The sequence below is a fragment of the Nuphar pumila genome, chromosome 13, assembly GCF_984573655.1.
Source record: "Nuphar pumila chromosome 13, dmNupPumi1.hap1.1, whole genome shotgun sequence".
Lineage (NCBI taxonomy): Eukaryota > Viridiplantae > Streptophyta > Magnoliopsida > Nymphaeales > Nymphaeaceae > Nuphar > Nuphar pumila.
In genome coordinates, this window is record NC_143261.1 from 7511556 (window position 1) to 7583644 (window position 72089).

General features: G+C 36.3%; 3 protein-coding genes and 2 pseudogenes across 7 annotated transcripts in view; 1 reads left to right on the forward strand and 4 right to left on the reverse strand.

Annotated features, from left to right (window-relative positions):
• Window positions 1-3169: 3169 nt before the first annotated feature.
• LOC149817651 (RING-H2 finger protein ATL8-like) lies at window positions 3170-25165 on the reverse strand. Of its 2 annotated transcripts, none has more exons than XM_089985723.1 (4): window positions 25104-25165; window positions 24793-24985; window positions 11096-11193; window positions 3170-3798 (listed from the first exon to the last, which is right to left on the reverse strand). In XM_089985723.1, exons 1-4 carry the CDS (start codon window positions 25130-25132, stop codon window positions 3552-3554), a joined length of 567 nt encoding a protein of 188 aa, XP_089841849.1. In that variant the 5' UTR covers window positions 25133-25165; the 3' UTR covers window positions 3170-3551. The 2 variants fall into 2 exon arrangements, with proteins under 2 accessions (XP_089841849.1, XP_089841848.1); XM_089985722.1 differs by having other exon boundaries at window positions 24793-25021; window positions 25104-25147.
• Window positions 25166-42332: 17167 nt separating this feature from the next.
• On the forward strand, window positions 42333-43446 carry LOC149817652 (arogenate dehydratase 1 pseudogene; annotated as a pseudogene).
• A 3895-nt stretch (window positions 43447-47341) lies between these two features.
• On the reverse strand, window positions 47342-49018 carry LOC149817653 (uncharacterized). The gene has a single exon (XM_089985926.1). The coding sequence runs from the start codon at window positions 49016-49018 to the stop codon at window positions 47342-47344; it is 1677 nt and encodes a 558-aa protein (XP_089842052.1).
• A 6186-nt stretch (window positions 49019-55204) lies between these two features.
• LOC149817654 (adenine/guanine permease AZG1 pseudogene) lies at window positions 55205-55804 on the reverse strand (annotated as a pseudogene).
• A 16004-nt stretch (window positions 55805-71808) lies between these two features.
• Window positions 71809-72089, reverse strand: part of LOC149817655 (serine/arginine-rich splicing factor RS41-like) — a 5589-nt gene continuing 5308 nt past the window's right edge. For all 4 annotated transcript variants that reach the window (XM_089984793.1, XM_089984794.1, XM_089984796.1 and 1 more), the window contains one exon: window positions 71809-72089. This exon is cut by the window's right edge and continues 41 nt beyond it. The gene's annotated coding sequence lies outside the window, so the exon portion shown is untranslated.

A 72089-nucleotide genomic window follows, 5' to 3' on the forward strand; every position in this document is an offset into this window, starting at 1 on the left:
GGTTAACTATAAAAATATCACAACCATCATCACACCTATATCTCAAGCATAATTATGAAGTACAACAACTTGTACATAATTTTTTCATCTACCTTGAAAGGTTATATGTCATCCCTATTACTGCGATGAAGATCACCGGCACTGGTTTGCCTACATGGTTTTACATCATTTGCAATGATCATTTGATCATGTACAAAATCAATTATTTGTGAAAGTTCTTCATTGCCTGCACGTCAAACATCTATATTCCTAATAGGTTCGGGCAACTGCATGCCCTCCGCATTCCTTAGCCCAATATTTGGGACATCAATATTGTTCACTATTTGGGACAGTTGGTTGTTCGTCAAAGGATCAAGCTTAATAGATGGTGCCTAAGATATATACACATTCTCTACAAGATTCTCATAATTTTATTCATCAATTACTTATACACCACTTTCAATTGCTTCTTGTTTAACTTTACAAGCAACTTCTTTAGCTTTGCGAGCAATTAAATAAATGTCACCATTAAATAACATTGATTCTATATCATCATCATCCAATACATCTATAATATATGTTTGCTATCTACGTTCGAGGAACAACTATACCAGAGGATCATTGACTCTTTTGTATATATGATTTTATAAGACATCAAAGCTATAAATTTCTTATAGTTACTGTTTTTGGAGACCACTATAGATCTCTAAGTAGGATGACCATATATTTTAACCATTTCAGAGGGCATCATTAACTTTTTATACAAACCACACAACATATCATTCATCTAATGAAAATAACATGTGAGAAAAGGCTATCAATGTACAATTTATACATTCAATTAGCATAACTACATACAACAATCACTCTGGAAGCCAACTACCCATAACAACTCCCTAACCCCTATTCAATGCTTGTGCACAATAAACCCTAGCTCCATTACACTAACACAAAAACATCAAATATTAACTAAAGGAAAAGCGAACAAACATAAATAATCTACAAAACAAATAAATATATATCTATAAAAAAAACCATAAACATAGTAAACCCTAAACGATAAATCTGGTGATAAATATTAAACAAAACACATAAAAACATACAAAAAACATCCACAATAACCAAACACAAATACACATGAGGCTATTAAATGCTCATATATATATAAAAAAAGAAAATTTTCATAATGAAATAAAACATTATGCACATATAATTTTATTTTTATGAAATTCACCTTTCGACCTAATCAGGAAAGTTGATGAGAAGGATACCGCAACCTTGTCGTAATGCATCAAAACAATTTATGAAAATCATATATAAAGTCATTTTTATTCACATGCTCAAATGTTAGGCTTCTTTCCAAAAACAAACAAAAAAATAAACAAAATGCATAAAAATGACTTTATATATGATTCAACAAGCATGTGAATAACTGAAAATTTGCACGCCAAACATTTGAGCAGATCACATCATATTTGTGAATCTCCTTGAGGATCAGTTATTAAAGGAGATCTGTACATTGTTATGCAAACTTAGTACTATATATACAAATTTAGTAAAATATTTGCAAAGTTTCGACAAGTTTCAATTACAGAAAGTTTGTGAATTTGAATATGTGAACTTAGTTCATGTATGTGAATTTAGTGAAATATTTGTGATGTTATGACAAGTTTCAGTTACAGAAAGTTTGTGAATTTACTTATGTGAACATCATGCTATATATGCGAATTTAGTAAAATATTTGTAATGTTACATCAGGTTTCAAATACAAGAAGTTCACAATTTTGGTCATGCAAGTTTAGTATAATTATTATGTGAATTTAGTGAAATATTTGCGATGTTATGAAAGGTCTCAGTTACAGGAGGTTCGCAAATTTGGTTACATGAACATCGTGAGGTCCGCAACAAAAAGGTTTGAATTTATCTTTTAGTGAGAGTTTGCGATACTCGGAGAGTGTATCGATATATCACACAAACTTTAGAAGGTTCACTCGTGCAAAGGGTAAAAAGATTCTAAAGAATTAAGACATTTGTGAATTTGGACATAGGGCAGATTTCAAAAATTGCAGGGCATTCTGAGAAACATGTTATTTTTGTCATACAGTACCATCATTTTCCGTTATTTTTAATATCTCTCTCTCTCTCACATACACACACAGACTTATATATCTAACATTCTTAACCAATTTCACTTGATGAATCCATTATTTGAAAAAAAAAAATGTTGCTGTTCAACCTATTTCCTCTTATGTAAGAGGTAATAGACTTGTAAGCCTAAGCTTGTTCAAGTTCGACAAAAACACAGCTTGAATGGCAGACGCAAACTTAGCTCGAACAACTAAAGCTCGATATTTTCTTGAGGTGACTGGGGTCCACATTTCTTGATATTTGTGAATACTTGGACGATTTAGGAACTCTCTTTGAAGCCACTGCTAGCCAGATACTATCAACTGTCGCACACTTCAACAATTTGGTTGAGTTGGCGTTCTTATGGACGCTTTAATCAACTCACAAGTGACAATGCCTTCGCTAATCAACTGTTGGTACATCTCAAGCCTCCCATACACGTGATTTACGAATGGTGGTGAATTGGCCATAGATGAGACTAAACTTAAAGAGGGTTTCATAACTTGAAGCAGTCCCTCCTTATCATAAATTGTTGCCTCCTTGATCATGTTTCATGTTTCATGTCTCATTATGGTCACGTAATACTGTCTCAAGAATTGTCCATGGTCTATTCATGCCCATGTCAATAAGTGAGTTTAAAAGATTTTCTCTTTTCCTGCTGCTTCAATCATATCCCTTTTTATGCTGCATGTGCAGAAAACAACCTCATTTTGGATCGGATTTTCTGTAGATAACCAAGATCATATTCTGTTCCTGAACAAGATCTGAGGCCTTTTACTTTCTGTCTTCAACTTACCAGCAATTATGAGTGTATCAGCATTCAGCAACATCTTCAACTTCATTCTTTGTTGCGTTGCAAGCATTGGAGGAGTCTATGCCATCACAGAGAACATATCAAGCCTTTATGGCTATATTTTAAACTTGACTTGATAACCATATGATGAGTTCTGAAAAATTGCACTGTTTTAAAGGTCCAGAAATTTTAGCACTGATCAAGTCATCCCAGAAACTTCCAAGGTCTTCCTCTTCCAGAAGTGTGACAAAACAATATTTTTCCATGGAATTCTCTTTAGAATAAATCAGCATTTCTGTATTTTCATAAATTGTTTAAATTTTCAGTTTCCAGAATAACAAAACCAAGAATTACAAAGCTCTACAAAATGTACAGAATTCAAGTTGAAATTGACAAATGCAAAGGTGAACGACTTTTAGTTCTTTCATCCACATTCAGGATCCCAAACACCGAATTGAAACCAATCAACCCCAGGGACAAGAGACGTGAGTAAAATGCACAGTAGAACTCACGGTTCCTTAATCAGAATCATCTCCATCTCCAGTAAAATGTACAATTCTTACATCAGAATTGAAGCACGCCCAGCTCCCAGTAGTCTTATTGCATTCCCTTGCTCTAGTCCCAAAACAATACCAGCACATTATTGGCAGTATCATTCATCCTGCTCCACGCTCCTTGCAAGGGCAGTGTGTGGACCCCTTATTTGGATGGTCATATCCAATGTAGGAGACGTTGATTGCTGCACATCATAAGCATCCTGCAGTGATAAACGGCAGATAGGGCAAGTTGACTGCTTCAGCAGCCATGCGTCTATGCAAGCTACATGAAATGTGTGGCCGCACTTTGGCATCACCCTCAAAACGTCTTTCTCTCGGTACTCTCCTAAACAGATTGAGCACCTGATGGAGGGAACCACAATATTTAAAATAAACAGATGCAAGATAGGTGTTCAAGTGCTCATGTCACTTTTCTAGTTATTGTTTTGTTTTGTTTATTTTTGGGTTATTTACAAAACAGAACCTAATCATTTTTCATAATTCAACTTCAAACCCCAAATTTTTTCTAATTCAAGCACATATCTCATTGATTTTATGGCTAACCAAAACAGTACCTGTGGTTAGTTCCTTACACGACAGTTCCTTTTCTCACACATTCTTGATTTTACCTTAATAAAAATCAAATTACCCTTTGATATTTCCCTCTTTTTTCCTTTTTTTTTCTAATTTTCAGTATTCACTTCTATGTTCACATGTAGCCCATCTTCACTACATTGCACAAACCTCCATCTTACCACCAAGGTTACTCTGGACTTATGGCAGGTACAACCTCAAGCCATCGTAAACCTTCCCCATCTTTCTCTATCTCATGTAAAAAGCAAGAATCAACTTTTGAGGACCCTGTGTGGTATTCCTTCAGATTTTCAACTCAAATGTGTTGGGAAGCAGATGAATGAATTTTGGTACTCAAGGGTCTTCCTTTTATTTCAAGTTGGTTAGACACATGAAGCCAGCCGATTTAAGCTGATTCCTATCCTTGATACAAACCATGGACATCAAAGAATTTATGCGAGTGTCCAAAACAAACTCCAACTTTTCTAAAGCAGGAAAAGTACTTTTGAATAATATGACTGAATGTTCTTCGTTCAACATATACACGCCCAATGTACATAACTGGACCCCTCAAAAAATCTGATACAATATCAGGTTAACATGATTCCACCCATACCAGACTTATTTTGTGTCCTTTTGTCAGATATAGGATAAGGTCTACTGAGTGTTTAGAGAGAGAGAGAGATGAGTAAAGAGAAAGAAATTCAATGAGGGTAAAATTGGTATGGTTTGAAATTATTTTAATTATTAACCATAGTTAAAGGATGGATAGTCAGCATGACTATGTAGGTAGACAACTGAAGATAAAAGTATTAAATGTAAACATATATGTATATATATATATATGTTTACATATGCATTTCTGTACATTTCTGTATATTTGTAGTTCAGAGGTATTTTGGTCTTTTCACATGTACAACAAAAATAAATGTTTTTCTATTTTTATTTTATTCTTTTTATTGTAATAATTCCCAGCCTTCATGGTTTTTTTGGGAATTACCAAAGAGTCGTTGGACCCTACCCAACGGCTAGAACTAGATTTCTAACCGTTGGGTAGGTCCCAATGGCTCTATGAGCCACCACATATATATAATGGGGTCTACCCCCTCTCATTTTGTAAGTATTCTCTAAGGGATTATTCTCCAATAATATCAATAATTTTTATGTGTGTTCTCGGTCCTTAGTGGCTCATTCTTGCGTTCTCATGTGTTAACCCATATGAGGCCATATTCTCTAACTGTTCATTTGCCCATAAGTGGCACACGAAAGTATATACTTTAGTTCGTGACATGGTATCAGAGCAAGGTCGTCTCTTTGGTGATATTCAACTCTTCCTCAAGCATATTTGAAGTAGTGTGAAGATCGGGTCTTGCCTTGGGAAGCATGCCTACCAACTTTCTTGAAGATTGGTCATCCGATGAATGCATAGAGATATTGGTACTTCAAAAAGAGTTGAAAATAGTTCCAAGTATTTATTCTTCTTTCTTTCTATTCTCTTTTGCTTTATATTTTTTGGTTCCATGGCTCACAAGTAGTCACAGTAGTCCCAATTAAATTTGATGAGAAGAAATATAATTTATGGGCTACCACCATTAAAAGAATTCTTATTGAAAAATGTTTGTGGGAGTATGTTGATGGTTCCGCAATTGAATCACAACTCACTCTCACAAAATCTATTAAAGAAAATGATGGAACCATTAAGGAAGAGGTTCTCAAAGGAGAAAAAAAGGAAAAGGCTCTTATGAATTATAAGAAAGCCTTGAAAGAATGGAAAATCATTTATGCCAAGGTAGTTTCCCTATTCATGGGAAGTATGAACAAAGATACATGTGAAACTATTTTGGAATTTGAGGAAGTCAATGAAGCATAACTTTTTATTAAACAAATGCATACTCAAAGTGATATTGCCTTTACATGGGAGCTTCAAGATAAAACACGCAATTGTAAACAAGGCGACAAGACTATTAGTATTTTGGCTCTCTAAAGAAGTGGGATCAACTGGCCAAGTTAGAGCCTATTTGGAAAACTCCCAAGAATGCTCAACTTAAAAAGAAGCAAATAAACAATGAGCAATTTTTTCAATTTATGAGAGGATTGAGACCCGAGTTTGAGAAAATGAGAAGCAATATCATTCATAGAAGACAAGATGAGCTTTCTCTTATCAAAGAAGTTTTAACTCAAGTTTGTATGGAAGAGACTAGATTGACAAAATGAAACAAATGAAGCTAAAGACAATGTATTGGTCATTTCAAAGCCGAGAACAAACACTCATAAATGCATATCACCACATTTTTATAAGAACAATAACTATGGGAAGAATCGTGTGTATTAGGTAAAAGGGGATGAAAGGAAAAGATGAGGTGTTTTTTGTCATAATTGTGGAGAACCGGGACATATTAAACCTTTCTACCCAAAATTCAAGAACAAAGATGAAAAAAAGGTTGCTTCAGTAGGTCCTTCACAAGTTGATCAAGATACTTCAAGTAAATCTATTTCAAACATGTCTCTTTTTCAACTCGTGAAAGCATTACAACCTCGTCTCAAAGGACAATTCGTGACCGGTGCCTCCATCTCTTCCTCCTCTCCTCCAGGTATGGCTCCTTAGCATTTAGACTCAGGTGCATTGTTTCATATGACATATGATGGATCTATACTTTCTAACTATAACAATTCTACTGATAAAAAAAATATTTTTACTACCGATGGAACCTCTCTTGATATTAATAAAATTGAAAATAAAAAAAAACTCTTATTTTTAGTATTTCACAAATAAGATTTGTTCCAAATAAAATTTAAATTTGTTTTCTATTTCTCAAATCACTGATCATGGATGTAAAGTCTCCTTCACTTCTAACCAATGTTTAATTCATGATCTCCAGTTCGGAAAGCAAATTGGGAAAGGGTATAGAGAATGAGACTTGTATTACATGGATTAGTTAAAAATCCCCATAAAGACTTTTTGCCTTAATGTTCAAAAATTGGATAAAGTTTTGTGGTATCAAAGACTAGGGCATCCTAGCATATAGAAATTATCCAATGTTCCTCATTTGAGGACTTTTGTAATATGTACTAAATGTATTCTTGCAAAAATGAAATCAATTCCATATCAAGAGAGGTCTTTCTCTGCTTCTAAACCTCTTGAATAAGTCCACTTTGATGTTTGGGGTCATGCTCATGTTGCCTCTAAGAGAGGATACACTTATTATGTTATTTTTCTAGATGATTACTCTCGTTATACCTGAATATATTTTCTTATACATAAATATATAGTATTTGAGAATTTTAAAATTTTTAATAAATTAGTGACAAATCTTTTGGAGACCAATACATCTATTTTTTGTTCCGACTCAAGGGGTGAATACATGTCTAATGACTTTCAACAATATCTAAGAGAAAATAAAATACTCCATTAACAATCATGTGCTAATACACCCTAACAAAACAGATTAGCCAAAAGAAAGCATTAGTACATAATAGAAACCACTAGAACTCTTCTCATATCTAAGAGTGTTCCAAAATATTTTTAGGCTGAAGCAACCCTTACTATAGTATATCTTATAAATAGGTTACACTCCATAAAAATTCAAAATTTTTCAACATATGAAAAGATTTATAAAGTCTCACATGATTATCCTTGACTGAGGGTCTTTGAGTGTAGATGTTTTGTGCTCACTCATAAAGATGATAAATTATCTCCTAAAGTCATCCCATGTATATTTTTAGGATACCGAGTAAACCAAAAAGGATTTAGGTGTTATGATCTTAAAAATAATAAGTTATATATTTCTAAGAACGTCACATTTTTATAACAAGAAAATAGTTTTGGCATTGCCACACCAAAAGATGAAAATGAATATAAGTTTTTAGAAATTTTCCCTGAAAACAATGCCTCACAAAATGAAGACATTGATGAGATAACTTGCAATGAATATTCAGGATCATCCAATTGTCATTCAATACCAAAGAAAAAAGATAATAAACAACTAAGTGCTTCAGAAAAATATTTGAATATAGGAGAACAAGAAAATACAAGAATTAGGCACTCAAAGAGATCACATAGAGCCCTAGATAGTTTTGTACCATATAAATCATTTGAACCTCATTATAGAGCTTGTTTAGCAAAAATCTATTCATACTTTGAATCTTCTACATATAATCAAGAAAAGGAATATATTGAATGGCAACATGCTATGAATGAAAAAATTAAAGTCTTAGAGAAATCTCAAACTTGGGAATTATCTGACATACCAACCAATAAGAAATCAATAGGATATAGGTAGGTATCTAAAGTTAAAATTAAAAGTGATGGATCTCTATAAAGACATAAAGCTAAGTTAGTCGCTAAAGGATATGCTCAAGAATATAGATTTCACTATGATGAAACTTTTACTTCTATAGCACGAACGACTACTGTTCGAATACTCATAGCCATAGCCTCTGGTCAATTTATCAAATGGATGTTAAAAATGCATTTTTAAATGGTGATTTAAAAGAAGTATATATGGATTCACCCTTGGATATAATATTCCTAAGGGAAAAGTTTTGTGCCTTAGAAAAACTTTGTATAGTCTTAAACAATATCCAAGAACTTGGTATGATCGCTTTAGTTCTATTATGCTTAAGCTTAGATATACTTCCTGTTATACCGACAATGCTTTGTTTGTTAAGAATTTCGTTGCAGATATTGTTATTTTATTACTTTATATTGATATGATCGTAACTAGAGCAAATAAACTAGTAGATCAAGTTAAATTTATTCTCAAGCAAAGTTTTGAAATGACTGACCTTGGCTTTCTCAGATTTTTCTTAGGGATTGAGGTTGCATATTCCCCTAAAGGGTACATGCTGTCAATACAAATTTTTGTAGCTAAAATTATTGACAGGTCTGAAATTATTGATGACAAAAGAGTAGATACCAGAGTTGTCAGTCGGGAAAGCAAGAGCTGAAAGCGATTCGGGAAGCAGAAGTGAGAAGCAAGGCACTTCCAAAATTTTAGTAAGCGGGAAGTGCAGGACGACTTGGAAGCGAACCAGGAAACGTCTCAGAAGCAAGAAGAGAAGTGACCTAGGAAGTGAACCGGAAACAACCTAGGAAGCAAGGTGGAAGCACTGGAAAAGCGAGAAAAAAAAACGAAAAAAGAGAAAAAAAGAAATAAAAAAAAGAAGAAAAAAACAAAAAAAGGAAAAAGAAGGGGAAGCACGCTTCTCCTAAATTGGGAAGTGTGTTTCCCAATTTTTTTAGCACTTTCCAACATGTTTCAGAAGCACCACATTTCACACTTCAAAAACACTCTTCAGGGAAGCGTGTTTCCCCAAGTCCTATGGTGCTTCTGGTAACCCTGACAGATACTCCTGAAGTGATAAATCCAAAGATGAAAATCGATGATGGAGAATCTCTTGAAGATCATACTCCATATCGGCAGATGATTAGAGCATTGACATACTTGACTATTACTAGACCACACATAACACATGCAGTCCACACGACTAGTCAATTTCAGCACTCTCCTACCTTTGTGCACATGAGTGTTGTGATGCGTATTATTAGATATTTGAAAAATTCTGCTTCTAAATGAATATTTTTATCTTCGTTTTCTCGTCTTAATTTAATAGCTTATTCTGACTCTGATTGAGGAGAAGACCCAAATGATAGATGCCCAACTACTAGTTTTTGTGTTTTTATAGGAGATTCTCTTATATCATGAAAATACAAGAAGCAATAGAAAGTATCTTTATCCTCCATAGAAGCCGAATATCGAGCTATGACAACCACGACGATTGAAATTGTATGGATGAGGCATTTTCTTAGAGATATAGGAGTAATCGTGATAGAGCCATCAAGACTATATTGTGATAACAAAAGCGCCATCTATATTGCTGAAAATCACACTTTTCATGAGTATACTAAACATATTGAGATGGACTGTCATTATGTTCGTGAAGAAATTTTAAAGAAGACTATTTCACTGCCGTATGTGACTTCAAAATATCAATTTGCAGACTTCTTCACAAAAGCCTTGCCTTGCCAAAGGTTTTATTTCCTATTGGACAAAATTTTGGTGATTTCACTGTATGTTTAAGGGGGAGTGTTAAATGTAAACATATATTTATATATATGTTTACATATGCATTTCTGTACATTTTTGTAAATTTGTAGTTCAGGGGTGTTCTGGTTTTTTCATATGTACAACAGAAATAAGTGTTTTTTATTTTTATTTTATTCTTTTTATTGTAATAATTTTCAATCTTTATGGGTTTTTTGAGAATAACAAAGAGTCATTGGACCCTACCCAACGGCTCTCTATGAGCCACCACCTGTATATAATGGGGTCTACCCCCTCTCATTTTGTAAGTCTTCTCCAAGGGATTATTCCCTAATAATATCAATTATTTTTATGTGTGTTCTCAGCCCTTGACCCACAAGAGGTCATATTCTCTAAGTGTTCTCTTGCCCATAAGTGGCACACCAAAGCATATACTTCATTTCGTGAAAATAAAGTAGGTAATTGTAATTTGTAAATAGCCCTTATATTTAAAAATAAGCTGGCCACTAAATTCGAACTCTGAAAAGGTCCAAAAGAACAAACAGACTGGAATGAGAATTTGCATTTCAACAATCAATCAATAATTCTTCTTATTAATGGGGGAGCTTTAAATTCAATCATGAATTGTTCAGCTCTCTTACTCATCCTGCATGAGGAAACGTGGATGATTGTGAAGACATGATTTCATTTTTCATTATCAGTCAATATTCAGCATTTATGAACTCCTAATCATGTTTGTTGTTCATTCATGAGGGGTATATATATCCTTCACTAATGCCCAAAAAAGAAAAAGAAAGAAACCTTTTACAATGAGCTGGAATGTGTAAGGATGTATAGCCACGTGTGCGCATGTGACAAAGACGATTAAGCATTGAGTTTGACCACTATTACCAAATTGAAATGAGCTAAATTAGACAACCATATCAAGTTTGTGCTCTTCAACAAATGGCAGCAAGAGAGGCTTTTAATGCTTGATTTTGTGAAATTGTAAAAGGTCCAGAAAGCGGAGCCTGAAGAGAGTTTTCACAAAAAGAGACACTTACTGCGCATCTTCTTCAGAAGAGAAATCATCACTGTTGAACTTTGTCGTAGGAAACTTTGCAACAATAATTTGTTCCAATCCATGAATAGTATGTGCTCCCTGTTATCAAGGTTTTGAGAGACCATCCATTCAGAAGAAGATAGTAACAATACAATTTTCAAAATTGATGAATAATAGAGAATTCATAGTTTTGCGCATGACAACGAAATTCAGTCATGTGAATGCCATAAGTTAACCATAAAGACCACTGTAAAAAATAAAGGGTTTGTGGTGAAGGCAACAGGGGATGAAATGAATTCTTGGAGGGGCTAAGCACAAACAATTTTGTGGAATATGGAACAGGGAAGAACTGTTTTGCAACCTGAAAATTTAGAATTTTAGATAGTTCCTATTCAACCAACCATAAGATGATAAGAATAATTTTGCTACAAAGCTTCTTAAAATCCCTACTTTGATGCATGTTAACATTGATAAAAACCAGTGTTATTAACAATACGCCTTTAAGGCACCAAAAGCGTGTCTCACCCCAAGGCGAAGCCCTTTGTGCCTTGAGGTGCATCCATATAACATAAAAGCACTAAGGCACACGCCTCATGGGTTATGTGGCGTATGCCTTAGGGCAAGGCGCGCGCCTCATTTAATTCAAGTCAAATGGGGGTCAAAGCCCCCATTTGACCAAGATTTTGGGGGTTAGGGCCAGGCCTCTCGATTCTCACTCTCTCTCGGCTCTCGGCTCTCGGCTCTCGGCTCTCGGCTCTCGGCTCTCGGCTCTCGGCTCTACATCTCCCTCTCGCCTCTACATCTCCCTCTCTCTCACATCTCATCTCTCCCTCTTGTTAAAAATATATGTATACAATGTATATATATATATATTAGTAACTAGGTTAGTTTAGGCTTCTAATTTTTTTTCTTTTTGGTTTGATTCCAACTAGTCAACAAAGGTTGCCTAGTCATACTTAAGGGACGTTGGGAGGGTCCAATGGCTCTATTTAGAGCCGCTGGGCCTCTTCCAACGTCTCTTTGGAATGTGTATATAAAGGGGTGAAGCCCCCTCACTAATGTAATGCTTCTTGCATATATTCCACTTTAATAAAATAATATCTTTTATATATGAGTGTTCCTTGTGTGCCCATTGAGTGGGTTTTGTGTGTGTCCCTATTTATGGTTCTTTGTGTGTTCATCTTGGTGTTTTCGTGGATCTTATTGTAGCTTTTTGTGTATCCACTTTGGTGACTTGGAGAATATTATTGGAGGTTTTCATTTCCTTACATGGTATCAGAGCTTGGTGATCAAGCAGAAATTGTTGAAGCTCTATTGCAATTCTTATTCAAGTGAGGTATGATCGTGATTGTTTTCAAGAACTAGGTTGGTGGTGATTGCGTGGAAAAGGAATGCTCGTGCTCTTGATTAGTGGCCTTTGCATGGTGGAGTGCTCATGATTTTCACCCTAGCCCTTGTTCTCCTTCCTTCTAGTCTTTTTTTTTATCTTTGCCCTTGTAAAATGGATAATGAAAATATCACTATAAAACCCATCAAGTTCAATGATTCAAACTATATAACATGGGATTCAATTATGAAGCACCTCATATGAGGAAAAGGGTTGTAGGGATTAGTAGATGAGACTGATCCGGTACCCAAACTAATTCTTATCAAAGTAGAAAGTGAGAAAGAGATACCTTTTACGGAGGTTGAGAAAAATAAGGCAATGACCACTTACGAGAAGAAGTGGAAGGAATGGAGAATAAAATATACCAAGATTATGTCTTGGTTCATTAATAGCATCGACATTAAAAAGTGTTCAAGTCTTGCTAAATTCGAACATGCAAACAATGCATTAGATTATCTTAAGAGAATATATTCTCTCAAGGATATTGCACATGTGTGCAACTTGCAAGACAAGATACAAAATATGGTTCAAGGAGACAAAAGCATTAGAAAATACTATAATGGTTTGTCCGAACTATGGGAAGAATTGGCTCTTCTTGAACCAAAGTGGCATTGTTCGGAAGATATAAAACTCCGCCAAAATAAAATTGAGAAGTACTTTTACTAATTTATTAATAGGTTGAAATCGAAGTTTGAATCCACCAAACCCGTTCTCCTTCATCGAGGAAAAGTCCCTTAAATAGAAGACACTATAGAAGAATTAAGTATGGAGGATAATAAACTTAAAAAGCATATCTCTAAGAGTGATGACGACTTGGTTCTAGCTGTATATATTCGTAACTATGTCACATGGGTGCGGGTGCGGGTGCGGCACTTCCAAAAAACCCGGGTGCGGGGGTGCGGCAGGGGCAAAAATGTAATATATATATATATATATATATATATATATATATATATATATATATATATATATATATATATATAAAGGGGAGAGAGAAAATCCTTTACGCAAAAAAGGATTTGATCCTGCCAGGAGCTGTCAGCTGCTGACAGCTCCTGCCAGGACTGACAGGAGCTGACAGCTGCTGCCAGGACTGACAGGAGCTACGCAAAAAAGGATTTGAGGAGCTGTCAGCTGCTGACAGCTGCTGCCAGGACTGACAGGAGCTGCCAGGAGCTGACAGCTCCTGACAGGAGCTGCCAGGACTAACAGGAGCTGCCTTTTCAAATCTGATTTTCTCTGCTGACAGCTCCTGTCAGCAGCTGACAGGAGCTGTCAGCAGATTTTTTTTTTTTAAATTCGCAGCCCATCAGCAGCTGTCAGCTGATTTTTTTTTAAAAAAAATCGCAGCCCATTTCAGAAGGCAAATTTTTTAAAAAAAAAAATCCAAAAAAAATGGACCTAAATGATCCTGGGTGCGGTCAACGCACCCAGGATCGGGTTGACCGCACCCGGTGCCGCACCCACACCCGCACCCGCGTCGAGTCGCGTCGATGCGGGTGCGGCACCCTGCTGGCCGAATCCCTGTGACATAGATTCGTAACTACAAACCGCCATACTATAAAAGGCTAAATGATGAGAAGCAAGGCAATGAGTATAAAAGAAAGAAAGTTATTTGCTACTATTGCAGTGAACCGAGATATGTAAAAACATATTGTCCTAAATTGAAGAAACCATATGAGAAGAAGGTTGTCTCTGTTGGACCTCCATAAGAGTCAAGTGATTTATCTATTGGAAATGTCCTTGACATAATTAGTGGAGACTCTTCAACCTCTACTCAAAAGAGCATCCTCATCCACTAGAGCCATGGTCTCTTTATTCGGTTTTTCTGATCTCAATAAATCTCTTTGGCTTCTTGACTCAGGTGTCACTTTTCATATGTCACCAAATGGTGATATGTTATCCGAATGTCATAACTCAAGTGGGTCAAATGTTTTCACAGATGATGAAGCATCTCTTGAGATAAAAGGAATAATAAATTTTGAAAATATTTCTCAAAATTCAAAAAGATTTTGTATTCCAAAAATTATATATATTTCTAAATTGAACTTAAACCATTTATATGTTTCTCAATTATCTGACCATGAATGTAATGTTTTCTTCTCCTCTCGTAGTTGTCGAGTGCAGGATCGTCAGTCAGAGAAGCTGATTGGGAAAAGCCATAGAGAATAAGACTTATACTACATGAATTTTTTGAAAATACCCAAGAATACATTTTGTTGCAATTTTCAAAAATTTGATTTGGATCTATGGCATAAGAGACTTGACCATCCTAGTATATCTAAGATTCAGTTTTTTCAAAGATGAAAATTTTTTGTAATTTTGAAAATTTTACATGTGAAATTTGTATTCTTGGTAAAATGAAGAGATTATCATTTCAAGAAAGAACCTTTGTTTCTTCCTGACTACTTGAGTTAATACATTCGGATGTATGGGAACCAACACCTGTTATATTAAAGGGTGATTTTTAGAAATACCCAAGAATACATTTTGTTGTAATTTTCAGAAATTAGATTTGGATCTATGGCATAAGAGACTTGACCATCCTAGTATATCCAAGATTCTGTTTTTTCCAAAGATGAAATTTGTTTGTAATTTTGAAAATTTTACATGTGAAAATTGTATTCCTGGTAAAATGAAGAGATTACCATTTCAAGAAAGAACCTTTGTTTCTTTCCGACTACTTGAGTTAATACATTCAAATGTATGGGAACCAACACCTGTTATATCAAAGGGTGATTTTATGTATTATGTAATCTTTTTGGATGATTTTATGAGATACTTGGATTTATTTTCTTAAACACAAGTCTAAAGTTTTCTCACATTTTCAAATATTTCACAATTTAGTCAAAAATCAATTCAAGAATGATATTTTTATCTTTCGCACTGATTCAGGGGCAGAGTTTTTATCAAAAGAATTTAAAAATTACCTAGACCTATACAATATCATACATAAAAAAACTTGAACTTATACCTCTTAACAAAATGGTTTAGTTGAAAGGAAGTATAGGCATATTATAGAAACAAGAACTTTACTTATTATAAACCAAGTACTTAAAGATTTTTGGACTGAAGCTACATTAACTGCAGTTTATCTTATTAACAAAATGTCATCTTCTTTGAAAAACATATCTCCTATTGAAAAACTTTTTAAACAAATCCCAGATTACACTCGACTGAGAGTTTTTAGATGTAAGTATTTTGTTGTTACTGACAAAAATGATAAACTCTCTCCTCATGCTATTCCTTGTGTCTTTTTAGGATATGCAAATAATAAAAAAGGCTACAAATGTTTTGACTTTAAAACTAAGAAGTTATATGGTTAAGGAATGCACCCTTTTTAGAAAAAAAAGTTTCTTTGAAATTGAGAAAATTGAGAAAATAAATGAGTATTCTTTTCTGTTGGATTTAATTTCAAAGATTGGTAATTGTGATATTGATGAAGATCAGGAAGTTAAAAGTGATGTGATGAGTGAAGAACAATCTATATCCAATATTCTAGGCGTGGTAATTCTGAACATCCATGTGCTCTTAAAAACTATACCAATGATGAAAAACAATTAGAAATAATAGGTAGAAATACAAGCCAGAAGGTCATATAGAGTATAAAAAATCCTTGAAAATTTTGTGTCCTATGAGTCATTTTCACCTAAGTATCAAGCCTATATTGCATTAATGCATTCCTATATAAAACCTTCCAACTATATTAAAGCAAAGGAACATCCTGAGTGGGTAGAAGCTATGGAAGTGCAATTAGATGCCTTAGAAAAGACGAATACTTGAATTGTCCAAGACATTCACCCTAAAAAAGAAACATATAGGTTGTTGATGGGTATATAAGGTTAAAACCAAGAGTAATAGAACTCTTGAAATGTACAAAGTCAGATTAGTTGACAAGGGATATTCCTAAAAGTATGAAATAGATTATGAGAAAACTTTTGCTCCAGTTGCTAGAATGACCACAGTTAGGACCTTAGTAGCTCTTGCCTCTGTGAAGAAATGACCTATATACCAAATGGATGTTAAGAATGTGTTTCTCAATAGTAAATTCGTTAAAAATGTCTATATGGAGGTACCACCTAGTATAGTTATTCCTAAGGGAAAGTCTCTTCATTTAGATAAGGCTCTATATGGCCTTAAGCATGCTCTAAAGGACTGATATGACAGGTTTAATAAAGTTATACTTGATGTTAGATTTCAATCTTGTTTAACTGAAACAACCTTGTTTGTTAAGATTTCTTATGCAGGTATTCTTCTTCTTCTTTATGTAGACGATATAATCATCACAGAAGGTGACAAACAGGGAGTTGAAAACATTAAAAGACTTCTCAAAATATATTTTAAAATGATTGATTTTGGGGTTTTAAAGTATTTTCTTGGTATAAAAGTTGCTTATTCTTCTAAAGGTTATTTGTTGACTCCATCTAAATTTGTGTTGGATATTATTGTCAAGTTTAATATCTCAGATAATAAGAAGGTTGGCACTCCCGAAGTTGTAAAAGTCAAAATAAAGATTAATGATAGAGAACTACTTAAAAATCCAACACCATACAGACAACTTGTTGGAGCATTGTCATATCTTTCAATTACGAGACCTAACATTGCACATGCAGTTCACACAACAAGCTAGTTTCAACATGCTCTCACTATTTTTCATATAAGAGCAGTTTTACGCACTATTAGATATATTAAAACTTTTATTTTTTGAAAACTTTTCTTGTCTGCTTCTTCATCATTAGATTTAATTGCTTATATTGATGTTGATTGGAGAGGTAATCCCAACAACTGCTTTTGTGTTTTTAGGTGACTTGTTGATTTCATGGAGATGAAAGAAGCAGCAGAAGGTTTCTCTTAGTTCAACTGAAGCAGAATACTGAGTCATATCTATAACCACTATGGAAGTGGTCTGGCGAAGAAGATTGTTGGCTGACATGGGAGTCTAGATTAAAGGAACATCTAGAATATGTTGTGACAACAAAAGTTCCATCTACATTGCCAACAACTAGGCTTTTCATGAACGTACCAAGCATATTGAGATGAACTGTCAGTTCGAGAGGAGTATCTACATGGCACTATTGAACTTTCATATGTTACTTTCGAATATCAATTGACGATTTTCTTCACCAAACCTCTTGTTGCTCCTAGATTTCACTTTCTCTTAGACAAACTTTCGCTTATCCAACCGTAAGTTTGAAGGAAAGTGTTAAAAATATATGTATACAATGTATATATAAATATATATAAGTAACTAGGTTAGTTTAGGTTTTTACTTTTTTTTTCTTTTTGGTTTGATTCCAACTAGCCAACAAAGGTTGACTAGTCAAACTTAAGGGACATTGGGAGGGTCCAACAACTCTATTTAGGGTTGTTGGGCATCTTCCAACATCTCTTTGGAACGTGTATATCAAGGGGTGAAGCCCCCTCACTCTGCTTCTTGCATGGATTCCACTTGAATAAAACAATATTCTTTATTTGTGAGAGTTCCTTGTGTGCCCCTTGAGTGGGTTTTGTGTGTGAGCCTATTTCTGGTTCTTTGTGTGTTCATCTTGGTGTTTTCGTGGATCTTATTGTAGCTCTCGTATATCCACTTTGGTGACTTGGAGAACATTGTTGGATCATGTCTCGTCTCTAAGAAAAAGAAGCAAAAGAAGAAGAATACCTAGAGGTACCGCCTCCTCTTCTTCCTCCCCTTTCTTCTTTCTCCCCCTCTTCATTTTTCTCTTCTCCTTCTTCCTCTGCCTCTTCTTCCCCACTGTTTTTTCCTCTTCTCCCCTATTCTTCTTCTTCTTCTTCTCCACTGTTCTTCCCCCCTTCTGCTTGTCTCCTCCCTCTTCTTCCTCTCCTCCTCTATATTTTCTCTCCTCCTTCTTCTTCCTCCGCCTCTTCTTCCCCCATTGTTTTTTCCTCTTCTCCTTTGTTCTTTCTCCCTTCTGCTTGCCTCCTCCCTCCTCTATATTTTTTATTCTCCTTCCTCTGCTTCTTCCCCCACTCTTTCTTCCTCTTCTCCCTTATTCTTCTCGCATGTCCTTCTTCTTCTCTCCTGTTCTTTCTCCCTTCCTCTCGCTTCCTCCCTCTTCTTTTGATTGTTATTTGTATGTTTTAATTTATTTGGATTTTTATTAGTTGGATTTTTATATTCCTGTGGAAGCATGCATAGTTAATTTTGTTGATTTAAGTTTTTTTATAAAAGCCTGAAACTGTAATAAAATATGCGAAAAAACAAATACAAAGTGCACAAGCACTATTACAAGTCCAATAAAGAACAAAAACAAAAGTACTAGGGCACTACACAAATACAAAGTGCACATATAAGACTTCAAAGAGTCAAAACAATAACATAAAAAATGTCATCTTTATTGAGTAGAATGCTTAGGAAAAACATTAGAAACAAATAAGGGTTTTTACCCCTATTTATACACAAGAGGTAGTCTTAATAGAGCTGTTGGAACAGTCCAAAGTTCCAAACTCCATGCTGACTAGTTCCAAAAGAACCTAACTAAAAGAGCCCCTCAAAACCAAGGCAATTACAAAAATAAAAATAAAAAAATACAAATTTGTCCCTACAGGACAGACCTATATACAAAAAATAAAAATATTAATATGCCCCTTATGGGCATTACTTATTACAACAAAATTATATATATTCATTATATTACAAATATATATATATATATATATATATATATGTATTAATACCTTCCCTCAAACTTATGGTATAAACACCGAAAGTTTGAAAATACAAAAAGAAAACAAAGGGAAGGATCCAAGTCTTCAATGATAATCTTCTCCAATGTCTGCATTGGCTATCTCCATCTTCATGATAAATATAAGAATTCAAATGAGCTCACAAAAAAGAAGAAATAATTAAATTCATCCAAAAAATGCAAGATAACCAACATAGAACAAATCTAAATATCTTCAACATATATATCCAACATGCAATTAAAGCATATTCAATGCACATAATAATGCATGAAAAATTTTCAATGAATAAACATCTTCCATATAGGAAAAACAGGCAGCGAACAAGATTAGAACGTTCATAAAGAGATTTTAAAAATCCCACATTCAACAAATTATAACAAAAGAAATGATATGTACAAATCTCAACCCCAATTTGTTCACCACAAGCAACCACATCTTTGACCTCCAACCCAAAAACCTCAAAATTCAAGTGTATCAATGCATAGGACAAGAGATTAAACACAAATGTTAACAATAACCATACTAATGACCATGCACCAGCAATATTGGCTATCTAACAATACAAATCCACTACAACCATAAAAGGTGCACATCCCCAACCTCACAAATGATTGTAAAACTGCAAACAATAACATCAGCTACAATGGGTACACATAACTCACCATAAGCATGGTTGTAAATTAATAAACAAAAATCTTTTATTAAAAAAAAACACTCAAATAATAAGAGTGGAGAAAGCAAGATAGACAAATAATATACTGTAATGAAGACAAACTGATGTCAATAACCAAGAAGATTTGAAAACAATATTCAAATCAATGCAATAAATTTTGCAATAATATGGGATTTAATCCATAAGGACCAAAAAATGGTCACAAGCAAATAACAATAGACTCATCACTAACAAAAATCGATACAAGCATCTAATAAACAATAAAGGTCAAATAAATAATTGTCTGATACAACTCACTCATAGAACCAGAGGTCAATTAGCTGTCAATCAAAGACAAGACAAGTGTCAATACAACATTCATAAACTTGGCAATCTATACTGACAAGAAGATAGATGTGCACACATAACTCACCTCAACAACTAACTCTGGTTCCACAACATCAAGGTGCACAAAAACAATTGAGTGACACAATACAGTCATAGAACCAAGAGCAAAAAATATTGACAATTTATACTCATAAGAAAACACATGTGCACATAACTCACCTCAACAACTAACTCTGGTTCCACAACATCGAGGTGCACAAAAAAACAATTGAGTGATACAACACACTCATAGAACCGAAGGTCAATCAACTGCCAATCAAAGCAAAAAATATTGGCAATCTATACTGACAAGAAGACAGAGGTGCACATATATCTCACCTCAACAACTAACTCTAGTTTCACAACACAGAAAGTGCATACAACTCATCTTGATAAGGCTAAACGAATAATAATGAATGTATCGAAAGAAGAATGATGAACTAACAAAGTCATATAAAGAGGCAAATAGAAAATCCTTGAAAGACACATTTTAAGGAACAAGAACCAATTTGACAAAAATTGCAAGTCAAGTGAAATCCTCAAATAAGTTTAGTAAAATCATGCAACAAATGCAATCATATGATAAGATAAAATGTCCATCAAGGAGAGTCTTTAACAAGAATGTCCATCAATAGATACAAAATAGACAAGGACAAAAGTGAACCACAAAAGGTACACTTTCAAAACCCACAAAGGGCAAACATAGGGAAGGTTGTAAAAAAAATATATTTTATTAATACCAAATATGCAAAAAGCATAATACTTAAAACTCCAGTAAAGTAACATGATGTAAAGAACATATAAGATAGCGTTCATTAAGGAGCTATGAGTCTAAGAAATATCACAACCACAAAGGCACAAACTATTCAAGTGCAATAAAATTACATCCCAAATGGGCACAATCACAAGGGCCTTTAAAAGGGCCAACAAGAGAACACACAATAACATAAATATTTTTAATAACTTTAAAAAGCATACTTGAAAAGTATTCATAAATCTCATAGAGGAGTTCAACACAAATTCCACAAGAATGAGTGCATAATTCTCATAAAAGAACAAATTTTGTATGAAGAAATCATACTTAATTCCTTATGCAAAAATAGACAAACTCATTCATCAATGTGTATGTACGACAATCATGTGCACAAGGATCATATATCAATATGAAAAAACATGTATTCAAATTTCAAAATAACAAGATATCCATGAACACTAAGACCTTAACCACATAAAATCCTTAATACTAAATAAAATATTTTATGTTTCACATAAGAATACATCAAAGAGAAAAGAAAGAAATTCAAATACATGTTAAGCAAAATCTCATAAAATCATACTTGTGAATGGAACAAAAAGCCATTTTAAAATAAATATTTTAAAATCATTTAAAAATGTTTAACAATATTAGAAAAATAAAACAAAATACAATATACAAAAAGCATTAAATTTGAAGTCACACATAAGAACCTATTTTGACATTTATAACCATGAAGTGCTCAAATAAAGCATCTAAGTGACAAAAATACATGCTCAAGAATACTAGATCATATGCGTACATATTAAATAAAGAGAGTTAAAAAATCTAAGATTCAAACTATATCTCATAAAGAATACACATATATAAATATAATTTCATAAGACCAAATAAATATTATAAACTATTTAAAAACATAAATCAAAATACATTTAAAAAGTATTTAAAGATTTTAGTTTTAACACAAATAACAAATAAATTTTCAAAGATAAGAAAAATGAGTGCTTTCTTATGCATGATGCATGAGATAGACAACTCAAGTAAAAATAAAGATTTAAGATACATACCAGGTCAAGATCTCTATTGAATCTAAGCCATACATCGATCACGATTCCTTCACGAAGCACGAACTCGAACCAAAGAATCCCAAGACCCAAAAAGGCAAAAAATACCAAGAAAATTTTCTTGGCTCTGATACCATGCAACGAAATATGTGGAAAATAAATACAAAGTGCACAAGCACTATTACAAGTCCAATAAAAAACAAAAACAAAAGCACTAAGGCCCTACACAAATACAAAGTGCACATACAAGACTTCAAAGAGTCAAAAGAATAATACAAGAACATAAAAAGTATCATCTTTATTGAGTAGTATGCTTAGGAAAAACATTAGAAACAACTGAGTTTTTTTACCCCATTTATACATAAGAGGCAGTCTCAATAGAGCTTGTTGGACTGTTCCAACAGCTCTATTGACTAGTCACTATATGTTGAATAGTCCAAAAAGAACCTAACTAAAAGAGCCCCTCAAAACCAAGGCAATTACAAAAAATATAAAAAACAAAAATAAATACAAAACTGTCCCTATAGGACATACCTATATACAAAAGTAAAAAGACTAAAATGCCCTTTATGGCCATTACTTATTACAACAAAAATCATATATATACATATTTTAACAAAAGCTTGTTAATTTTTTTGATATATGCATAGTTGTTAGTTTCTAAATTTTATTTGTTTATGTGAATTTTTCTATAAAATCCTGAAAGCATGCATAATTAATTTCGTTGATTAGCTTTTTCTATAAAAGCCCGAAAGCATGTTAATTTTGTTGATATATACATAGTTATTACTTTTTGAGTTTTATTTGCTTCCGTGAATTTTTCTATAAAAGCCCGAAATCATGTTTGTGTGTTATTGTGCTTCTGTAATTGAATATATAATTATATATGTATATACAGTTATATATATGTAATTATGTATACAGTTAATGCTAATATGCATTTTTTGATAATGACATGATGTTGAGAAATTCGATTGTTACTGATTTTGTTACTTAATTTTTTATTTAATGCTCATATTTTATTTATTAGATACTTACATAAATCAAGTTGTTGCATTAATGTTACTTTTACATGCTAATCTCATATTTTCAGTATTTATTTGATATTTTCTATTTCTTATTGGTTGTTGCTTCATCAATAAAGCATTTCTTTTATTTGTTTGTATTTGTAGATATTTTTAAATGTTTTTTAAGTTAAATTTTTTTTTAGGCCTCGCTTCAGTTTTTGGTGGAGTGCTATGCTACACCTCAATGCTTTTCACAACATTGATGAAAACAAAAAATTTCATTATAGATATCAACCAAGCTAATGTGAAAGTTGGCGTGCCTGACAGAGAGTGTTCCTTTATATGCATATGTGCAGAGATATATGCAAGTAGCATTAAATGAACACACTCATTTATGTAAATGTATCCAGGCATATATTCATTGGCATGTGTTAGAGCATAACATGTGGGTCAGTGCATGCGCATTTGCAAGTATAAGTGTGTACAGAATAGAGTTACCGAAAGCGCCTAGGCATATGGGGAAGCGTGCTTCCCCGAAGCGCATTTCGAAAGCACGAAACATCGCGCTTCTGAAATGCGCAGGGAAGCGTTTCCCTTTTTTGGGAAGCGCGCTTCCCCCTCACTTCCCCATTTTTCATTTTTTTTAAATTTTGTTTTAAATTTTTATTTATTTTTTTTCTCTCTTTTTTCGCTTCCCCCTTGCTTCCGGTTCGCTTCCTAGGTCGCTTCCCGTTCGCTTCCTAGGTCGCTTTCGAGACGGTTCGTGATTCGCTTCTAAGTTGTCCCACGCTTCCCGCTTCCTAAAATTTTGAAAGTGCCTCGCTTCCCGCTCCCGCTTCCTCGACTGGCAACCATGGTGCAGAATATGCTTATGTACCTCCATTTGCATGCGTGTGTATGCATTCACATGATCGTACAGTCATTTCCCCCTGTAAATCCATTTACCCTGTTGGTTTTTCATGTTAACAGTAATGAAGTTACTGAATGAGGGATAATTTGAAACCTTCAATTACATCATACTTCTACATCCCCAAACCCAACATGATAGTTCATGAGAAGCAGCTACTTTAAGATCCATATTAACAATACACAAAGAAATGACTGCTGCCTAAATTCCACTAAATGCTAAGGTTAACCAACGGTGTAGCACCAAATAAAACATGATATACTGTTCTGCATATTCCCATAAAAAATTGTCAATTTTGGCATCCTTCCAAAAGAATAGAGCGAACACTTGTTCATCTATGTTTATCAAATAATTGCACATTTCTACATTGTGATCATGTTCGTGCGCAAAGTCATCCTCTTGTTGGTATGTGTTCCTGTTTGTGCAGAAAAAGCATTATACAAGCTTTGCAACAAACTCACACATTAAGCACTTTTGCCCACAGTGAATTTAGAAAGTTTTCACATAAAGAATCAGCTTCAGCAAACTTGAAGAATTTGATGAAGGGAGGGAGTAAAATACTAAAATTTCCGTTCCATCAACATGGTCCATTACTTTCTTTAATACAAGAAATGGTTATCATCTCACGGACTGGAATCAATTTTCCCATAAATATAGAATGAAGTTAAAAGAAAAAGCAAAAATCAGAACTGTGCTTAACAAAAGAAGAGTTGGACAAAAGACCAACATGTATATTGCTACTGTTCACGCCAAATTCTACTTCATGTAATCCATTACAAATCAATACAACAAAAACCAACCAAACTAAAACGAACTATTCAAGAAGCAGGATTACCAACTCTACATGTGGCTGCAATTGCAAATCTTCCCGCTGCTCCCTTCTCGACGCGGCCCTCGCGCAGACCAGCCTGGTGCACACAAGCGCGAAGAACACAAAGCTAATCCCGAAACCCATAACAATCATAACCAAATATAGTCCAGAAACAAACATGGCTACCGAGAAAACGATTAGATCCCATTCATTCCTTCTGAAATCGAGAGAACCCAGATGGGTATTTTTCAGGCTAACGAATCAAAAACCATATATGGGGCAGTCTGGAACCATGAAAAGGAGAATAAGGAATAAGAGAAATATGTTCTTCTTACCTTGGGGCTTGAGGTTTTACGTCAATCATTTGAGGGGTTGTCAGATAGGGACCCGCGAAGAGATTTCGGTCAATTAAGAAAGAAGCCGTCGTTTTCGTTGCAGGTGGGTTTGAATCAGAGGCTTGCTTCTTTCTGATTCTGAATGTCAAATGGATTCGTATCTGAAGCAAGCTTGCTTGCTTGCTCTTTATGATTCTGAATGTGGGGCCTTCAGCTTCTGCTCCCACCCTATTCCGTGCACGGCCTGTAACTCCAATGATTCTGCAGCCCCATTGAATCTCTCTCTCTCTCTCTCTCTCTCTCTCTCTCTCTCTCTAGGCCTGTCAGCGGTTCGGGTATGACCCGAATCACCCCGGATCAGATCTGATACGAACTCGGTTCTGTAATATTGGGTTTGGTCAGGATACCTGTTCGGATCAAACCTACAGAGTCAGAATGGAAAATTGAAAAGTATGTTATATGAAATTTCACGCCAATCTATAACTGGAGTTCTGAATAATACCCTTTTTATCTAAAGCACATAAAAATATTTTCACGATCAAATCCAGATATGGGTGTGGTTTCACATAGGTGGTTAGATTCAGATCCGGACTTAAAGCCAGCACCTTAGAATCGGATCCGAGGTTGGACCCACCTGAGTCCGGCAAAGGTTCAGCTTGTTCACGGACCTAAAGAGACCGTTTTAAGAGGCTTCCACACCTTGAAACAAACATAGCCGCCAATAAAAAAGCAAGAAGCAATGCACCAAGTATGACGCAAAAGAAGGAGAGGGTTGTGTATGTTCGCCCCCGATGATTCACTGAATCCCACGCCTGTATTCGGGGCTTTGAATCACGTATACAAGCACATGGGGCTCGTATTCCTGTGTATGTTGACATAACTTTGCATCGGACTCTGGTGTTGTTGCAAAGACTTAAGTACCCTTTATTGCTATTTTTCTCATAAAGTGATGGTTTAAGAAAATGACAAAAATGCCCTTCATTCAAAAAAGAAAAAACAAATAGTTCAAAAAAAGAACAAACATGTCCTCCATCCAGAAAGTCGAGGATGATGTTGACTCTTCAAAGTCTTCTTCTTTTTCTGTTAAAAAAAAAGACAAACATGTCTTCTTCTTCTTTCTCCGTAAAACACTGTAAAACCCTTTCTCTCTCTAGAGAAGAAATCAAGGGAAACAAAGAGTTCTTCCTGGAGAAGGCCATGAACATCAACCCTCTCACTCTCTCTCCTTTCTCTCTCTACTTCTGTGCACATCCAACAGACGATCCTACATTGCTCCATCGTCATCTTCTTCTTCTTCCTTCTTCGTAAAACACTGTAAAACCCTCTCTCTCTGTAGAGAAGAAATCAAGGGAGGTAAAGGGTTCCTCCTGGAGAAGGCCATGAACACCAACCCTCTCACTCTCTCTCCCTTCTCTCTCTACTTATGTGCCTGATTTAGAGTTTTTGCCCTTACAGGAGGGGGGTCCGGGGGCTCCCCCCCGGCACGGATCCCGCTGCGCGGTCAGCGGGCGGGGGTCTAGGGGGTGCCGCCCCTGGCGGGGGGCTCGGGGGGCAGCGCCCTCCGGACCAAATTTTTTTTGGGCCTTCCAACAATGATTTGTAGTATTATCGAGCTTTCCTACAGCAATTTGTAGTATTTGCAGTGTCTTCCGTAAATCGCGAAACACTATAGCGATTTGTAGTGTCTTCCGTAAATCGCAAAACGCTATAGCGATTTGTAGTGTCTTCCGTAAATCGCTATAGCGTTTCGCGATTTACGGAAGACACTACAAATACTACAAATTGCTGTAGGAAAGCTCGATAATACTACAAATCATTGTTGGAAGGCCCAAAAAAAATTTGGTCCGGAGGGCGCTGCCTCCCGAGCCCCCCGCCAGGGGCGGCACCCCCTAGACCCCCGCCCGCTGACCGCGCAGCGGGATCCGTGCCGGGGGGGGAGCCCCCGGACCCCCCTCCTGTAAGGGCAAAAACTCTAAATCAGGCACATAAGTAGAGAGAGAAGGGAGAGAGAGTGAGAGGGTTGGTGTTCATGGCCTTCTCCAGGAGGAACCCTTTACCTCCCTTGATTTCTTCTCTACAGAGAGAGAGGGTTTTACAGTGTTTTACGAAGAAGGAAGAAGAAGAAGATGACGATGGAGCAATGTAGGATCGTCTGTTGGATGTGCACAGAAGTAGAGAGAGAAAGGAGAGAGAGTGAGAGGGTTGATGTTCATGGCCTTCTCCAGGAAGAACTCTTTGTTTCCCTTGATTTCTTCTCTAGAGAGAGAAAGGGTTTTACAGTGTTTTACGGAGAAAGAAGAAGAAGACATGTTTGTCTTTTTTTTGAACAGAAAAAGAATAAGACTTTGAAGAGTCAACATCATCCTCGACTTTCTGGATGGAGGACATGTTTGTTCTTTTTTTGAACTATTTGTTTTTTCTTTTTTGAATGAAGGGCATTTTTGTCATTTTCTCAAACCATCACTTTATGAGAAGAATAGCAATAAAGGGTACTTAAGTCTTTGCAACAACACCAGAGTCCGATGCAAAGTTATGTCAACATACACAGGAATACGAGCCCCATGTGCTTGTATACGTGGTGCTCATTCAAAGCCCCGAACACAGGCGTGGGATTCAGTGAATCATCGGGGGGGGGGGGGGGGGGGAACATATAACCTGCTTCGCAAAAGAAGATGTGGATGGTAGGTAGAAACAATGTTGTTAAAATAGGTTCACTAGGTGAATCGATTTCTTAAAAAAATAAAAATTAAATAGAATTGAAAGATGCTGATTCGACCCCTTTTTTTAACCATTTGATGACAGGCGTTATTTAAAAATTAAAAATGTTAAAAAAAAAATAACCCTCTTAAAAATGTTAAAAAATAAATTGAATCAAACCCCTTTTAAGTTGCCTTTAGACGGATTTGATCCGAGTCAGCCAATTCAGACCGATTTTAACAACATATGCATAAAGGGTTCATGAAGCACACTGCAGAAGAACAAGGGAAAAAGAACAAGGAAATCTAGTAGGAAGATAGAGAGAGAGAGAGAGCTTGTGTATGCTAAATATTTGGTACCATCGAAGGTACGAAGCTCCAAGGGCATTGGCCACTAGATGAGTAGAGCATCAACCTCTTGCATTAATGAGGGCTAGAGATAAGCCTTTGCTTAGCAATAGCTTGGTAACTCCCTGATGATGATGAGGGATGTGCAACGGGTTTACACCATGGAGATAACTACCGTATGTATAACAGACTTAGCCAGGGTGAAGGCAGGAAACTATTGAATAGAAATAATTTTGTTTTATATTTTCTATAACTTTTTTACATTGGATTCTACAGTGATTTACATGACTTGTTTAGTGTCAAATGAGATTTGAATACCGTGATTATGACATGTAAATTGGCTTTTCAAGGGCTTCAAAAATCAATGATCCACAATATATCAAGAGCTTATAAATAAAAAATCATACCTTTACTTTAGGAAAACATGACTCAACCTCTAATCCTTAGCAAATAAATTATATTCAAGGTATTTTTTGTCAGATTGAGTTAATACAACTTGTACCTAGGATTTCTAACTCAATAGTTTCTTGCATGCACACACACATATATATATATAGATATATATAGAGAGAGAGAGAGTTACTAGAATATGTTAACTAGAAATATGTGAACCGGAGTGTGAAATAGGCATTTTTGGCTCCTTTTTTGTAAATCCAACCCTGCAGATGTATTTGGCATGGTCCATTTGCTTGAAATTGACAGTTGGATCAAGTATTTTTGATGAAAAAAATGCAATTTTTGGATGCTTGAATATTTATGAAAATTCAGAGTAGTTGATTTTCAAGTCTTAAAAAATCCTTTTTACGCATCATAATTGGATGATCTAATAGTCAGTTTTTATAAAATAAGCCGTTTAGATCACATCCGTATGATCAAATTTAAAAATAAAAATAAAAAACCCAATGAAATTCTGGGTTCATATTTCAATATATATATATATATGGTACTAATGAAAGTATGGAACCATCACCTTCGTTTCATAAGTTTTTTTTTGTTGTAGATCAAACAACAGATGGATGGGAGTTGCTAGGATTATTCAGTAAAAAATAAGTTTTGAATAATTTGGTTATAACATGTAATCAAGTTTTTCAAGGGCTTCAAAAATCAATTATATGTATGCTTCTCGCGTGGCATTGAGTCATCAATAACTTAGGTTGGTAAACACAATTTACATTGATCTAGCGAAATTTAACCTTTGAATCATATTTAACATTTCTATTTTTTAGCTAGGGCATGTATATGTGAGCTATTATGACATGCTAAAGTTGACTCCAACAATATGTTTTATGTAATGTTTAAACACCTCTCAACATAAATAAGATGAAGATGGAGGAAGTTCTTATTGTGGCAGTCCATTGGATGAGATGTGTTGTGGGTGAATGGTTGCCTTAATCAAAAAGAATTTTTGATAGGAAAGATTCATCCACTTTCTTAGAAATTTTTCTAATAAAAAATCATACTTTTTAGAAGAACTTTCTTATTAAAAAATTTATTTCAATTGAAATGGTTGGAAAAGTTAGTCATTTTTCTTTCTTGCATTTTTCTACCATTTTCTTGCTTCCAAACCTGCCGGAAGGGGTGGAAGAATTTTTCATATCAAAAATCATCTTTCTAAATTAGGGCAAAGTATCTCGTCTCTCTTACCATTGTTGCTGCCGCCCTCCATCCTCATCTTCCTACCTTGCAACATCCTCTCTCTCTCTCTCTCTCTCTCTCTCTCTCTCTCTATATATATATATATATATATATATATATATATATATATATATATATGTGTGTGTGAGACCCACCTCTCTTTCTCTGAGAGGGCGTCTTCGATCGACCCTCTTACTGTCTCTGTTGGAAGGGGTTTGGTCAAACCCTCTCTTTGTCCTTGTTGGAGGGGGGTGTTTGATCAACCCTCTCTCTCTCTCTCTCTCGTCTGGTTGGATTTGGTGGCATAACTATACCGTTTTCAGTAGCAAACGGTTCAACTATCTTTGTGTATGTGATGCAAATTCTCTTCGTCTGAATCTTGTTTATTTTCAGATTCTCCCACAGGCATTGATCTGAAAAAAAACTCTTGGTAGGCTTGATAGGCGATTGATGCAACTGCCCCGCTGCAAAATGAAGTGAGAGAAACTCCTACATGATCATGTCAACAGACCTTTTGGTACATGGTGGCAAAACAACATGATTTTGAAAATCCCATATCTCAAGTTTAGGAACGCTCCTACGATCGTTATCTTTAGAGCTTCAATCGCTTTATTTCAGGATTTTCAAAGATGCTAAACAGGATTTGTTAGACTGAGTCACCAAGATACTTAAATTATGTAAATATCAACAAAAACACATGGATCCTTTACTTTAAATATCATGATATACAGTGACAACTTTTTTTTTGAAAGAAGTGTCGACTATTATACCATGTCTTTTATGTCAGCTAGGTTTTTTATGACATGCAGACCAGGTGCAATCACATGGTACACTTTATTGTGCCACTACACCTGATCTGCCCTCCATTTTCATTTTCTATAGGGCCCCACAGATGACAGTCCATGCCCCAGAGATGGATGACAGTCAGGTGCAGCTGCACCTGTGTGCAATGCGATTGCACCTGATCTGATCTGATCTGCCCTCGATTTTTGTTGAATCACTATATATAGAGTTTTTACCATTTATATGTATCATGTACTTTACATTGAAAACATAAATCTAAAAAGCACATTGCTTTTGCATTAAAAAAATTACTTTAAACATTAGCGTTTTTTCATAACAAAAGAAAAACATTTTTTTTTATTTTATGAAAACAATTTTGTTTTCAGGGTTAAATGTCACCAAGTTAACGTTAACAGTATGCTGTGAGTTCGAAACCCACTGGGAGCATTCTCAGCCTCAAGGTCAAAGTTGAGTGTACTTCTCGTGGGCAAGGGGGGTCTCAAAGATTTTACCAGCTAAAGGCCTGCCAATATCCTCAGTGATTGGAGAGTGGTTTTTCTTATCCTAACAGTAAAAAAGAAGCTTTTGGTAATTGATACAACTCACACATACAAAGTGAGCCATAGAGAGTCGGAACAAACTGGTAGGGGAACTTTTTAAGGCTTTAAGAGGATGGATTAACTATGATCTTATTAGGGATGTCAACGGGTTGAATGCAACCCGATGTTGACCCGAATCCAAATCTGATTAGTCGGATTTGGGGTAGCCAAATCCGGATCCAATTAGAAACTGGATCCGGGTTTGGTATTGAGTTTTTCATTGAAAGATGACCAGAATATGACTAAAATCCGAAGCTGATTAAGTGTAAATATCAGGTTTTAAGCTAGTTAGATCGGGACTCAAAGGGGTTTGGCGTAGTGAGATGGGGCCTAGGCCGCTAGGCAGGGGGTCTAAGTTTAAATCTTATGGGTGTCACCCCTTGCACAAGCCAAAGAGTTGCGACTCCCTTGGGGGACAACGGGTAAGCCCATGGAGTTTTACGCTGTTAGGACAGTTACCGTAATTATAGTAGGCAGAGCTAGTGTTGTTAGGTCTTTGTTCATGGGGGCGGTTTTTTCGTGTAAATATCTAAAAAAAACTAGTCGAATCTAGATTCGGTTTTAACTTTTTTCATCTGACTCTAAATCCAAATCTGAATCCGATTTGATCTTATCTTTTTCTATTCATTTTCTACCCACCCACATCCCTAGATCTTATAGATATAAAGGGGCTAATGTTTGCTACAGTCATTTGTATGTGCAAACAACTTAGCAAATGGGGCAGAACCCCCTTGTTTGGTATTTTTCACATATAACATCATAGATGTGATCAACATGTTTTGTTTAGTGGGAACTGACTTTTGGATCTTCTAAATCCGACTTGTATACCAGTTCTTACTGTGATAAAAAAAATCAACAGCCAGTCTAGCATCAAATTTTTCAGCTCATAAAAAGCATGTTTCTTCGTCAAAAAATATGATCCAAGAGTCGATTTCTACTGAATTGATCATGCTGAACACATCTTTGAGGTCAGATTGTCAAAACAACTCACATCACAAGATTCAAACTAGAGTGTAGGTACAACCGAATATACCAAATAGAAACCCCATATATATTAATGGTCTTCTTTGTGTTTATTTATGAGTGCCAAGCAAAAGATGCCTTTTCCACCTCAGCCCATTCTCATCCTCCATTGATTGGCGGTTGGGTTGGACACAATACAATGGGATTATGATGGACTAATTCACTATCACCACTAGTTCCTCCACGTTTCAGATTGGTGGTTTTGGGTGGTTTGATCCATGTAGCTCCCATATATGCTTTGCCCTCCTCCTAGCTAGTCATGCTGCCATGTTTCTTGTTCCATTGAGCATCTCACTGGTGGGCCTAGTGGTGCAGGAGATGTATGTTATCCTACAATTAGACAACTGATCAGTTACTCATGAAGGAGATTCGATCCAATAAGATAACTATTATTCTTGACCTTGTTTTCGGACAAATCTCGGCATGGGAAAATCTCGCAATATTTTTTAAATTTTTGAGATTTTAAAAGAGTATGTCTGAATATCACTTCAACATTATTAATTTGATATGTTTTTTTTTTTATATTTATACAGAGCAACCACCTCCCAGAAACCACCCCAAGGATCAGAGAGCTAGCCGCGCTGACTTTGCCTGCCTTACAGGCATCAGAAACATGGACATGAAGAATTCCAAAATGGTTGAGAAAACGTGCTTAACTAAAGTTAACAAATCATGAGAGAGATGCACATGCCTAGTAAATTGCAATAGTGCTCACAGCAGCAACAATTTGCAATTGACAAATACTGATGATTCATATCAACTGGAAAGCTGCACATTGATCTGACCGCATTTTCTTTGTTCGCCTTCAATGTTTTTTTTATGATGAGGAACCCTCTCCGAAGCGAGGAAAACCCCGGGTGGCGCCCCACCACCACCGTGCCTTATAGCTCATCTTTGAAAGTTACAGACACCCATGCACCAGTGGGGTTTGATCCGGTGCCTTCATCTCAGCACGTTCACAACCACCCCCACTGGCTACGTGTTCAATGTTACAGCTCTGTCTCCATACCAAAGAAAGACCCCACCATCACTACTGCGTTTGGATTCCACAAGCTTTTAATGGTTCCAAGTAATTTAACATCAGCACATACGCCCGTTGCTGCCATCTTCGTACCTATTTGACTCGTCTAAGCCCATTATGGAAGGTGAGTAGGCTCTCAACCGAACCCACCAAGTCCTATGACGTCCACATGCCTTAGAACCGATCCCCCAAGAAAATCGAACCGAGCTTTTCCCTTTTCTCTCTGTCTTTTTTCTCATCTCTCTCATTTAAATGCACATTCATATCTTATTTGAAGATTCAAAACAATATCTCAAACTTTAATTGGATATATATCCAAATACTCCCGACCCGTTTGCATCCCTAATCAAATATGTTCATTTCAAGTTTCCAGCAAGCAACACTGTTATTCCATTTGTTCTTTCACAATGGTGATAGAAAAGCATGGAGATAGAGTTTCATATTAAAATATACTTGTTTATACGAAAAGTTTTCGGTCATGAGTTTTTTCTTTCTTTCTTTTCTTTTAAATAGGCAATCTGGGGGGTTAGGCAGACTCCTAAAGGTTATAGGACGATAACAATGGGATTTGACCTTACACAAGCTGACGTGCACTAACTGCTCCTAGAGCCCCGTTGTCTTTTTCGCTCATGAGTTGTTGGCTTCATGGAGAAGAAAACTAGGCAAATATTATTGAAAAATGAATGTATTATCCTATAAAAATCACACATTCTTTGCAACATGTTTGCAAAGATATCCTGATGTTAACAAAAATATGTTGTGAACCTTCAAATATAGTTAAATTTACTCAAAAGATTTACAATATATGACCTCCTAACTTTTACATAAATATGTTATGAACTTTCCAATATGGTTAAAATCAAAATAAAGAGATTCACAACTTATTTGTGCAAACCTCTTCACGTTTGCACAAATATGGTGTGAACCTTCGACTATAATTAAAATCACCAAGAAGATTTATAAAATATTTGTGTGAACCACTTCACATTCACACAAATATGTTGTGAACCTATGACTTGGTTAAAATCATTGAGAATATTTGTAATATATTTGTGTGAACATCGTGTCCTTATGAACTTTCAAATATGATTAAAATCACTAAGAAGATTGACAACATATTTGTGTAGATCTCTTCATGTTCACACAAATATGTTGTGAACATCAGAATATAACAAGTCATTTTGAAAATAACCTTAGAAGTCATCCGAGCATCGTGGCCATTCATTGGGTGTTCCTAGTGAACGCCATGTAGCTCATTTTTCCTTTCACCTTTTTCTTTAACGGCGTGTTTTCATTAATGACTTGGAATTGTAAAAAAAATCAATACAGACCCCGAAAGACAAGACATCTTTTGGGGTCCGTATCTCATCTCATATCTCTCGTCTGAATCATCTCTCTTTCTACTTGCAAGAGATCGAAGTTTCAAAATCCGATGGTCGGTTGGATTAAAAAGGAAAAGGAGGCAAGATTTTCTCTCATCTTTTTTTGCTTTTTTAGGTTTTCCTATTTTTTTGTAGATTTGAAGATTTTTTGTGTTTGTTGTTTCTCTTTGTTTTTCTCTCTCGTCTGCCATTAATGACAAGAGGGAAGGTTCCCCCTCTCTCTCTCTCGCCATTAATGACAGAATGGTTGCTCTCTCTCTCCCACCAGCTCCAAATTTCTTCAAGCATCTTGCAACTTGAAAAAGGCTGAGCAACGCAAAAGAGCAACAAGGTGGACAGATCAGCTTTCCATAGCCTTAAATCTTTGCAACCTCTCTCTCTCTCACCAGCCCTGCATCTATTTTTTTGGAAGGCAAGTTGGGGTTAGGCAGACAGTTATACAATTATATTATTGGGTTTTTAACCTACAACATCCCAACACAAGGTGGTGACGTGCACTAGCATATCCTACCAGACAAGTTGAACCTTCATTGGTCCAAGCTCTGCATCTTAGGGAAGCAATTTGTATTTTATTTTTTTGTTGTTTTTTTTATTTGTTGCAACAGATGAGAGTGTTTCATCTGAGGAGAGTAGAAGCTGCAGCCTTAGAGGTTCTAGGGATCTCAGAAGATTGGATCGCGACAAGCTTAAAGTCACTGCACCACCCAGGGTGGGGGGAGCTTAGATTTGCACCATCATCTGCTGCCCTATTTTCGTTTTCCTTTCTTTTTTCAATATTGTGGGTGTAATGGGTCACCCATTTTGATTTTGCTGAATTTTTTTCTATTAATCATTTTTGTGGATTTTTTGTTGTTGCAGTAGCTAGAATGTGTCGGTACTGAATGAGACGTAATGGGTCACCCATGATAGTATGATACCTTTGTTTCCTTTCGTCTTTCCTCATTGAATGATACAAATTGTGCACCATCACCCTTGTAGCCCCACCTATAACTTACAAATAATGATCATATTGATTTCTTAAAAACCATACAATTTTTTATATGTCCAAAATCACAAATACCCTTTTACCATTCACAACTGCGAATTTAAGCCTTTTTGTTTTTTTTACTGTTGCAATGGATGCTTTTTTGTATATTTTCTTATGTTGTCATCGATGTCTCCAACCATCGGATTTGACATTTAGGGTTTACTATGTTTATAGTTTTTTGCATAGAAATTTATATATTATAAATGATTTATGATTGTTTGTTTGCCCTTTAGCAAATATTTGTTGTTCATGTGTTGTGTAATGGGGCTAGGCTGGGTTGACTGTGCACAAATATTGAAAGAGCTAAAGTGCACTATTGTGGTTGTTGTAGGTCAATAATGGCATTTGAAAAGGCTAAAGTATACTATCATAGGTTTGATTACACTAATTTAAAATCTTTATTGGCCTAAAAATATTATTTTTAAAGAATTTGCATCTTTGATGTCTTGTAAAACATGATATGGAGTAGACTTATTGAGCCTCCAATATAGTTATTCTCTAAACAACCAAGAAATATGGATAGATGTTGAGGATGATGATGATATAGAATCAATGTTAACCAGTAATGTTTACTTGAAAGTATCCAAAGTTAATGAAGGAGCAGTTAAACAATAAGCAGTTGATCAATAAAATGATGCAAATCCAAGGGAGAATGTGCATGTATCTTAGGCACCATCTATCGAGTTGAATCCTTTATTGATTACCCAAACAATGGATGATATTAATGTTATACGTGAAAAAAGAAGTGTTAATGATCTTTATTGCAAAAATTTGAATGACATGCGGCTTTTCGGGCATACGACAATGCCAAATATATGTTATAATTTTGATGTAATTTATGATTGAGATGCAGGTGTGATGATGAATGTGATATTTTGATTGTTAATCTTGAATGTTGAAAATGCAGAAATGATGCATACATAGAAGCAAATGAAGCGATATATACAATGAATTTTGATTTAGTTGTTTTAATTGAACAATTAATTAGTAATAGCAATGATCATTTTGACAATGCAAAATTGGGTGACATTGGAGTATACTATATCGATAAAAGATGACGAAGACATTGATGACATTGGAGAAATAAGATCGGGTGAAAGCGATGCATCAATGGTTCATTTTAACAGTCATGGCATGGACAAAAACACAATAAGACTGCATTATATGGTTCATTCGAACAGTCATTCAAGATGCTTTTTGCCTATTTGGATCATCTGATGAATGTTAACCGAAGATCGCTAGGGTATAATAAGACCGATCAGAATGATCGATTTAAGTACATGTTTTTAACTTTCTGACCAAAGCATCAATAGATTTTTTAAATGATGCCCTCCAGTTCTTATGGTAGATGACACATTCCCAAAAGGAAGATACATGGGTATATTATTGTCGGGCCATAATATTGATCATTGTGGTGAGATGTTTCTGGTAGCATTTGCAATTGTTGATAAAGAGTTCAAAGATTCATGAGTATAATTTTTAGAGGTATTAAAGCACGAATTCATACACTTCAATGAGTTTAGAGATATGAGTATTAACATTTATCTCATATAATCATCCAGGTTTAAAGTATGTTATCCCCACACATGGCCTACATGTCATGTTGAATTTTGAATGAAGCATTTGACCGAAAACTTTTCGAAGAAATTTGGTTTACAACTCAGTGCACTTTGGTAGAGTGCAACTCGAGCAGCCACAAAATAACAATGTAATTATTTTCTTGGCAAAGTTAAGAAAAAAAGCACAAACGCATACAATTATATTGCCATTGACATGGATTCAAAACATTGGGCTAATTGTCACTTTCAAGCAAAAAAATATGGATGCCTAACATCTAATATAACAGAGAGCTTAAATTCATAAATTCTTGTCATATGTGACAAGCTCCTAATTTTACTTATTGAAAAACTTTGTCTTATATTAATGAAACTGTATGAGAAAAGATAGATTGCGAGTGTAAAACCCACAAAATTTTGATACTTTAAGAGAAATAATAATAAATTAAGGCTAAAATATTATTCAAAATTAAGCTATAAATTTAATTATAATTCAAGTATTATTTGAGATTCAAAATAAAGTTTGACTTGAGAATTTATTCTGAATCAGAGTTTTGATTTTTATCGAATCTAATCTGAGTTTTAATATTAGTCAAGATTCAAACTAAGTATATATTGTAATTTGAAATCTTATTGAATTTTGGTTTTAATTTGTGAAGTTTTATCAATTCAAATTTTGATTTAAAATTTTGATTTTGGATCGGATTTGAATTTGAGTTCAAATTTAATAAATATGTCTTGAATATTATAATTAGATTTAAGTTTTATTCAAATCTAAATCAAGACTTAATTGAATGTCAATTCAAAATTTAAAGTTTTGTTAAAACTAAATTCAGAATTTGAACCAAACTGTTCTTAAAAATTTGTCTATATGAGGAGTTATAAATATTTTACTACAGACATAACATTTTTTATTCTGACTGTCACAGAACCGTGCTTAGTCCATGAATAAAGCCCAAAATTTCACAGTAGAAGTAAAATTATGTTAGCTTTCCAACGCAATAAACTGCTTGCCAAAACTCCTCCAGATGAGAGAGTTACGAGTATTTTGTTGGCCAAATGTTTGGCCAAAAAACTATAATACAGGTTTATGCATTCGGGTGGGGCCAAACCGAGTCACCCAAATTCATACACTCGTATTTGTTTGACATAAATTAATTTAAAACTTAAATAAAACATCAAATCTAAGGCTAATATATCATAAGTTAGACAAATCATATTTTTTCTCAGCCGTTTGGCCAAAAAAATAGACACGTCTTGATCATGGTCTAATTCCTCATAATTAATTTCGATAAAATATCAAATTAATTAAATAAATTATGGAATTTACATGCAATCAAAAATAAAAAAAAATCTATAAAAATCACAAAATATACACATGAACCTACTCTACCAACTAAAATCAAAATATTGCATGATTCTAATTACAAAAATCATGATTTTTCTAAATTTACCAAAATCTTTTCTAAAAAAACCCGATATGACTAAAATCACAATATCTCAAAAAATTGACCATAAAAATCTGCCAAATATTTACAGAATGTCTAAAACATCATATACTACTGACCAAAATTAGAATTTGCATAAGAATATTAGCCTAATTTATGTGTTTTAAAATTTTACGATTTTATTTTCTGAGAAACCGATTTTTGGGAAAAAACATGTTTTCATGATAGTTTTTTGTAGAAAAACTATTATTTTTTCATCTTTTGATAGCCCTAAGCCAAACCCATGTACGTGAGGGTTTGTTTAGGGTCTATGCTTATGAAAAATTAATGAAATTCGTGTTACGAATTCTGTTTCACAAGAGAAGTATAAATCCCCCTACCTTTTATTGAAAAAATCGTTGCTACGCGAACCGGTGAGTCTTTTTGCATGATCCAGCCAATCCACGTACGTTACAAACTTGAAAATATCCTTCCAAGCCTCCTTAAACCACGTAGAAGCCTCTCTTTATATCTCTAAGGTGAAAAACACCAAGAGAGTTGGCGTGGAAAAGAGAGAGGAAGGGAAGAAGTAGAAGGAATTTGGGAGAGAGATAGAATTCTAAAAAAAATATTAAGGGAGCAAAATTGGGTAACCCTTCAAGTTAATCCATTGTGATATATGGGGTCTATATCAAACTCCCTCTATGTCCGGGTCTCATTTTTTTTTTACTATCGTAGATGACTACAACCACTGTACGTGGGTGTATCTTATGAGGTATAAATCTGAGACATTCACTGTTATCAAAAGTTTTCATGCGCTAATCTGCAATTAGTTTCAAACCAATCTCTTAAGCCTTCGATCTGATAATGAGAGTAAATTCTTTTCCAATGATATGCAAACCTTTCTTAACAAGAATGGCATCCACAATCAGCACAACTATATTGCAACCCCGCAACAAAACAGTGTTATCGAACTCAAGCATCATGACTTGTTGAATGTCGCTCGGGCTCTCCATTTTCAATCTAATTTACCACTCCAGTTCTGGGGGGAATGTGTCCTTACTGCTACGTACCTCATATATCGTCTACCTTCCAAACCCTTGATGGGCAAAATTAGTTATGAGGTATTATACAATAAACCGCCCAACTATACTCATCTTTGTGCATTTGGATGTCTCTATTGTGTTTCTAATGTCCATCACCACCATAAATTCGACACCTGGACACACCAATGCATTTTTGTCGGATACCCGTACGATCAAGTTGGTTATAAAATCTATGACATCGAATCTCAAAAAAATTTTGTTAGTCAAGATGTCAAATTCTATGAAACCGTTTTCCCCTTTCGCAATCATTTGTCCCCTCCATTTGATGTTACCAATGTTATACCCATACCCATTTTTGACCTTCCCGAATTTGATCCTCAACCTCCTCCCGTTGAGCCTTCTTCCACCAACTCCTCCCCCCTTAGTCCTCCCCTACCGCAGTCCGACCCATCTACCCTGCCCACCCACCCACCCACCCACCCCTCCTCCTCATTGTTCTAATTACCCTCATCAACCACTGCCATACCTCAAGGATTAAAGGTGCTACTCTGCAACCTCAGTGCTCTCGTCAAATGCTTCAAGTGATGCGGCTCCCCACATCCATCACCTTTCCTACCATCGCTTCTCTTCTTCCCACCGCACCTTCTTAGTTGCCATCACTACAGCCTTGGAACCCAAGACCTTCTCTCAAGCCATGAAACATCCACATTGGCGAGACGCCATGGCTGCTGAAATATGAATACTTGAGGAAAACCACACTTAGATGGTGACCACTTTACCTGAAGGTAAGCATCTTGTTGATTGCAAATGGATCTATAAAATTAAATTTTGGCCTGACGGTTCCATTGAACGCTACAAAGCCCGCCTGGTTGCCAAAGGGTACACTCAAATCGAAGGTCTCAATTACCATAAAACTTTTGCTCTGGTTGATAAGATGGCCACCGTTTCTTGCCTACTTGTCATTGCCTCTATTCATCGTTGACACCTTTTTCAAGTAGACATCAATAATGCTTTTCTCGATGATGATCTTCATGAGGAAGTCTACATGCTGCTCCCTCCCGATTTTTCTTGTTAGGAGGCGCATTCGGTTTGTTGCCTACACAAGTCCCTTTACGACCTCAAACAGTCTTCGCGGCAGTGGTTTGTTAAGCTTTCCTCTTACTTACAAGACATTGGTTTTGTCCAATCAAAGGCCGACTATTCTTTATTTTCTCAGATCGGGGCCGGTTCTCACCTTTTTCTCTTGATCTATGTAGATGACATCATTATTGCAGGTTATACCTTCACTCAAATTCATGCTCTAAAAGAGAACATTCATCAACATTTTTGTCTTAAAGACCTTGGTCCTCTCAAATATTTCTTGGGCATTGAAGTGGCTCGTTCCAAATCTGGCTTGTTTCTCTCTCAATGCAAGTATGCACTCGACATCCTGGATGACATGGGCTACCTTAGATCTAAATCATGCTCCTTTCCCATGGAGCAACATTCAAAGTTCAACGAAACTGATGGTTCCCTTACTATTACTCGCCTTGACATCACCTACGTTGCGCACCTCTTAAGTCAATTCTCTAGTCAACCATGCACTCCTCACATGGATGATGCTCTCTACATCCTGCGCTATCTCAAAGGAACCCCGGGTCATGACATCTTACTGAACACCTCCAGCCCGCTAACCGTTATTGGCTATTCAAACTCTGATTAGGCCTATTGCTCCATTACTCAATCGTCCACCTCTGGGTATTGCATCATGCTCTACTCGAGTCTAATTTCCTGAAAGTCTAAGAAACAATCCACTGTCTCCCGCTCCTCTGTCGATGATGAATATCGCTCCATGGCTGTTGCCACTTATGAGATTATTTGGATCAAATCCCTTCTCCTTGACTTTGGCATCCCTCATCCTCAACCCATGACCCTATTTTGCGATAATCAAGTGGCCCTACATGTTGCAACTAACCCCATCTATTAAGAACACACCAAACATATTAAAGTCGACTGCCATCTTATTCGAGAGAAAATCCAAAATGAGCTCATTACCACTCAATTTGTTCCGACCCACTCTCAGTGTGCCGACATTTTCACCAAAGCCTTGGGTAGTGCACACCTATCACTTCTGAAGACCAAGTTGGGCATCCTCGATCCGCATGCTCCAACTTGAGGGGGCGTATTAGCAGATCCTTTGATTCGATAGTTACCGATATTATCAGATAAACCAATATTATTGGATAACTCTACTTGAGTTATCGTATTCCCGGTAGATTAAACCACCGAACCGACTTACTACATTTGAGGCTTCATTATCAGTTAGAATGTGGTTATTCACTGTACTTTTTGGTTATATATTTTGTATCGTTTTTTTTTTTTTTGCTGTAATCCAAGTTAGTGAAAACAGAATTGTCGTTTTCCAGAATTATTCTCTTGTTATCGTTTCTCGTTTTTATCATAAATCAAAAGTTCGTTTTTATCATAAATCAAAAGTTCATTTTCTTATTCATCTCACCAAAAGATGGGAAACGAGGTAGGTGATTTCACACATTTCACGTCAATCTTTTTATTGCACTGTCCAAGATAAAGACAATTCAACCATTCCAAATAATTCTCTCTCATGTGTAGAGATTTGTTCTAGATATTTCCCTGTAAGGTTTGGTTGACAGAGCATCAGATCTGGTGCTCTTCTAACCTTCACACCATGGCACTTCCAATGCCAATTGTGACAAACAGCGCTGTGAGTTATACCAAACAAGAGAGGTCTCACGTATCACCATCCACACCTGTGGGGAGGATCCGACGCTCAAGCTCTGCTGCCCAAACCAGAAGCATGATCAATAGCAGAGACAGCAGCAACATCCGTATAGAACTATTCGGCCAGGGAGACATCAAAGAAATCGTGTCGAAAAGCAACATGGTTGATCGGCATGAAAGCGTGGGGCTTAGAATTGCTTACCAGGGAGTAGCTGGTGCATACAGTGAGTCTGCAGCCATGATGGCCTGTCTAGACTGCATCCCTGTTCCATACAAGTCCATCGCTGATGCCGTTGATGCAGTTGAGAATGGGCAAGCCGACCGTGCCCGTAGAGAGCACGATGGAAGGAAACAATGTCCGGAATTATGATCTCTTGCTAGAAAGAAATCTGCATGTTACTCAAGAGATAAATTTGTTTGTCCAATACTGCTTATTGGCAATCCCAGGAGTGAGCAAGAGAGGAGTGAAAAGGGTGATCAGCCACCCCTTGGTGCTGGCTCATTGCAGCCAGGGCCTAGCTCGGATTGGGCTAACTGCCTCGCTGGAAGCAGTTGATGATACTGCAGGGGCTGTCGAGTTGCTGCTCTCACAGCACATGCTTGACACAGCTGCCATAGCTAGTCCACGAGCCGCTGATCTCTACCACCTGCAAGTTCTTGCACAAGGTGTGCAAGATGAATCATGGAACGTGACCAGGTTCTTGATCCTATCCAAGAGCCCTGAGAAAAACAGGAAGATGAGAAGCACCCTGAAGACAACCATGGTCGTTGCTCATGAAGGTGGCTTGCAACCGCTGCTGCGGATGCTCTCTGCATTCTCATCACGAAGCATCAACCTTGCAAAGCTGGAAGTCAAAAACTTTACAGCAGAGCCTGTTAAAATATTGGATGTACATGATGGTTCAAATAAGGAATTTCAACATGTTTTCTATGTTGATTTTGAAGGAAACACGGACGACCCAAAGGTGAAGGATTCCATAGTTGAAATTTCTGCCTTCTCAAAATTCAGCCGAATTTTGGGCTGCTACCCAGCCGATTCGAAAATCTACAGTCTCCATTGAAGACATTTATTCCCGGCAGTAGTAAAGTGACAACTTCAAAGGGAGAAGAAAAGAAAGGCGGTCCTGGACATTAAATCCAGATCCACTAGAACAGAAAATTGGAAAGAACCGTCGGGTAACCAACTAAAAACATTTGCACAGAATCAACAGATTTGTAAGGTGTAGAAAGCAAAATATAGAAGAAAATGTTGATGTAACATGGGGAATACCAGGCGACTGAAAAACATTGTGCACCATCAATTGTAAGGCTTCTCAGCTTTATTTTGTAACAATCACTGAGATCAGATCAATATCAAGATTATGGAGCCAAGCAGTTACAGTTGTTCTCTGGTTATGATTTCTGAAACTCCTGAATTTGATTATGAAAAATCAATTTTACATTAATTCAGTATGACCAAGGTACATGAGCTACAAACAAATTATAACAAGAACCATGGCTGTCAAATTTTCAACATGCTTAATAATTAGCATGGACAGGGGAAAGAAGCACAAGCAAATAGGAATAGTGATTCATGATCCAAAAACCAGTCGAATAATTATATTATCTACCTCAATATAGCTTTAATGGTCAAGATGCAGAACATATATCAATTCTAGTCATAGCTTACAGCTTTTCATTCATTAGACACAATTCTGTCATAATACATTGATACTTCTTGAAAGAAACCCTTGTTCAATCAGAATACATTTGACAAATTTGAATTGGTTTTAGAATGGAATACAGAATATAAAGGTTTCATCTCACATAACATTCACAATTTGCCAGGATATTTAAAAAAATTTGCTATCGATAAATGCTCTACTGATTTTCATGTGACGGTAACTAATCTTTCAGTTTTTTCAGGTAAACTTATCTGTTGTTGCCTTCTTGAAGCAAAACAACTATTGGATGGATCATAACTATAGGCATTCTCACAGCATTTACACTTCCGGTTATCATCTTCTAATAATCACTAGTAACACTTGTGAAGTCAGTTTCAGGTCTGTCCAAGTCCATCGATCCTTTATTTCATTGTTATTTTACTGCAACAACATGCTTGTCTCTGTAACTTCACGTGAATTTGAATAAGCAGCAAACTGTGACAAGTCAGGCCCTATTTTTTCAAGAACATTCACAACTAGTTTTCATGCTTTGTCATGTCTATCGCAGTTCTGCATGCAAATGTATGTGTGAAAATGCATCTTTCCATATATGCTCCATGCACATAAAGAATTAACTATGCATCTGTATGGGATGTACTCACATGACTAGACCATGTTTAAATGCACGCAGCCTTTGTCTGCCGGACTCAACATTCAGTGTAAAACCATAATGTCTCATATTTTTGCAAGATGCACAGAGAATTGTGTGAAAATGATCATCATTTCCAATATTTCTTTTTCCATTTTTTTGAGAGTAACCATTTTCTTTAACTTCTTGTCTATGTACTCCTGGAAAATGCCTCGGCAAATTCAGTTTGTCAGCATAATTATAGTGGTCATAAATCCATGGTGCTGTTTGGGAAATGAAACAGGATAAGGGAAAGATATGCATGAAACTGGATATAGCTAATGCACAGTCCGTCTTTGAGCAGAAAAAAACAAGAATCAAACATGTCAAGTACTAAACCTACGATGGTGAAGCATGTCAAGTACCAGATCCATGCTTCACCATGGTAGAGGCTGAAATCTGGGTTGACAGAATGACGATGGAGTCTATAATGAGCTGCATTTTTCTTTCTTGTCCTAACTCTTTCTCTTTGAATATTCTGCTTCAATTCACATAAACCATGTTTCAAATGTTTGTACCTGTAAGCCTGTACACAAATGAGCTATCCTTACTCTTCAGAACTTGCATTTAGACTTGGGGCCTGTTTGGAACCTCGGCACTGGGATGGGCGTTTATGCATTTGGTGGTCCCAAGGTAAAATCTTGGTCAAACTACCTTGGTGGTCCTGTTTGGAATCTCGGAGCTGGGATGGGCATTTATGCATTTGGGATGGGAAGTGAGGCCCTTTCTCCTTTTGTATTTATACTAAATCATGGATTTGGCAGCTGCCACTTCTTCAAATGCATAAACTCCATAAACGCCCATCCCAGCTACAGATTCCAAACAGGCTCTTAAAGTAGTTAATGCATTTTATGGATCTATAATATATCCTCTTTAGGAGTTTTAGGACTTCAAAGTGGATTTCCACCAGTGTGCAGGACTGATTCAATTTTCAGAGGTCACACGTAGGAATTTTTTAAGGTAAATCATCAACATCATAATATATTTCACTAGGATGCAAATCGCTAAGTACGGGGTGGACTCTCAAATGCTGCATAAACTTGTATAATGACTTGGAAGACGAGTTTCCCATTCTATTTCTTAGAGAACATCAATTATATGCAATAAATATCATAGGACAAATGCACTCCGTAACTTGGCCAATGCCCCTGCCCCAACAAAAATAAGCAAGATCAAGAACTCTTCCACCTCTTCTGATCCTTGGATCATCTGTATCCGCTCAGTATCCCATTGAAGAACTACAATTTTTTCTCTATACAATAGAACGAGGTTGGTCTTGGGATGCACAGTGCACCAACCACTAGTCCACCAGTGAAAGAAGTTGGTCTTTGGATGGACGGTGTACCAACCACCAGTGAAAGAAGTTGGTCTTTGGATGGACGGTGTACCAACCACCATTGAAAGGCATTCCTGCTTAGTGTCGGTTACTGTAATGTGCCTTCTATCATTATACTATCATTATCATGGATGATTATTGTTATCCTTGACAAAGACGTGTTACGATTATGAGCTTTATCATTCACACCTTTTTGTGATTTAGTTCAAGTTATTCGTGTCAGTGAATTTCTTTTAAACGTGAACAATTAAACCAATGACACTGATAGAAGGCAAAAAAACTTTTAGAAATGTGCCCGACATTAAGAGTATAAAAACCTAGTGAATCACCAAACATAAAAAACAGCACAAAAGTAGTCAACTTAACAATGTTACAGTTGCATTTATCTACCCGAATGCACAGAACTGTGGACACAAGATATGTGATTAGCATAAATCCTTGGGTAAAATCATGCCAAAAAGTAGTTTTTTTGTCAAAATCCAATCACAAAGAAGCTCTTGAAGAAAAAGGTGTGAATCAGCACAGGCTCTAACAGCATTTTAAAATAGTAATTTAGTCAACAATGAATATATATATATATATATAAGTTTTTTTTTATGACGAGGAACCCTTGACAAAGCAAGGAAAACCCTGGGTGGGGCCCCATGTCCACCTTGCCTTACGTGGCCCTAAAAGCTATGGACACACCCAGTGCGCCATCAGGTTTGATCTGGTGCCTTCGGAGACAACTATAGACACAAAGATGTCTTCCTGGAAAAGGAATCTCATCACCCTGGCCAGGCGGGCGACCCCCAAGGTGGTATCAACAATGAATATTTAAATCACAACTGTGGCATGTTTTGGCACTTACAAAGCAACTGTGTACTAGTAATCTCAGTTCTTGATAGTTCCCCATAGCACTCTCCTCGGTAGCCATGGTTGATGGGACAACTAACAAATGCACAGATTAACACAATATCTACAGTGCTAAGATAATAACAAAACAATTAGGAAATATGTTGCATATCTTGATTCAAATATTTAGCAGATGCATAGATTATTAAAACTTAACCAAGCCTTAACAATGGAAAAGATTGAGCAGATCATGAAAGGTGAAACCCAGATCAGATTAATTTACATAATATGGGACACTGCAACTGATCAGCATCTACAAGTTGCAACATAGAAAAAAGGAAAAAGGCCAACTTTAATATCGCTATGGAAGGATATTTTGTTTCATAGAGACAATGAAACAAAGAGTTCCAAAGGAATCACCTAGAAACCCCTCACTAAATAAAAGATTTCGGCATCTACTTCCGGCTGAATAGGCTTCGCAATTTCCCTCGCTCTAGCCTCTCAAGCAGTTTCTTTGCACCTGGAACGTCCAATTCACACAACTTTTTTAGATAACCAATGGCACCATATGAAATCATCAACTTTTTGCATCTCTTGCTCGAAGACAGTGCTGTGAGGCAAGATATGGCGTACTTCTTGGATGTATTCTGCATACTTGGTTCAAGTAATTGAACGAGGTTCGGCACACTTTTCTCATCCTTCCTAATCTCCCTGCAGTTTTGTGGAAACGAGAGCAAATTTCCAATGGCTTGAGCAGCAACCTCTCTAGCACTGTTGGTTTTGGCATCTAGCATATTCACAAGTAGAGGAATACATCCAATCTCACCAATGAGCTTTCTTATTTCCATCGAATTGCATATCCTGCATATAGCGGAAGCTGCAGCTTGCTGAGCACCTAAGGAACCAGCTTTCAGCACATGCACTAAACTAGGAAGAAGACCAAGATCAATCAGATCATCCAAAGGCACTGATCCAACTAAATTGCGCAAAGCCCCCACAGCTGATTCTTGGGGCAAAGGGCCATCAAGATATGCCAGAAGACGCTGCACTCCCCCTTCAGCAACCACTTGCCTCCTAAGACTCGCATTGCTGCATGTCATGTTCTGCAAACACTCAGCAGCGTACTCTTTAGAACCCAACAGAATCCCAGAACCCAAAAGATTTATCATAACCCTGATAACCCCTGCTTCAGCAAGACTCTGCCTGACTTCCGGCACTGCTGAAAGATTCTTGAGCGTCCCGGCTGCCGTGGCCTGAGAAACAGAAACCCCGGTTTCGCACATTTCGATCAGCGGGGGAATACCACCGTGTCCCACAATCGACCGAGCAGTTTCCACTGCCATAGACAACCTTTGGAGAGAAATTGTGGCCTTTTCCTTAGCCATTGTGCTTCCTGATTCAACCAACCTAATCAAAGGAGGAAGCACCCCTTCAGACACAAGAAGATTCTCACAAGTACCTGATTCAGCTAATGAGCAGACCACGAGAGCAGCTTTCTCCCTAACTCTGGGAGAACTTGCACTAAGCAACTGAACCAAAGCATAGACATTGCTTCTTCCCATCACACTCAATACACTATTCTCATCTTCCTCCATGATTTCCACCAAGTTATCAAGAGCTTGGTGTCTAGCTTCTATATGACCAATCTGTAGACGGGCTAAGAGTTCACCAACATTCCACTTAACAGCCTCCAATTTCCCTTCTGCTGCCGATCTTGAGAGAGCCGACGGCAGGGTGGACTCAGCCAAGACGCCAGTTTTAACAAGAAGGCCACAGTCATGAAGATTCAAGTCCAACTTCGCAGATAGAGAATCAAGATTGCTCTGCATCTGAAGCTTTCCACCATAGTTTTCCTCAGAACACCGTTCAGCCAACCCAACGGCTTCATTTAGGGTGTCCGAGATTGCTACGAGCTGTTCTCTGCAAAGGGTGTTCTTGGAGAAACAAGGATGGCTGGAGAGATCGGACAAGCAAGATGGTACCAGCTCCAACTTGGAGAGTATGATCTTCCACCTGCCGGTGAAGCCCTTCACAGCCCCAGCCTTCTTGATGGCTACGGGAATCAACACTCTGGCACGCTGTAACCATTCTTCGGTGGATTTGGTGTCCATCAGTTTTGTTTCGTCGACCATTGCAGACAAAACTGGTAACTATCAATCCTGACAGATCAAGGAAGAAGAAGCCAACATGGTTAGTGTGGAACCAGGGAACCAAGAATCGTCCTTTGGGAAAAGCAGAACCGTACAAACCAAATAGATAATTGTGAACGTATAAAACTAATGTCAGGCTTATTCAAAACAGTAAAAAAAAAATTGCAGAACTATGTTGATCACTGGCCCAGCCATAAGAAAACCTACACAGTCCAAAAGTACTGAAGCGGGACCGCCCTTAACAAGTGGTTACCAAGGCTTCCGCAGAAATAACCCGTGCGCAGATACACTTAAGGTTGATTCTCAACGGTTAAAAAGTTAAAAACTCGACCCTGATCCAAGGGGAAAGGGAGAATCAAGGCAAACTATTGTACAATTAAAAGCGTCTGATAGCCTTTATATATATGCTACTGACGTTTCAATTTCCAAGATAAAAGAACAGAGCACCCTTATCTTTCACTTTTACAAATAAATACACGTTTCAAACACACAAAACATAGTGACAAGACACAAACCCGTCTCTCTGCACAAGCACGCCCTTCATTTATCCCACAGGAAATAGATTACCAAAAGGATGTGATGTGCAGCACTACTTTGAACATGTTCAGTACGACGCAATAATGATCAAGGACCATAATAAGTGTGAACTAAAATGCCCTCACACTGGAATTTGCAAAAAAAGATAAGCCACTCAACGGTGAGCAGTGAGGAATCGACGGGCTCAGGCACTTTACGTTAAGAAAATAACGCAATAAAAAGGGACCGGTCATTAATAAACAATATAGCGATCTTAAAGGCTATTGCTACCGACACACCTTTTTGAAATACACGCTTCCAAACAAAGCAAAGCTTAAGTAAGCAAATGTTTTCCAACATTCACTTCCTTTTTCTTTCCCTTTATCTGATACAAACATAAAATTAATGCACAGAGGGCCGATACGGACTCATAAAATCCTTCTCTTTACAGGTTCTCTAAAGAGTTTTTTGAACAGAACTTCGATAGGCGAGAGGTGTAAGCACCGCGAGGTGTTCAGCTTGTCTTTAATCACTATACAGGCCAACCTTGCTCCTGATGAAAGTTTTTGTGATTATATAAGTTAATTAATGTTTCCTTGCTTAAAAGTAAGTAAAAAAAGGTTGCTTTTAAGTTTATTGTTTTTAGGTGTCATAAGCTATTTCCTTCAAACAAAATCAACCCAAGTACACGCCAACGAGTGACTGCAAAAAAGACCATCTGACGACCAAGTCATGCTTGAAAAACTAGCCCTAGTATTGATGATTTTCCCACAAAACTGACTATTCTTTTCAATTAATTTCACAAATGCTCCTGGCTTTGTAAACATAATAGCAGTAATCAGAGAACCAAAAGTGGGCATGAAAAGCAACTGTTGAAGTAGAAGAGGGGGCGCAAGAGACAAAGAGAAGCTTAAAGCATGAAGTATGAAAGGCTTATAAAAACATTGTGAAAGCGCATGAGAAACGATAGAGAAAACATGCTGAAAGCGGTATGGGAGAAAAAACAAAATCCAATAATGAAAAAAACAGAAAATGAAGTGAAACCGATTAGGGCACGTTTGCTGCAACGGGGGAGGGGGTGGAAAGACCCTTTCGAATGAAAGTGCTCACCCCATCAGAAAAACTCCCATCATTGCATGGGAAAGATGCAATGTCAATTCCGTAGGAAACACACTGTTTACTACAAAAACGAGGGCCCACCTAGTAGGTGTTTGTTTCACTCGTCATGAAAAACAGCTCATTTTCATAACAAAATGTTGTCTTCTCGGTTTACCAGCAAAAGAAAATGGAACCTTAGAACGATTGAAACACCATTTTTTGTGTGTTGCCAAAATATAGTTTCGTCAAGATGTAGTGTTGAAGATGGAGCTGTCAAAAAACATCTTTATGTGAATGGTGTTGTAATATGTAGTACCAACTCTTCTCAAACAGTTTTTTTATTAAATAATCCAAGGGAAAACCCATCACCGACACCATACTTGTCGGCTTTTTATTGGTAAAAACCCTTGAGGTCTCCCGTGCTTACTGGGAGTACAGCTTCTTCAACCTTGCAGTAAGACGCCATCCGTGGGTTTCAAACTTGCGACATACCGTCGACTTATTGGCATTCACAAGTTGCTCTTACCAGATGAGTGGAACCCGGTAGCTGGGATAGACGTTTATGGAGTTAATGCATTTGAGGATGGCTTTGCCAGCTACCACCTCTAGAAGGAGGCACAGGTTAATCCATCCTTTAGGAGGGCCTCACTTCTCATTCCAAATGCATAAACGCCCATCCTAGGGGCGAGATTCTAAACGGGACCTAAAAGAACACAATCAGAGAGCACTGCAGAAACTGCAAAAAACATCCTATTCAAGACAACATTTTCTTTTGGGCACGTTTGGAAGATAAAACAACTCATGGGAAAAAGAGTTTTGCTTATGAAAGTTTTTTATATGAGAAGTTTTACAAAAAAAAGTTTTTTAGCTTGTTTGTGTAGCATGAAAAAACAGAGTGAAAAAATGAGTGAGAAGAGGAGGATCGTGGTGGGTGGTGGTGAGATGGATGGTGGTGGTGGTGAGATGTGGAGCGATGGATAGTGAAGAGTGTAAAAATAATTTTTTTCTTGGTAGGCTACCCCATCTTTTAAAAAAAATGTACTTTTTAGAAAAACCCTCAACTAAATTTCTTTATTTGGAACGGTTTTTTCATTTTACATTACTTTTCTTACATCTTTCTCGCTTCCAAACGTACCCTTTAAACTCTGTTTAGCAGCTGGATTAGGGAAAGTGAAACCATCGATTCTTGGCCATCTCAGATGCCAGCTCCTAAACAGGGGAATATCCCTCAGCAGAGCCACACGAAATGATGTCTAAAAATGAGCCAAACGTGTTTCTTTAAGAAGACTATCCAAACAGAGGAAAACTGATCCAACGACAAAGAAATTCTAACCTTGCAGCCGAGCTACTTTACTCTGTTCCAAACTGACCACGAGCGAGAAAACGTGGCCTCAAAGCCACGAAGCTTAAGAGAGCTAGATTTTGACGACCTGAGGAGTGAAAAGAGAAGAGAAACACCACATTATTCAAAGTAACCAATAATTGAAAAAAAACAAAGACAATAACAAATACCGTAAAGAAAGTATTAGATTACTTCTTTTCATTCCAGAATAGAAAAAAAAGCATTGAAAAGGAGCACCGCAAAAAGTCACAAATTTTCTCTTTTTTTTTATTTGAAATGAATGGCGCAAATCGTGTGTAATAAATGGATAAAAAAGGAAACAAAATAAAATCTATATAGCTGCTGTTTCCTGGGACAACAATCTTCCTCTGCTTCGTCTTCTAGAGCGAAGAATTAAAGGAAGCAAAGAAACTTAGCGGTTCCGGTGATAATTACTAAATAAATATCAGAAAGTCATCCTTTTGCCTACTATAGAAATCGATCAAACCGTAAATAAAAGTAAAAGAAAGGAAAAAAGAGAAAGAAAACATTTTTCGACTAGAAAATCAACTAAAAACCCGAAAATTTTATCTTCTTCATCAAAGTTTCCACAATGAACGCACTCAAACGCAGAAGAAAATGAGAACACAAGGAAAAAAGAAAGATTTAGCGACCTCCTTTTACAAACAAGAGATTTGAAGGGGGAGCGGAACCAGAAGAATCAGAAAACGTTGTCGATCCGAATCTATTTCCAAGTGAAAATTCAACGCAAATAAAACGAAAATGCGTTTCCTACTACGCCCGGAACGCAAAAAAAAAAAAACGATGCTAGCTAACAAGGCAGAAGCGCTACCGTCAACAACTGTGTGATGGAAATTCACGTTCCTTCAGCCAAAGCAGAAGCAAACACTCCAATCTTTGGAGTACAAGCTCCATCTTCGGCCAAAAAGAAAACTCATAAAAAGCCCATTTTTCAATCAAAAAGTCGATCGAAGCCCCAAAATCTGATCATTTCAACCCCTAAATCAACACTTCAACGGAAGGAAGAAGTAAAAGAAAGGGTAACCATGATCGCATTGAATATACACCAAAAAATGGCATAAAAATGCCGAGAATCTGCAGAATCAGGAAGAAAAAACCTGCCTTTTTTCAATACGAATTTGAAAATCTGTCAGATAGCGCTAAAAGCGCCCGACAAAATTCCCTCGAAGTTCGAAATATCCAGAAGTCTTCGCAACGGTCACTTACACAAACGCATTAAGAAAATGTGAGAAATTTTCAAACGAGAGAGAGAGAGAGATTCCGTTACCTCCATGAGTCGCCCGTCTCGTTGGCGGGAGAATTCTGGCCGGCAACGGCGTCGTAGGAAGATGAAGAACCACATGGCTTACGGGGGCGTGACGATCGGACGGCTGCAGTCTCGGGAGTCCAGAAGATAGGACGGCAATGGGCGGGCAGAGATTTGGAATCTGGCTGGTTTCCCGGAGGTTAAAACCCGACCTGGTTACCGATGTCCGACGTGACATCGCACGAGAGCCACGTCACCCGTCGGTTGTCCAGGTGTCAAGTTCGAGATGTCGTTCTACACATTTTTCGAAATTTGACCTTCTGTCCTTTTTCCAGTTTTGTCCCATCGGTACTTTTCAATATCTTCTAAGTAGCGAAAAGACCGATTTGCCCGACTTTCTTTTATATCATTCCCCTAAATAAAGATGGCAGTGGACATGAAACGGGGATGAGGCAGAGATGAAGGTAGGGATGGCAGTGGGGCGGGGGACAAGGTCTCCACCCCGCCCCGCCTCAAGATTTTATCCTCCACCCCAGCCTCCATCCTCGGCGGGGAATGGATTTTATCCTCCATCCCCGCCTTCATTCCCGTTTTATGTCCTCCATCCCCAGTTCAAATGGGGATGAGGCGGGGCAGGGATATTGCGGGGAAAAGAGGTTGGGGGCAGGGATGGGGCGGGGCAGGAAAAAGTGCACGTCCATCCCCGCCTCCACCCCCGGAGGGGGATGGATTTTAACCTTCGTCCCCGCCTCCATCCCTGTTTCATACCCTTCATCTCCGGTCTAAACGGGGCGAGGCCGGGTGGGGCCCCGCTTTCCCCCTGTCCACTGCCATCCCTAGATGAAGGTTAAAATCAAAACCCTAGGTGAGAGGATGAACTTACGCTTTTCAGACCTATTTCCATCTCCTGTCCCTAATTTTCATTGTAAAATAACTAACAACCTTGTTAGGGCGCGTGGGCGTTTATGACCACCGATAATAGAATGGTACCCTCGTTATTTTTCTCAATTTCACCTGCTTGCAATGGCAGGCGTTTTGCCGACACAAATGACAAAAAACAGTGGAAACAAGGAAAAGTGGAGGGACCGTTTCGTCATCAACACAAACGTACGTGACGAAATTGCCCTTTAACGGAAGGCCATAGTGGCGGGACCCACGGCCATTCTGAGCCGGGCATCTTTTTAAGGATGGACTAGGGGGTCAATGGCTCAGGTTTGACCCGGATCTAACCCTTTCCGGTCAAACCTAAATAAAAAGGCTCATTAGAATCCGAGTTGAACCCGAAAGGTCCGATTAATATATAGATCTGGGTATGGTTTGTGATACTTCATACCAGATCTGGGCTCTACCAAAGTTTCGACTAAGATCCGTAACTTTTCAATGTAAAAATAATAAAAAATATTATTTTACCGATTATGGCCAGGGTTTGGTTTATGTAATCCTTATAGGATTCAGGTATGATTTTTTTTTATGGTGGGTCTGTACCATCATCTCAAATAAGGTATGAGTTTGGTTCCACCTAGGTTCGAACCAAACTGGATCGGTTGACACCCCTAGAAAAGACACCTGCGCCAAGGAAGCACTTTGCACACAAAGGTTTGGTTTGTCAAGTTGTGTACTCCCCAAGAGACACCTAAGATTTTTCATTTAAAAAGACGGTTGAAAAAAAAATCAAATACCCCAAAACGTTTGGTCCTAATTCATCCACGCACCAAACTTTTTTTGGAGTTTGCAAATGCCCACCAAAGTTTTTACTTTGGTTAATCAAAGACCTCAATCATAAATTAATGTTGGATTGTTCTTGGGTTAACCATAACTCATGTTTAGAAGTTATTATTTTACTTTTTTTTTTTTCGCTCGTCATAATTGAAGACTCCCAAGGTCTCTAATCTTTTTTCTGCCATTGACATGCACCCACTGACTCTTTCCTGATTTTTCTATATCATCATGGTAATCTTTCTTCTTCCGTAGCGAGCCAGTCATGGCCGACGCGGACGGGAGTTGATCTTCGGGGGTCAACGCCATTGTCACGCCAGAAGAGGCTGATCCCCGCAGAGGAGGAGACGCAGACGGGCCTAGGCATGAGCTTGGCGAGCCTCGCACGGAGGCCCACAGCGGAGATGAGGAGGAAGAGCAGGCCCTCGACGAAGACGGCGGCCAGGGCGCTCTTGTAGGAGATGTTACCGGAGTCGTGGAACCTGACGATGGTGTAGGTGAAGTAGGTGTTGGTGCCCATGCCGGGTGCGAGGGCTAAGGGAAGGTTGGCGAGGGTCCCCATGATGAGGCAGTCGACGAGTGACGAAGCGACGGTGGCGACGATGAGGTCCTTTCTTATGTGGTCAAGGCAGGCGACGTAGCCAGGGTTGACGGGTTGGACGACGATGCGGAGGATGGAGGTGTCGTTGGTGCCCGAGCAGGAGGAGACGGGGATGGAAGGATCGCTGCAGAGCGGCATGCAATTCGAGATGGAGCAGGGCCCGTCAAAGTCGGTAAGGATGTTGGTTTTAACGGCGAGGATGTAGGCCATGGTGAGGAACATGGCCATCCCTGCCCTGATCTCGGTGGTGAAGCTGGACCTGCGCTCCTCGAGCTTGAAGTAGTAGCCCACCCTGCTCCTGCCCACGTTGTGGTTCAGCTGGCTCAACGCCCTCTTCCAACTACCCTTCGTGGTGTAAGAGGCCGCTGCGTGTCGTCAGAGGAAGGGCAGGGCTTCTGGTGTCCTGAGAAGTGCCTCAGGTGGGGACGGTTTAAATCGAACGGAAGGAGAAAAAATTTCGAACGGGGGGAGAGAAAATTTCGCACCTCAAGTGGGACAGTTTAAATCAATAATTAGCGAGGGAATTAGCTAGAGAATTTTGCCGTCTTTAAATATGTCGCTAATTAGCATTTTTTTATAGTGTTTTGGCGACGAAAAAATGTTGTCGCTAATCCATCGCTAATTAGTGGCGGAGATATTTTCATCGCTAATTTTGCAAATATTTTGAATGTTTGCGATAAATAGTTTCTCTCGCTAATCCATCGTAAATTTGCGATGAAAAAAAATCCATTGCAAATTGTCGTCACTAATTAACATTTTTCTTGTAGTGTTGCTTCAAAGGAACGTGTTTTTTTTTCTGGTTTTTATTTTTTGAAAAGGATGAAATTTATGTTGTTTTTATTCATTTTCAAAGTTTCATTGAAAAAATCATGCTTTAAACAGAGTTTTGCTAATTATGGTTTTGCACTCGTGCCTAGGGATGCACATGAGCCGAGCTTAGACTGGCTCAGCTCGGCTCAAGATTAAAATCTGGTTGTTGGTCCAAGAACTGAGTTGAGTTTTCCAAGAATCCAAGGTTTTTTATATTAATAAGTTTGGGCATGACCAACTGGGCCTCAGCATGTCTGGCAGGAGCAGTCAGTGCAGGTCACCTTGTGTTGGGACGTTGCAAGTTCCAAACACCTAATCGTATGGTTGTATAACTGGTAGGGGTCTATCTAACCCCAACTTTCTTTGTGGAAAAAAAATGTTTGGTTCAAATCCCATGGGTGTCACCCCCTGGCGTAAGCCAAAGCTTGGCGACTTCCTGGGGTCGTGGGGTAAGCCCTCAGAGTTTTACGCTGACATGGACTGACACCATAAGTAACGCAGGCTGAGTCAGTGTGGTTAGGTCTTCGTGTCTAGGGTAGTTTCTCCAAGTAAAAAAAAAAAAGTTTGGGCGTGCCTGAGCTGTTTTTCCTTTATTATCTTGGGAAAAAAATGCAACAGTGTTGAGATTCCACTAAAAGGAGTCGAGCTTGCCTTGTTCTAAATTGACCCATTTTGCGAACATGAGCTCGGTCCCAAGGTTGAGCTCACCGTGTCATGAACTCAAGCTAAGCCACGGGGTTTGGAACTCATGAGGGTAGCCAACGTTTTCCCTTTCGGTATGAGGCATGATAATGGGAGCTTGACTTTCAAGTTTGGTTTGCTGGGCCATATGTGATTCCAAATTGCATCCTTGTGATTTTGATTCTCCTTTAAATGAGAAAGCAACTATCATTTGTAAAAGTGAATAAGAGTTCATTTCTGGTCACTCAATTTCTAATGTTTGTTTGGCCAATGTCAATAAGATGATGGTCACTCAATTTCTAATGTTTGTTTGGCCAATGTCAATAAGATTCATTTTCTCATTTGCAGGAGAGCTCAGGTCTCATGAGAACCAAATCTTTTGCTTTTAATAGTGCCTCATATATTAACATTTTGGACAAGCCTGGGCACATTAATGTCAAGAGCTTTCTTATAATACCAAGATCCTCAATAAGGTGGAGTTGAAAAGGCTTGTTGCTTATTGTTTATAAACAAAACATTTATATATAAGGCTGGACAATGAGTGGGCCAGACTGACCCGGTCGTTGATGGGTCGGGCCTGGTCAAGCTCAACCAGTTGACCAATTGGGTCGGGCTCGAGTCTAATAAAAACCGGATTGCAAGTCATTGTATATTCACAATGTTTCTCAATCTTTCTTAGAATCCATAAGTTTTTCAAAAAAATACTGTATCATACAGCGAAAATGATGTGTTTTCTAAAATGCCCTAGAAGTTACCAAATTCGTCGAATAAACAATATCGCAGGTTCTTAATTTTTCTTGTAGATTTTACCCCTTGCAGGTGTGAATTTTCGATTTTCATATGTCATGATACTAAAATAATACACTCACATAACTCGTCAACAAAATCGCATTGGAGGTTGTGAAATTCTAAACAATTATAAAATATTTGCAAAAATCCGATATTGTGAAATCACTTATTCGAATCACACCCGTATTGTGAAATCACTTTTTCTTGCGAAATGTCATCCCATATAAATGCATATTTATTCATTTTTTCTCATTTGTATTTGAAAAGTGTGGTAACCCCAATCCTCCTGTCTCTAAAACCCCAACCTTTTCGGTCATTATCATGAAAATTGTTCACTCTACCTTGTGCAAGGTTGCAATATCCTTCTCTTCCACTTCTCCAGTTAGTTACTAAGGTGAATTCGATACAATGTATTTGTTGTTTTGTTGTTTTTTCTTTTTCTTTACGGTGTAATTTTCTCTTCTTTTTGTTTGGTTGTTTTTGTAGACTTATTATGCATGTTTTGTTGTTGTGGATGTTACCTCTATGTAAACGTGTAATATTTGTTACCGAATTTACAGTTTAAGGTTTACCAATTTACGATATTATTTGTTGTTTTTTCTTTTTCTTTACAATGTTCATGGCCTTCTTATTTTTGTTTGGTTGTTGTTGTGGGCTTATTATGTATATTTCACTGTTTAGGGTTTACAATCTTTAAAGATTTTTTCATATAGTTACCTAAAAAAGTTAGCACTAATATGCATAATGAAGTTTGCCTTTAAGTAGCATGTTGTCATCATGGAGTTTTGTCAATAATTCTCACTAACTCTCAATTTTGCTTTCTAGTTCATAATTTCTTGAATGCATCAAACTCAATTGTTCCTAAAAAAACTATGCATGCCCATAATTTAGTTTGTGATTATGAATTAAAAGCACTTGGTGCCAAATATCACATGATTTTGTAATCTTTTATTCAATCGATGCATGATTTCTAAAGAACATGAAAGTCTTCTAGCCATTAGAACATGAGTCTTCAATTTGCAAATCTACATGGAAAGGTTGATCATGATTTTGTAATCTTTTTATTTTTAAATTATAGGTAGCTCACGATGTCTAAACGTGGTGCAAGCAAAGGAGTCAACGACCGGTCATCAGACATAATTGTGGTGGCTGAGACTAAAGAGAACCAACCAAAATATAGTGAAGTGGTACTAGTTTTCAAAAAACCTTTTTGGTCAGTACAAGTTTTTTTAGGAGTGTTTGTTTGTTCTGACCGTATGTGGATTTTTTTTAAAAATAACATAAGTATATTTACCTATTTGATGTAGCACCTAAAATGATTCATACTTAAACTTAGTAGTTTTCACAACAAAAAAATGACAAAAGGACAAGTTTTGTCGAAGATCATTTACATGATCCCATACTTCTCTGTGAGTCTATAAAACAATGTTTCTCTTATTTTCTTCCTTCTAATAGAAACTAATTGGTAAACATTAAAATTCATAACAAATGCTTGAAATTCTTCTACATCGAGACGGGGCATGCATATGCTTGGAGTTTGACCATTTGTCGTATTCGTACTATGAATGTGACAAAGTATACGCTTACATAATATAAAATTCAAATTGGACAACTACCTTAAAATCAATTTATGTTACAGATATTGATTCCTGTCAACTAGGGCAATTGTCAATGGGTTCTTTGGGAGATGAATATGAAAACAAAAGATTTAAGGTTGTAAAATTTGTTGGAGAGTAGAGAACTTACTAATAGTAGCATTGTAGAGATAGTACATAATGTTATTACCTATTTTATATTGTGCTCCTTTTATTTAAGTCCTTATTTGGTTAGATGTTGTGTTGTTGATTCATTTTTTAATGATGGATTGGTTACGATATTTATTCAGAATGGTCGGATACTGTTGTGCAAGACATTCCTAAGCAATCAAATTGGTAATTACTTTTATACATATTTGTTCCCTTGGTATATGAATGTTATATATATGATGGCAAAATATATGTACTTTTGTCTATGTGATACTTAAGATTAGGCGAACTGTTAAATTTCACACAGGTACACCACGTTATGTGTTCATGTTTTGTTTCTTTTTTCTGTGATTTTTGTCACATGTTTACTGAGTGGCCTTTTTTAAGCTAATATAACTGTATTTAGGCATCGATTGATAAAGGTCTATAAACATAAAAGAAAGATTATCCATGAGGAGTGGAAGAAAAAGATAGTTGAGTTTGCATAAATAAAAGCTGATGAATAATTAAAGATGAAGGATTCCCTTGCCTTTGAGGATGTAGAGATGACATTAGATGATGAGGTGTTAGATTCCAATGAGAGGTTACAGGAGCTCTGGTAGTCATCGGTGACATAATGAAGCAATGAGTGAATGACCCTCTCTTTTTGTGTTTTTATTATGTACATTAATTGATTAATTAAAACTTTATATATTATTGAATTTGTTTGGATTTTGTTATGTACACAGATTAATAAATGTGTTTGAATGATGTTTTTGGATATGTGTTGTTTTTTTATAATATGTGAAAAAATACATAATGAACATGTGTTTGTAACTGGCAAATTTTTGTACCAGAAAGTAATTTTGCAAGGTGTGTGGGAATTTTTGTTCACTTTTTTCAAAAAGAGTAAATCCGCAAGGCACTTGCGAATTTTTGTTCATTCTTTTTTATTTAAACAACACCATAAAGGAAATTTGAGTGCACCTTGTAAAGTTCCTTTCTGATGAGAAAATTCACCAGTTACAAACATGTGTTTATTCCATATTTTTTCACATATTATATAAAAACAACACTTAAACAACTTCATTCCTTTCAAAGACAACACTCAAACAACTTCAATTAATTAAAGTACATAACAAAATCCAAACAAGTTCATTCATAAATAAGTTTAGAAACAATACTCAAACAACTTTATTTCCTCCAAAGACAACACTCAAACAACAATAGTCAAACAACTTCATTCCCTCCAAAAACAACACTCAAACAACTTTATTAATAAACAAGTTCAATTAATCAATTAATGTACATAACATATTTCAATAATATACACAAAATTCATTGTTTTAGATGCTCGTTGATGTAATTTTGTAATTTAGTGATAAGAGTGACTTGAAAGATAAGCATCTCTCTTGAAAGTGCATTTTCTTTCTCTAAAAGGGCATTTTTTACATCTGCTTGGTAGCATTTATTATAGCCCCAACTTCCTCCAAGATGCAGCAAAAATCTCTCTCTCTATCCTTTTGTACATCAGCTACAAATTCTCTATTGATGTCTTCCCCACTATCATACCATTCTTCTAGCTCATATTCAAATAGGGTGGGGTAATCCTTCTTTTTATCCTTCATTTTTCCATGGATTGTTTTACTAAGTACTCTAGGGTGACAGGGTATTTGTTGAACAAATCCAAACTACTAGACCACTCAGTTAGGTAGTTGTTGTTCATCTTCATTCATATTGTGCAACCAAATATCACTCCTTGCATGGTCTCTTATGTGCACAACCACATTCTCATGATCCTCATCTACCACGTCTATGTAGGGGTACCACGTTACCTAAAACGTAACAAACATCATGAATGACTAACAAAAAAATGAGCACCTCCAATAATAGAATGAACACTTTCAACAAATTATTTAAAAACAAAACTTATATGTGCTTCGGCGATGTTATATAATTGTGCTATGCATGACAATCTATTGATTTTAGGACCCAAGTCTCTCCAATCATTTTTATCCTCATTGTCACGTGTCTATTTTCATATTGCAACATATCAAAATTTAGAAAAAAGGTTATGTCAAGGGTCTTCCAATGGATATGTGTTTTCATATCCAAACATGTAAGGATCAATACAAGGATTAGTACCACATCAATAATTTATAGATAACAAATGCAAAAAAATGTCAAATAGGAAATATGAAAGAATGAATACCTCTAACAAAACCAAAACGCCTATAATATTTTTTCTGACAATCTTTCACTCAGACAAACATTCATACATGTGCAAGAATGACAACTCTCTATGTATATTCATCGATGAAAGTCAATGATTATAACAATTCCAAGTAAGATCCATGGATTGTCTTTCCACTCGAGTCGATGAATAAGCATGCACCAAAAAAGTAGAGCAAAAATGCATTGATGTCATTTTGCATATTCTTTTTGCCCTTCCCACCAAAACTCGCTGTCAATGTGGGATCATAGTGCTTTCTCAACCATGATAACTTGACCCTAATACCGTCTCATGACTTATCATTCACATATACGAGGACATGACCCAAATCCTTAAATGACACCAAACGACATTCAATCACTAGCTTCCTATGGCACTTCAATCTGATGATTTGTGCCACCTCCTCCAATGTAATTGTCATCACAATGTCTTTGTAGATAAATGTGTTTGAAGACAGACTCCAAAACTATACAATAGAATTTACGGGATTATGGTCGATGTTCTATGGGGTGATCTCCAAGAATTTTCAAAAATTCATCGGATCTAACAAATCTTTATGGGACTTCGTTAGTGCTAAAAACCATGAGTGTACTTTGTATGATACCCATAAATTTTTTATAGTAATTAAACAAGTAAATGATAAAAACAAAACATCCAGAATCTTGTCGATAAATAACCTTAGTTAATTGAGAGGATGAAATTTCTTTAAGGAGGGAAGGATGTAAAACCTGCAAATTTTTTTATATTTTATGAGAAATAACAGTGAACTTAAGGCTAAAATATTATTTGAACTTAAGGCTAAAATATTATTTGAACTTAAGGCTAAAATATTTTTTAAAATTAAGATAAAAATTAAATTATAATTTGAGCATTAATCGAGATTCAGAATATATTTCAAGTTGAAAATTTATTCTGAAGCAGAGTTTTGATTTTTAATCAAATTTAACCTAGATTCAAACTGAACTTAAATGAAATTTAATTAGAGTTTCAATATTAGTCAGGACTCGAATTAAATATGCATTTCAATTTGAAATCTTATTGAATTTTGATTTCAATTTCTGAAGATTTATCAAATTGGATTTTGATTTGAGAATTTGAATTCTGATCAAATTTGGATTTGAACTCGGATTTAAAAAATGTCTAAAATATTACAATTAGATTTGAGTTTGATTCGAAACTAAATCAAGACTTGATTGAATGTCTATTCAAGTTGGAATTGTATAATAATTTAGATTTTTGTTAAAATTGAATTTGGAATCTTAAATTGAATTTAAAGGTAATACATGTGAATTATTCAGGCTATTTTTAATGAATAAAATAATAATAATGAATTTTATGAGAAAAAAGTGTAAAAATATAAATTAACCTAAGATGAATTATAAGAAATATCTTATAAAAAATTAAAGTTTATTCGAGTTGATGTTAGCGAAATTCGTATTCAGAATTGAATTTATAAAAAAGATATAATTTAATAAAATAATTGGTAAATTTCATCGAAATAAAGTCGAATAAGATTTCAGATGAATTTATGATAATTTGATATGTATGTAATGTAAATTCACCAAATCTGAATTTAGTTTCATGAGTTTGAAATCTAATTTACAAAAAATAAAATACTCAAAATGACAATGAGTCCTCCCGACCCTAGTGAAAATCACTTTCGAAGTTTATTTTTTAGAAAATAATATTTTTAAAAAATAAATAAATAATCTAGGTAAATTAATAATATTAATATGTACCAAGTATTATACTATGTGTTACGAAAGACTTGGAAAAAAAATTGCAAATACACTTACATGCCCAGGGTTCCATCGACCTTACTGAGAATCCCTTTTTTAAAATTTATTTTTGAAAAATTCAAATTAGGTTAGAAAAAAATAAGGGTGTAAAAAAAATTTTAAATTAGCCGAAATCTTGGTTTTGGTTTTTGGTAACTTTTCAAAAGCTTTAATTTAAAGTTTTAAATTCAATTTTTTCTTAACTATAATATGAGGTGCCACATAGGATAAGACAGCCCACCTATGGACCTCTACCATATTGAATAATAAAACTTCAAAATAAAATCAAAATTCGATCTGATCCGAATTCAAATTCCCAAATCAAAATTCAAATTAATAAAACTTCAGAAATTTAAATTGAAATTCAATAAGACTTCAAATTGAAATGCACACTTAATTTGAGTCATGACTAATATTGAAACTCAAATTAAATTTCATTTAAGTTCAGTTTAAATCCATGTTAAATCTGATTAAAAATCAAAACCCTAATTCAAAATAAATTCTCAACTTCAAATTTATTTTGAATCCAGATTAATGCTCAGATTATAATTTAATTTTTATCTTAATTTTAAATAATATTTTAGCCTTAAGTTCACTATTATTTTTCATAAAATATCAAAAAAAATATGGGTTTTACATCATTCCCTTCTTAAATAAATTTCATCCTTAAAATTTAACTAGGGTTATTTATCGACAAGAGTCTAGATGTTTTTTTTTTATCATTTACTTGTTTAATAACTATAAAAAATTTATGGGTATTACACTTTGTGCCAAAAGAATCGGTGTACACGGGTTGGTGGAAACTGATGTGGTTGCAAGTACACATACATATATTCAATAGTTATAACATTCTTATTGATTGAAATGCAATTATACAAAGCTTTAGAAACATCTGTTTCTCAATGTTACAAATACCACAACTTGAAGATGTTGTTTTAAACCTTATGTTTATGAATTAAGCTTACACGCACACAAAAATATCAAGTGGTTCCTCAATGCTTAAAAATATAAGTGACAATTATATACAAAATAAATGTAGAAAAATACTTGTCCATTGACACCAGACATTGTTTGTTGTTGCGACCTCCTACTCGAAGCATACACTCTCACCAAAGGAGGGAGAGAAGAAACCTCATGTGCACTATGTAGTATCACATTGCTCTACTTTGCCTGAAAAACCTCACTCTACTCTACATTAGGGGTTATAATCACATCTTCTACTTGAAAATCATCCATAATTGCCCCAACCGCAACCTCACTCTCCTCTGCATGTGGGCGACTACTTCCTTTCAATTCGAAGACATCTTAAAGAACTGCCTTCATCTCCATCTCTCCACTACCACTAAAAGTGGCCATGTCTCCATCTTGTTCAAGCTAGATATTGAGGTTGACAACAACCTCACCCTGATCCAATAGCTTAAATTGCTTCACCAATGAGTCCCCTTTTCCTCTTTAGATGCTTTCGGGATGAGAGACAAGTATTTGGCGACAATATCATCAACTTTTTTTGCAAGTTCAACAACACTTTTGGGCCAGTTTGAAAATTTTAGTAGCTAATTTATTGAAACTACATACATTGAATTGGGTACACACAGATCGTTAATGTTGTATTTTTCATGGACACTATCTTGTTCAAGCCAGATATTGAGGTTGGAAACAACCTCACCTTGAGCCAATGACTTAAACTGCTTCACCAATGAGTCCCCTTTCTCTACTTCATTGCTTTCGAGATGAGAGACAAATATTTAGCCGTTATATCATCAACTTTTTTTGCAGGTTCAGCTGGACTTTTGGGCCAGTCTGAAAATTTTAGCAGCTCATTTATTGGAACTACATACAATGAATTTGATGATCATAGATCATTGAGGTTGTATTTTTTGTCGACAAGATCTAACAGCCAAATTTTTGGTGTTGGAGCAGGTTCTCTCTCGATCAGAGTGGCACACTTATTGTACTTGTCAAGATATGTGTTGTGAAACACCATGTAACCATCAAATGCTAAAGGTCCTTCAGGTTCATTCTGCATGTTAGGTTGATTATGCCTATTATTTTTCTTTTTTGTGTTGTCCAGTGTAACTTGTTTGTTTTTTCTCTTCTTTAGTATCTTCTTGTAATAAAAAACTTAATTTCTATAATAACAACAGTAAATTGGATAATATATATACAAAAATCAAAAGAACAATAAACTAAATAATATACATGCAAAAACTGATGATACCTATACATGCAACAAACTTTGGTGTCATCTCGTAATAAAAAATAATAACAAAAGTAAGTTGGATAATATACATGCAAAAATCGAGAAAACTAACATGCAATGTTCTACACATCGAAAAAACTCAAAAACAACCTATTGAACTAGATAATATACATGCAAAAACAAATTGAGGGACGTAACTGACACATACTAAACATATCATTTCTCAATACTTTGTGTGATACTCATAAACAATTTCGCAATTATTGGACTTCCAAAAATTTTATGATTTTCACTGGTAATCGCCCAAAACTTGTCACGAGTTTCAGAAAATTTTTGGAAGTTTGCAACCTTCGATGCGATTTTGTTGACGAGTTTCGTGGGTGTATTATTTTAATGTCATGACTTACGAAAATAAAAAATTTGCACCTGCAAGGGGTAAAAGTGAAAAGAAAAATTTAAGAACCTGCGATATTGTTCATTCAATGGATTTGATAAATTGTGGGGCATTTTAAGAAACATGTCATTTTCACCATGTACTATGGTTATTTTTTGTAAGTTCTTTGAATAAAAATTTAAAAAAATGTAAAAGAATATATAGGATTCAAGATGGATTCATTTCTTTGAACCACATATTTGACCCAATTTTCTTTTATATATAGATAGAGAGAGAGTGATAGTTGCCCAGCACATTTTTTGGCTAAACAATGACGGACCATGCACGACTGTCAGTTTGCACGCGAAAAGAGCCCATTTCAGCAACCACCGTTAAAGACCCAAAGCGCTTTAGCAGCGGTCATGATCATACCACCGTTAAAGCCCTTTGGGCAGAAAAATATTTTGACGTGTGAGATGTGTGTTCTACTCGGGTCTTGCCCAGAAGGTGGTATATATATATGCAAAATGGTATGTGCTAAATGAGTTTTTCAAGGTTTTTTCATTTTATTTTTAAATTTTGACCATACAGATGTGATCTATGCACTTGATTTTATAGGGATAAGCCCTTGAAGTGTTAGATTCTGACACATGGGTGGGTTTTAATAAGGTTTGAAAAGTCAACGGTCCAAAATCTTTGTAAAATTTTGAAGTTCCAAATATCATTTTTTTCATCGAAAACACATGATCCAGGTGTGAATTCCTCATAAATCGACATGCCCAACACATTCATCGGGTCGGAACTGTGAAGAAAATACCGAAAGGGCAGAAAAATCTATTTAACACGTATCAATTTCGCACCTACCCATCTCTCTCTCTCTCTCTCTCTCTCTCTCTCTCTCTCTCTCTATATATATATATATATATATATATATATATATATATATATATCCTGTGGGTAGCCTGTTAGCCCACATGCTAGCCCGACCTGACCCAAGATTTTGTCAGGTTGGGTTTAAGCCCGGTTCAGATCGGGCCTTCTTCCAAAAAGAAAGCTAAAGTTTGACCAGTTCGAGTAGCGCCACAGGCTGCCCAGCCTATTGTCCAGCCCTACTTATATACGTTCGTTTGATAATAAGATAATTGGGCAATGAAATAAATGTATGAATTATGATTACGTTAGAGGAGATAGCCATAATAGTATGTACAATTTTTAATTAACTTCACTGTGGTTTGATAACCAGAATTTTTTTTAGTGCAGGGCAACCTTATGTACATTAGAAACAACTCTACTCATTTTCTAATGTTTGTTTAACCAATGCCAATTACATTCATTTTCTCATTTGCATGAGAGTCCAAGTCTTATGAGACAACCAAATCTTTTGCTCGGTGCCTCATATAGTAACAGTTTGGACAAGCCTTGACACATTAATACATTAATGTCGAGAGCTTTCTTATGACTTGGAATGATTGTACTGTATGACAAAAATAACACGTTTTTCAAAATGCTTTATAATTTTTAAAATCTACCTCATATCCAAATTCACAAATATCTAGTTTTTTAAGGACCTTTTTACCCTTTGCATGAGCGTCTGTGCAATATATAAGTACGCTCTTAGTACACTCTTCAAGTATCACAAACTCTCAGTAAAAGGTGGATTCACACATTTTCTTGGGTGAACCTCATGATGTTCGCATAGCCAAATTTGTGAACTTCATGTAACTAAAACCTTTTGTAACATTGCAAATATTATACTAAATTTGCATATCGATAGCATGAAGTTTGCATAACTAAATTCATAAACTTTCTACAACTAAAATATCTCTCAAATATTCTACTAAATTCACATATATGGACTAAGTTTGTATAACTAATTTAGTGAACTTTTTATAACTAAAACATGTCGTAACTTCATAAATATTTTACTAAATTCACATATATAGTACTAAGTTTGCATAACATTGTGTGAATCTCCTTTAATAATTGGTCATCAAGGAGATCCGCAAATATGGGATGATCTGCGCAAATGTTTGGCATGCAAATTTTGAGTTATTTGCATGGTTGTTGAATCATATACAAAGTCATTTTTATGCATTTTGTTTCTTTTTTTGTTTATTTTTTAAAAGAACCCTAACCATTTTTTCTCTAGAACCCTCAATATTTTTTTTCTGCTCTTATAGTGACTCACGTAAAAAAATTTATTTTATTACGACGAGGTTGCAGTATCCTTCTCATTGACTTCCTTGGTTAAGTCAAAAGGTGAGTTTCGTAAAAATAAAACTATATGTGTATAATGTTTTATTTCATTCCAAACTTTTTTTCTTTTTTATAAATACGAGCATTTAATAACCCCATGTGTATTTGTGTTTGGTTGTTGTTGTGGATGTTTTTGTGTTTCTCTGTATTTTATTTAATATTTGCCACAGGATTTACCATTTGAGGTTTACTATGTTTAAGGTTTTTTTATAGATATATATTTGTTTGTGTTGTAGATAATTTATGTTTATTTGGTTGTTCTTTAGTTAATATTTATTGTTTTTGTATTGGTGTATTGGGGTTAGGGTTTACTCTGCATAAGCATTGATTAAAAGTTAAAGGATTATTATGGGTAGTTGATTTTCAGAGTGGTTATTGTAGGTACTTATGTTAATTAAATATGATGACCTTTTCTCACATGTTATTTTCATTAGATAAATGATATGTGTAGACAATTAATGATGGCCTCTGAAAAGATTAAAATATACTACCATAGCACTGATCACCCTACTTAAAGATGTATAATGGTCTCCACAAACAGTAGCTATAAGGAATTTATAGTTTTGATGTTTTGTAAAACTAGATATGCAGAAGAGTCAATGATCCTATGGTATAGTTGTTCTCCGAACATAGATAGTTAACATATATAGATAGATGTGTTGAACGATGATATATAGAATCAATGTTATTTAGTAGTGATAGTTTCTTAGTTGCTCATAAAGTTAAAGAAGTTGTTGCTTGTGAGGTTAAACAAGAAGCAGTTGAAAATGATATACAAGAAGCAGTTAATGAATGAAATGATGAAAATCCTCTAGAGAATACGCATCTATCTTAGGCATCATCTATTATGCTCAGTCCTTTGGCGAACATCCAATTATCCAAAACAGTAAACGATATTGATATCTCAAACATTGAGCCCAGACATGTGGATGACATGCAGTTGCTCAAACCGATTAGGAATATGTATGTTCGATATGCAGGCAATGAAGAACTTACACAAATAATTGATGTTATATATTATCAGAGGATCAGTGCAGAGGATGTGGAACCACGTGGGCAAACCAGTGTCAATGATCTTCATCGCAATATTGTGGATGACATCAAGCTTTTCAGGGCAAATGATAAAGCTAGGTACAAGTTGTTGGACTTTATAATTTATGCTTTAGATGTAAGTGTGATGGTAGATGTAATATTTTTATAGTTAATCTTGAAATTTGAAAATGCAAAAATATTGCATGCGTGAAAGCAAATGAAGTGATAGATACAGTGAATTGATTTAGTTTATGGTATGTAATAATCAATTAGTGATAGTAACGATGACATAGATAGTAGAAATTTGAATGATATTGATAATGATGATTATACCATTCTGCTAAACTGAACTTAGAAATGATAGGAGAGGATCAAGACACTAATAACATTGGTCAAATAATGGTGGATGAAAATGATACACAAATGACAATTAGAAAGTCAAAACCTTGGTATGTTATATAAGCTATACGAGCATATGTTGAGCAATAAAATTGTTTTATGTTTTTATACTAATGTGACATGGTTGAATAGGTTCTCATTCAATGGATTATCATACAATAAAGAGCAACTGAAAATCATTAAAGCAGAGACATATCAATTGTATGAGGAGCTGTATAACAAAAAACTAAATGATTGTGGATATCTGTAGTAACCAACAATATGCTCAAATGATCAAAAAATTATTTTCGACAAAAGGTTTAATGATTTTCAATATTATCAAGAGTTTTTTTTAAGATTATGTGATCATCAATAACTAAAAAAATTTTGAAAAAATGCAATAATAATCACTCTTGTATGCATAAAAATGAACATGCAAACTAGGGTTGATTATTCCTAGAAGATCTATTGCACAAATGTACGTTGAACAACATTCTTTCAAATGAAACCTCTCCATGGGCAGAACTGGTTAAAAGCAAATACCTTGGAGAGGAATCATTGTAGATCCGAAGGCACCAACTTAGCGGGTCATAACAATGAGGGAGAGTGCGAAGCGACAACCATTTTAAATCATGTGAGGTGAGAGATAGGGGAAGGATCAAGAATAGACTTTTGGTGTGGCCCTTGAAACTCACATGAGCCAATACTCCTAGTGCTTCCTCGGAGCATGCGCGAGGTGATGTACCACATTATGAGGACGTTGAAATTTAATGAGTGCATTGATAGAGACCACTTTCCACAATGTCGCCATGTGGAATCCATCTTCAAGATCCCAAAAGAGGTGAAAAGGAAAATACGTATACAAACATGGGACCCCAACACCTCATACTAACTCACTTGGCTGTCATCACATTCATTCTCGGCCATACGAGAGAAGGGCCTCATGAAAAAAAAATTCCATGATTTGGATTGAGGGTCTTCTCTAGAGCTGCAATCACGCTTACATGGGCGGTTGAGTACCAATCTTCTCATACATGCACGTCTACAAAAATTTAGCTTCCAGCTCTCAAGCCGATGTCCATTATGTGAAGGTGAATCGGAAGATGCAAACCATCTATTACTCCTTTGCCCGGTTTCAACTTTCCCATGAAAGAGGGTAGCAAATCTATATGGTGTGTGATAGAGGCCCTCCGGAATGTTGGTAAGAGATCTTCACTCGTGGTTCTCCATCACCTTCAAAAAGAAACATACCCGATAGAGTTGGGAGACATCGTTCCAAATCCTAATTTGGAAAAATGCGAAACCAACAACTTTACGAAGGAGCAAGGAATACCCAAACTCAATCCGAAAAGAAAGGCCTTCATGCCACAAGAGGAAACATCATTCACAAGTCGGTAAGCTGCTGTTAGACAAGGTTGGACCCAAATCAGTGTGTGATGCATCTTTAACATGGAATGACATTTCGGATTCAGAATCCGAAGCCACTCCGGTGTCTTCATAAAGATATCAGGAAACCTTGAGAGGGAGTGGTGCGGTTGGCATCGCATTCTCAGATGGGATATAATCATAAGAATTTCTCTTTATAATTCAATGAATTCTGGTAGGGGTCGGCCGAACCCCAGATGGGCTTTCAAAAAAAAACTTGGACCACGCAAGCAAAAATTCGCTGCAATCTAACCATTCCGGCCACAACAGGCATGAATTTTCTTTTTTTTAGATTATCAACAGATGGCTTTTGCTAAAGGAAGACATTTAAACGGGTGAGATCAGGACCTCGGCCAGGATGAACCTGGGAAGTATGGGATTCATGAATGCCAAAAAACAATTCGTCAAAAAAAAAAATACCGTTGCCAAGTCCAAGCCCAGTGCCAATACCAATATTGGAACTGCATCCAGTTCCCACAAAAAAGGTAGAAAGCGAGTAGCCCAGCCTTGCACCAAAGCCAACCAGAATAAGGACAGCTAAAAGGACAAACTTCAGGCACTACCGTGAAACTCAGTTAAATTTCCACACAATGAAAGGTAATAGTGTATAGCATTACACGGTAGCACCTAATGTCTCATAGAAAATATCAAACTATATAACTGAGGAAGCTCATCAACCAGAATTATAAAGAGTTTTTTTTCGTTTGATGACAAAGGAACCTTCACCGAAAACCAGGTCACATAATGGGGCCCGCTGCCCTGCGAGGTAAAACTCTGGGTTGAGGACACAACCAGAATTATAAAGTAAAACAGTTTAAGACAGATACTCCATTC

What these genes read in the sequence shown, in the direction of transcription:
- LOC149817653 (XM_089985926.1), bottom strand. Translation starts at nt 49,018, where the DNA reads ATGGTCGACGAAACAAAACTGATGGACACCAAATCCACCGAAGAATGG.
- LOC149817651 (XM_089985722.1), bottom strand. Translation starts at nt 25,132, where the DNA reads ATGATTGACGTAAAACCTCAAGCCCCAAG. An exon ending in GTAAAACCTCAAGCCCCAAG is followed by an intron (nt 25,022 to 25,103) that starts GTAAGAAGAACA and finishes TTGATTCGTTAG; the next exon opens with CCTGAAAAATACCCATCTGG. An exon ending in TGCAGCCACATGTAGAGTTG is followed by an intron (nt 11,194 to 24,792) that starts GTAATCCTGCTT and finishes CCTTGATAACAG; the next exon opens with GGAGCACATACTATTCATGG.